The 71,006-nt window shown below is 33.3% G+C and overlaps 6 protein-coding genes across 8 annotated transcripts; 1 reads left to right on the top strand and 5 right to left on the bottom strand.

Moving 5' to 3' along the window:
• Nucleotides 1-13,812: 13,812 nt before the first annotated feature.
• LOC133283636 (TOM1-like protein 9) lies at nt 13,813-24,359 on the bottom strand. The gene is made up of 10 exons (XM_061480518.1): nt 24,092-24,359; nt 23,283-23,361; nt 19,120-19,218; nt 18,909-19,022; nt 18,485-18,645; nt 17,042-17,123; nt 16,170-16,255; nt 15,807-16,010; nt 15,055-15,533; nt 13,813-14,806 (listed from the first exon to the last, which is right to left on the bottom strand). The coding sequence occupies exons 1-10, from the start codon at nt 24,190-24,192 to the stop codon at nt 14,205-14,207; spliced, it is 2,007 nt and encodes a 668-aa protein (XP_061336502.1). The 5' UTR covers nt 24,193-24,359; the 3' UTR covers nt 13,813-14,204.
• A 7,224-nt stretch (nt 24,360-31,583) lies between these two features.
• Nucleotides 31,584-35,965, bottom strand: LOC133283641 (D-amino-acid transaminase, chloroplastic-like). Of its 2 annotated transcripts, XM_061480524.1 has the most exons (5): nt 34,805-35,055; nt 34,657-34,706; nt 33,907-34,085; nt 32,839-33,518; nt 31,584-32,133 (listed from the first exon to the last, which is right to left on the bottom strand). In XM_061480524.1, exons 1-5 carry the CDS (start codon nt 34,971-34,973, stop codon nt 32,039-32,041), a joined length of 1,173 nt encoding a protein of 390 aa, XP_061336508.1. In that variant the 5' UTR covers nt 34,974-35,055; the 3' UTR covers nt 31,584-32,038. The 2 variants fall into 2 exon arrangements, with proteins under 2 accessions (XP_061336508.1, XP_061336509.1); XM_061480525.1 differs by lacking the exons at nt 34,657-34,706; nt 34,805-35,055 and adding an exon at nt 35,951-35,965 and having other exon boundaries at nt 33,907-34,037.
• A 1,280-nt stretch (nt 35,966-37,245) lies between these two features.
• On the top strand, nt 37,246-39,424 carry LOC133283658 (uncharacterized). The gene is made up of 5 exons (XM_061480551.1): nt 37,246-37,310; nt 37,439-37,538; nt 37,632-37,712; nt 38,048-38,152; nt 39,161-39,424. Exons 1-5 carry the CDS (start codon nt 37,246-37,248, stop codon nt 39,293-39,295), a joined length of 486 nt encoding a protein of 161 aa, XP_061336535.1. The 3' UTR covers nt 39,296-39,424.
• Nucleotides 39,425-40,147: 723 nt separating this feature from the next.
• On the bottom strand, nt 40,148-52,558 carry LOC133283642 (transcription factor MYB3R-1-like). Its single transcript, XM_061480526.1, has 12 exons — nt 52,436-52,558; nt 51,579-51,633; nt 51,077-51,134; nt 50,514-50,608; nt 50,178-50,281; nt 44,189-44,317; nt 42,167-43,865; nt 42,023-42,088; nt 41,582-41,904; nt 41,114-41,243; nt 40,716-41,030; nt 40,148-40,384 (listed from the first exon to the last, which is right to left on the bottom strand). The coding sequence occupies exons 1-12, from the start codon at nt 52,510-52,512 to the stop codon at nt 40,337-40,339; spliced, it is 3,099 nt and encodes a 1,032-aa protein (XP_061336510.1). The 5' UTR covers nt 52,513-52,558; the 3' UTR covers nt 40,148-40,336.
• A 3,429-nt stretch (nt 52,559-55,987) lies between these two features.
• On the bottom strand, nt 55,988-62,516 carry LOC133283646 (la protein 1-like). The gene is made up of 14 exons (XM_061480532.1): nt 62,384-62,516; nt 62,203-62,281; nt 61,531-61,680; nt 60,710-60,846; nt 60,085-60,233; nt 59,534-59,635; nt 59,265-59,416; nt 58,880-59,022; nt 58,246-58,394; nt 57,706-57,807; nt 57,263-57,608; nt 56,836-56,983; nt 56,541-56,622; nt 55,988-56,296 (listed from the first exon to the last, which is right to left on the bottom strand). The coding sequence occupies exons 1-14, from the start codon at nt 62,435-62,437 to the stop codon at nt 56,206-56,208; spliced, it is 1,884 nt and encodes a 627-aa protein (XP_061336516.1). The 5' UTR covers nt 62,438-62,516; the 3' UTR covers nt 55,988-56,205.
• Nucleotides 62,517-64,637: 2,121 nt separating this feature from the next.
• Nucleotides 64,638-69,730, bottom strand: LOC133283638 (sulfite exporter TauE/SafE family protein 3-like). Of its 2 annotated transcripts, none has more exons than XM_061480519.1 (12): nt 69,493-69,730; nt 68,691-68,850; nt 68,328-68,528; nt 68,180-68,244; nt 67,945-68,032; nt 67,773-67,846; nt 67,604-67,690; nt 67,451-67,501; nt 67,121-67,346; nt 66,942-67,031; nt 66,714-66,854; nt 64,638-64,949 (listed from the first exon to the last, which is right to left on the bottom strand). In XM_061480519.1, exons 1-12 carry the CDS (start codon nt 69,676-69,678, stop codon nt 64,864-64,866), a joined length of 1,455 nt encoding a protein of 484 aa, XP_061336503.1. In that variant the 5' UTR covers nt 69,679-69,730; the 3' UTR covers nt 64,638-64,863. The 2 variants fall into 2 exon arrangements, with proteins under 2 accessions (XP_061336503.1, XP_061336504.1); XM_061480520.1 differs by having other exon boundaries at nt 67,945-68,026.
• Between the last annotated feature and the right edge of the window lie 1,276 nt (nt 69,731-71,006).

The raw sequence follows: 71,006 nt of genomic DNA, 5'->3' as shown, positions 1-71,006 counted from the left end.
TCATGCTTGAACTCGGATATAAACAAGACAAGTATGTGTTGAAGTGTGACAATCAAAGTGTAATTCATTTAGCACATAACTCTTCCTATCACTCTCATTCAAAACACAATGACTTTTGCTACCATTGGATCTGGGAAGTGATAGAAGAATAACGCCTTTAGCTTGACAAAGTAAATATCAATTTTAACTAGTCCATCATGATGACTAAAGAAATGCAAGTCCCCATGCTTAGGAAATGACCGCTAATAATTGTAGAAAGATTAAAAGTATGGAAGAATGATCTTGACCATCTATGAATAGGGAAGAAATCAGAATCAAGGTAGAATAACATTATCTTTGTAATCTTACTTTGATTAGTGGACATCTTTCTGAATTAGATTTCGTGGTTTTTACTCTTCACATTGAGGGAATTTTTTATGTTAAAAACCTATATTTCCATTGTCTCTTATTTACTTTGTCGACTTGCTAGGTCTGACTTCCAAGCTTTGGGTTCATCAGTTCTGCTTGACGACTTCATCCAAATCAATTGTTTTTGTATTTGTTAGACAATCTTTGACCTAATACCTTGAAACATGGTGAGCACCAAGAAAACAACCACAAACAAAAATCAGGTATAAGAAGCCCTTAGAGATGGAGAATCATCAATATGCTCCAAAGGAAAACAATGTATGTCACTCTCAAGGGACAAACAACATTTCCCTAACAATAGGGGGAGACCTAGAACCCTCAAATCTTGACCTCATACAGGACATCATGTAGCATAGTCTCCTTTTAGAGAGGCAAGCCTAGCAAATAGCTAAACTCCAACATAGGTTTATGGTCGAAGATAGAATGACGAGCAAATGGCTCAACCTTGGAACCTGACTTTATCAAGAACCCATATTGAAGTCTTTCATGTTACTAATACCAAGCTTCGACCCCACAAGAAAAATAGCGATTGGAACTAAGCCGAGATATCCAACTTGTCATGTTGGCTCCCATCCCCAAGGGGTTCAAGCAGTCCAATAACATGAACATATACAATGGAAAAAGATATCCACATAAACTCCTTTGCGTGTTTCAAGCCTCTATGCTTTTTTAAAGAGGAACTGACCCCCCCCCCCCGGGCGATGTTGGGTCTTCTCTTAAACTATGTAAAAGGTTGTGCTTTTATGGTTTTCTTCCATTCCTCCCAAATTGTTTAACAACTAAGATAGCCTATTTAAAAACTCTTACAGGTTTTCACTACCAAAATTTAAGATCATCCCACACATTATCGAAGGTGAGGTGAAAAGGGGATGAATCCCTAAGGTACTATCTATTTTTCCCTTCAATATCTCTTTAGCTAAAAGAGAAGTTTAAACCATGGATGAATTGTGCTTCAACTAAGAAATGCATCAACCTAAAGGATTTTGAAAGGTTCAAGAGAGTTCCTAGAGAAAAGGTTACCAACAAAAGAAGGACTTTAATACACCCATTTTCCAAGAGAGCTAAAGAAAAGAGGTTGAACTGGCCAGGGGAAAGTACAATGAATACACCCCCTTGAACAGCTCCATTTGGAATCCTTTATAGACTGCTTCTATTAGCCCAACCATTCCTTGGCTTCATTGGATGGATGTTTTCTTTACTTCAAGATCCTTTAGAGAAGCTTGTATTTCAGCCACATACTTAACCAATTTAGTCGTATCCCATATTAGTTTATGTAGTTGCTTCGATAAGATCTCGACTTTCTTGGCCTTAGCCTCAATCATCTTTTGGGCCACATCTTTTTAAAGCTTTTATTGTAACTTTGATACCCTCATCTAAACTTTCCCCTTCCCCACCTTAGCAGCTTCTTCTTTTTCCCAATGAAAAGCCACCAGCCCAGCCTCTAACTCAATCAGTCGTTAGATATTTAACAATTCTTCCCATTCATTCCAAACAGGGATGTACCTCTCGTAAAGCTCATTTCTTCATTTGATATAGTAGAAGTCTCCACTCCATCTGCGAGAAGCCTTATATATACTCCTTATTTACTGGGAGAAGAGTGTGTCTCGAACATTGTTAGAGACCACCATATAGATGACTAGATAGTCCAATCCTAAAGAATATAGAGATCTCTAAATTGACATTCTCGGTCAATCACTGTCTATCTCCACTAACTTAAGACCTGAAGCTAGAGTCAAGCCTTTCACTTGAGATAAGGATGCTTTTTTCCTTTAGACTCTGGACTCGTAACTTGCCGGGGTGGCATCGATAGCTAGAACTATATCATTTCCAGCAACAACAGTCCTTTCATCTTGAAGTTTACTCATGAACACAACAGAAAAGTTCGAAGCATCACATAAATCCCTAAAGTTTTGGATGAAGTTGCAACGAGGATATAGATATACATCAAAATCTCGCTCTGTAGCTCAGTGAATGGGGAAAAAAGTTCCATAAAAGGGGAAGAAATGATCTTTCCATATATAGAATGTTCAACTCTTCTCGTCTGCAAAGGGTACCACAATCCTCCGATCATGGTCAAGCTCTCGGTCATGGGAAAGATGAAGATATGACTCAACATTGCATTATGGAAAATTGGGGAATAATCCAAGGATGATTTAATGTACCTCTTTTTGAATCATAGTAGAGTACCGTAAGGAAGAAAACTCTACATTAGAACAAATAAAAGTTCCATTTGAGCTACTATAACCCCTAAGCTTGGACAAGATTAGGAAAAATAGCTAGGTATTTACTGTCTACACCTCAACCACAAAGAGCTGAACACCCCACCCCTAGAGGAAGATCCACTAGGGTTCCATAAAGGTGCATTGAACCCCAAGGCCAAATTTGATAGAATGTACCACGCAGGATGGCCACCCTGTTGTGGGTCAATTGGACTTAATAGTTATTTGGCCCAACCTTTAGAATAATCTTTAGGAGTTGTTTAGCCCATTTTCTAGAATAGTCTACTCTAGACTACTCCATGAGAGTTCTACAGATTTGTTGTACCCACCATCATTAATGTCTAGGCTAGGAGATTATGGAGAATTCTAGAGAATGATTTGTAGCCACTAGATGAAATTGTGTTGGCACAATCTTAGCCGTTGGTTAAGGAGGTGTCATTAGTATAAATAGGTGTGTTCTCCTTTATTTTATATCAAAGCAAAAGAAAAAGAGTTAAGTAGAAATAAAGTGTTCTTTTTCTCTATATCTTTCTAAGTTTTTTCTTTTCTCAAATATCCTCCTCCCAACACACCCCTCACCACAAAGCAATGGAGGTAAGAATAACACCTTCTAGAGATTGTCACCACCCCTGTTGCAACTTCCTTTTTCCTAAGATATATTCAAAAGAGAATAAAAAAAATATCTTGCAAACAAGAATGGAGAATAAAGGATTGCAACGATGGGAAGAAGGCCTAAGGAGTCAAGAACTCTGTCACATGAACAACCAAAAAATAATGGAGACTAGAAATAGTAGAAGGAAATTTGAGGAAAAAGGAGAATTGAAGAAAATTCTTAGAGGCGGAAGAAGTTTGAAGTAAAGTAAATCTGCATGGAGAAGATATTTCCCTTAAATAGGGAGCTCTATATGTCAAAAAAGTAGGGGTAAAAGGGTCAAAATAATTTCCTTTTATTTTAAATGCACAACAACCATTAAGGCCCGTATAGTCTATTGCACAATAATTAAAATTTTAGATTAATCAAAACTTGGCACACGTCACCCATAACTTTTAAAAATATCCTAAAATACTGTCTAAGGGTACCCCAAATAATGCAAGCCCGGACTTGGAAGACAAACACCCTAAAACAACGTAATTGAGGTCAAATTGTCTCTTAGAGCTCAACACTTAACCTAATTAAGCAAAGTGCCAAGTGTTTTGGACCAAAAAGTATGTCCTAACAAATACATACACCTCTTGCCCACTAAAGTAATTGAAGGAGTTTCCACTGACCACTATATAAGACTCAAAGACAGTACCTTAACCAGTCCAAATAACCCAGACCAACAAAAGCTAAGACTAAAAAAAACATAATTAGACTTATTTGAAAGGAAAAGGTATACTTGCCTAAGAATTAATAATTGATTAGTTAAATATTTGTTAATTAGTTAGCATGATTTAAATTTATAGTATCTGTTATTCAAGCTAACAACTTAAACTTTGAGCATATTTTAACTAATTTATTTTGAAGAAGAAAAAATAATACAACAATATTTTTTGAAAAAAAATTCGCATAATTTAATCTTTCAGAAACATTAGTATGTTATTTTTATAAATATTGGAAAGTTTATATATATACCAATCTATCAAATCAATTACCTGTTTGGCCGAAGAAAAGGAATGGATGACGAGAACTCTTTAAGACAATTTGTATATCAAATCTCATATGCTTTTTTCAATTTTCAGTATATGTCTAGTCATTTTCAAGTCCTTGAGTATCCAGAAGCCTCACATTAGCTGAATTGCTAGTTTAGACCTACAATTGAAAGGACAACTGTAAGGAAACGTATACATGTAAATGGAGAGTTATTCGCTAGCAAATAGCAATGTAGTCTAATTTCAATTTCAAGATGCTGATTATTATTCAAGTAAATTAAATGGGCTAAGTCATCAATTACTTAATTTGGTTCTACCTTTTACAACATTATGTTCCTCATTCTGAAAATGGAGAGTTTATATACTAACTCGCATTGGAAGAACATGAACATTAATAATGTGGTTAACACTAAAAATCCTCTAAATACATGTCTAGTAACCCAAAAAAAAAGTGGCTATGACAACTAAAACAATCAATTATTGTATGTGTGGGTGTGCGGGGTTGGGAAGGACAGCCAAGCTTCTAAGCGCAATTTTAGGCTCTGTTACGGTTGGGGTCCAAAGAAAATTAAATATGATATTTATTCATTGACATGTATTTAAAGAATTTGATTAGGAACTAAAAAAAGGACGTATAGCAATGAATGATGATAATGTAGCACATAATTAGAAGCATAAAATGAAATTGACATTGTATCCACACCCAAAAAAAATGGCAATTAACAAAGGGATGTATATCATTGCTATATCCATGGAGTAGAGAGATCATGAAGGATATATATCTAAGTTTTAAACTATTATTACAATTGGTTCAACAGACTAAATTTATATCTGAACGATGATTGAATCGTAGTTACATTGAATAATGTTTGGACAAGAAACATAACTAATTTATAATTCAATAATTTAAACGAACAATTCAATTTTTTTTCAAGTGAACGAGGAAAAAGCCCAAACGAATCTACACAGGACTAATCTAGGAGTAGAGAGTCCCATTGTACTATTAATTGACATATACCAGTAAAATAACTAAGAGAACCGCTATCCCTCAAGAGGAAAATGTGGTTGGCCGAGAAATAGCTATTCTTTTTTTCTCTAGCATTCTCCTATCAAACTCACTATCTCAAACTTTTAGTGATTTAAGCATAGAAAATTTAAAATGACATACCTCATATTATCATTGATTGTCAAGGGTAGGATTGATCACCAACATAAGAAAAACATGGGTTATTGGTAACGATAGAGCTAGAATTTTGGTAAGATTTGTTGAATCTGTATATCCAAATCTCAAATTCCCTAGCTCTTCTTGACTCAAATGTTTTTGAAATTTTGGGATAAGAGAGGCGCGCGATTGTCTACCCTAACCCCACTTGATTTGAAATTTCGAGATGAGAGAGGCGCGCGATTGTCTGCCCTAACTCCCCTGGTTTTTGGTTTCATAAGCGAGTCACTAATCAAACAACAAAAACTTAATTAATATATAAAAGTTAAATTGAAAATAATCGTATATAAAAATTACTAATAGATACTTCAATGGTAAATTAATTAATTTTCACCATACTAGAATTTCGTACCTAATCACTTTATCGATTCGGTTCAATGAAGCGAATCATATCCACCTTAGAACTGTGAAAAAATTATATGAATGAAATTGAACCACGTCGCATTTTTTCAAACCGATTTAAGAACTAAATTAATTTCTCATATCCCATTCTAGAATAGAACCAATTTTTCAAAACTGTTTCGATTTGACATGGAAAATTGAACCGAATCGTGCCCACCCCCACTCAAACCCCATAACTTATATCCCTAAATTGTAAAATTTGAACATGATTTCCTTTGCATTTTTACCCTATAATCTTGGTAAGTAATTCAACCAAAATCTAAAAAAATAAAAAATAGATATTGTTTTCTCTCTTTGCCACGAAGAGTAAATACATTGAATGTAAGATATTTTTTTTATTTTTTAAGTTACTAGTGGTACATGCTTGATTCCACTTAAGCAAGTCATTGGGTTCAAGTCCTTGTGAATGCAAAAAATCCTCTTTAGAAGAGCTAGCTCCACCATGATTTGAATGTTTTCGGCTCGAAAAGGATTACCTACCGGGGAGAATATTTATGATTTATCAAAACAAAAATAAAAATTACCCATTTAGACAGATAAAATGATTGCTATATGTAGAGATCAAATCAAATTATTTATCAAAAGATCTAATTGATTGTGTATGAACTAGAACAAAACTTTAAACACTATTTAGATTGTACACTTGTTTTGGTCCATTAGGACATACATGATTTTAGAACATATCAAGTACCACTAAGTCAATACTATTTTTTAATCATAATATTGTTAGTATTATATTAAAGAAGGATTTTTTTGATTCCGATGTAAGAGTAAGAATTCTTACTCCCCATCTCAGCTGTTAATTTCTATTCATCTAACAGTTGTAATATATTTGGAATTAATAATTAATTAATTAGTATAACTCAATAAACTATAACTATTAGATATACAGAAATCATCGACTGAGATAAGAAATAAGAATTTTTTTTGTAATTAGAAGTAAGACTTCTTAGTCATACATTGGAGTCAAAAGATCTCTCTTCTATTATATTTATTATATATTTCTAGATAAATTTAGTTTGAACGGTTGAATTCGTGACTAATAGGTTAAACAGTAAACCAATACTTTAACCGAGTCATTAACTGATTCGAGTTAATAAGATTGATATTGATATCAAGTTTATATGATTTTGATTAAGGTTAAAAAGGTCCAAGTCTAAAACGAAAGTGATCATAATTCAAACAATTTAATAAATGAAAGGCAAGTTTCTTTAAAAAAAAAGAGGACACAAATTATTTCTCTAAAAGATTTTTATTGTTTTCATGAGAAATGAATAACTTTATGTTATCTTCCATGAGTTAAATGAGTCAAATAGTTAGAACAAGGAAACTTTTTTCCCCTTAGGCATGCCACTATTCTCTTATTAGATAATCAAGTTTCGCAAAATTTGATTTTAGATCTTGCTGTAATTTTTCATTCTACAAACATTTGGCACTCAAACTAACCTTATTATCTATGTTCACTTTGATTTGTTTTAAAAAAAATAAATCAACAATATCTTAAATAAGAACACCCAATTTTGCATACTAAATTTACACTAATTAATGTGTATATTTTGGTTAACAAAGTAATAATTTGTTATAATATACTGTATTACGATAATCATGTTAAACTTAGACATGAGTGGAAATGCTAGAAATAAAACATATAAATGATGATAAAATCAATGAAAAAAAAAACCAGTCTAAAGAATTATATTACATCCATAAAAAAATTATTATTATAATAATAATCATAAAGAAATAAGTGTGGGTAGGAATCAAGTTAATAATAACATCAAATGATTGATTGTCTTCTTTTAATTATGCAAATGTATGATAGGATAGTATTGAAAAATAACCAAATGATGATGATAAAGTGATGATCAGTTGTAATAATTATTTTGTAGGAAAAAAGTCCAAATTGAAGAAATGTCATTTGAAAACACCAAATGATCATTATGATAATGTGATTAGTTGTGAAAAAAATAATAAAGCAACATAATTGAAAAATACCAAATAGTGGTGACAATGTGATTAGTTGTGAAAGTAATAATAAAACAATATCATTGAAAAATACCAAAAAAATTAGTTGTAAAAGCAATAACAAGGAAAAAATGTCCAAAGGTGGTGGTAATATCAATGTCTCCTTGTATAAAGGAAAAATGCCTATAAATAAGTGAGATTTCGGTAAAACTTGGAGGAGAAAAAAATTGAAGAGAATGAGAAGCAAACGATCAAAGTTGAGAGAAATAGAAAGATGGAAGAAGAATAAAACAATAGGAGCTTGAAAGGAAGTTCTTGACAAGTAAGCATTTATTTAAGATCTTTACACCAATTGGTAGTCTTGACTCCTACCAACTTGTCTCATCAATACTTAAGTGACTAAATAGTGGGGTCTATGCGAGTCCAAACTATATTCAATTTTTATAATTATTATTAATATTCTAATTATAAAATTTATTATTTAGTTATTTAATGATTCTATATATAAAAAGATGAAATGTTTTAAACTTAAATGTTTTTAAGGGACAAAGTAACATAAAATGGAGTTTGGTGATTTGCTTTGTTTAGTGATTTTTGTAAAGTTTATATTGGTTATGATGATAGTTGACAAATATATTGGTTTGGACGATATTGAGAAATGTTATGAAAGGATATTTCAAATTTTATGAATTGTTTATTATTTTGTGTTTGAATACTTGAGAAACATTGCAATATTGATTAATTGATTTACAAAAGTTATGTCTGTGATTGATTCTGCCTCATGAAATGTATATATTATTATGAAATTTGTTTTGGGAGAATGACTTCTACATAGCACTATAAGCTAATAACATTAAGTGTTAGCCTTGGTGTACCATGACTTGTGTAAAAATAGGGAGCCTACTATTGATTTATTACAGGCGGGAAGCTTCACGTTATGATCACATTATATTTACAGGTAAGGAGCTTGATCATTTGGGGAGCCCATGATTGATATGTTTCAGTTTGTCTGAGTATATCCCCACTTTAATACATATATTATTTTATTTTAGCAAATTATTGATTTTTAATTTGTTCATATAAATTGATTGGATTTGGAAGTTTAATTTTTATCCTTATAATTAGGATTGAATATATTTTTATATATTGTCAAGTCCTGCTTGCTATAACTCTCGTTATTTGCTCATTGGATTGCATTGCAACTCACCAAAATCGTGGTTATATATGTTCATATAAATGCAAGGAGATAACCACTGAATCTACTCGTCTAATTTGATCGAGCAAGTTTTACTGCTTCCTAATGGTGAGTCTCATACTTTGTTCACACGGGCAAAGGTTTAAATAATAAATTGATTTTGCACACTTTGAATGCTAATTATATTTTGAAGTTGGTCCATTATTTCTACATTCAGGTTATGTTGTAAACTTGATAAACCTTTATATATATATATATATATATATATATATATATATATATATATATATATATATGGTAAAATTATTTCTACAACCGCTTTACGTACAACAATGACGGGTGTATGGTTATAATTTCTTACATTTAATGCTTTTATCTTTTGAATGGTTATGATTCCCCACATTTAATACTTTCAGTATATATATGGTAAGTATTTGACTACTGCAAGTATAGCAGCTGCAGAAATGTAAACCCTCATATATATAAATATATATATATATATATTTATATATATATATATATATATATTTATATATATATAAAAGAGGGTTTACATTTCTGCAGAAACTCTCTCTTGGGTTTCCTACAAGACCAAAATCACATCAATAACAAACATAGTATAATGTCATATCTATATATGATTCATTTTTAATTTGTGAACAGGCACATTAAGTTGTTAAGGCAGAGTGCCAAAGTAAGGAGAGAGAAACATTTAGCCAATAGGTTACTCCTTTTGGTTGTTTCACTTCAAACTTTGTGCCGGTCATGTCGATGATGAACAACAATCCTCGTTGGTGCGTGGTACTCACTAACTCTTTTGGAGAGTGGTTGAATTGTAGAAGCCATTTCTTTTTTTCTTTTTTTGGATTACGAAAGTTTAGGTGGGGGTAGGCACCGGTATCCCACCAGGGCCAAGGAAGACCCCCCAACCTCTTTGAGGATTTCCGGAAGGGATTACATATCACCCACCAAAGAGGACCTCAAATCGGTCAGCAGAGTTCGAACTGCCATCCTTTTGGGACAGCAGTGAACCCGTAACAAACTGTGCCAAACCTCTTTGGCGTAGAAGCCATTTCAAACCTCACTTCTCTTTCTATGAAAGGTTAAACAAGATGGTGAGGGTCCCTAACACAAGAGAAGAAGAGTTTGAGTTTGGATGATATGATCAATAACATTCTACTAACTTAGAATTTCAAGTATGGAAAATTTCAATTTTTGGTGTTGAACAGTTGTACTAAGATATTTATAATACCTTTTGTATACAGTGTATATGTGTGTATAAATCCTATATATGCATGAACCACATGTGTCAAATTTTGTATAAGTACACAATTATGAGAATCGGATTTGGGCTTAATATACATCCTGCAAATTTGGATGAATAGTGCAAAAGAAACATATAAGCATTGTGAAGTAAAAGGAATATAAATAAGGATGGAGAAGGTGGCACATTGGAAGGTAGGTTTCATTTTTCTTCTTATTTTCCTTTTCGTACTGCTTCAACTCTACAAAATTCTATTCCTAATTTTAGACATTAAAAATTTATTGAGGGGAAAAGTGGAGGATTCTATTTTCAATTTCATTAGGAAAATTTTTAAAGACACCAAGAAGGTTAAAGGTGTTAATCAAATCTTGATCTGCTTGATTTTTTAAGGTTGATAATCCTGAGGTTATAAGCCAGTCCAGACACATTAGCCTCTCTATCTCATATATAAGGTGGTGACTAGCCTTAAGGCTCAAGAATCACATGAGAAACCTTATCATGCCTAATCAATGCAACTTTGTAAATGGGAGGCATGCTTTGGATAAGGAAATTTTTCATTTCATGAGAACCAAGAAGGGGAAGAAAGGGTGGATGCTGATCAAGGTGGACGTGGAAAAAGTATGATAAATTAAGTGTTTTGAACACTTCTACCTAGCCTCTGGTCAAAAGATTAGAAGGAGAACATTTCAATGTTTCTTTTCCAAAAATGAGAATCACATTAGAAGAAGAGACCTATGCCACACTCTAACTTTTCTCCGATTACTAATTTATTTGGGCAAATACTTAGGGGTTCTCATTATGCACAAGATAGTGAACAAAAATACCTATAGACATATCCTAAACAAGACCAACGGTAAACGAAGTGCTTGGAAAGAAAAACCCTTATCCATGGCAAGGAAAGTAGTGCTAACAAAATGCCTACAACCTAATTCTTGTTAGAGTATCCCTCTGGACCAATTAAAGAATTGTCAATAAATTACTTCCTATTAAATCTCAACTAAAGTGGATGAGATAAAATTCTTATACACAGTCTTACTCTTGCATAGTTACAAAGACATTGTTTAATTTAGGAATTGCCAATATCTTATCTAAATTCTTAATTTGAGTTCAAACTTTTAAGTGTAGAAATTCAAAAATAATGTACATAGGTGACCCCGAGCTTATCACGTGTCATTTGTTTATATGGTGATTTAGCCAAATTAAGATGGTATGCTTAGCGCTAGTATTTAACACTCGTTCTTAAGGTTTATTCATGTGTGGCAGGAAGGAAAATTAATATTGAATTACAAGAAATCAAACTATAACAAAATTGAATTGGATTCATTTACTTCTAACTCAAGAGGCTTTTTGACCCTAATAGTCTCATTTTTATAAGATTTGACTGGAATAATTTCTTGGTCAAACTTATTACCTATGTAATGCATAACAACACGGTACTATAGGAATCACTTTAAGACGTGACACCTAAACAACTGCGTCCTTTGTATTTGTCACTGATTGATCAGTACACTGAGACGCGGTACCGTTAGAGCCGCGTCTTTTGCAAAAAAAATTACTCGGCACGCGGTACAATACCAGCCGCGTAAGATGAGGTACCAAAAATGTGGTCTGACACAGTTTTGTATTGCTTGATTTAATAATACAGATACCACTCAATTTTTAAAATGTGTTAAAATTTACGATTAATATGATAGTAAATCTTTTTAAGGAGAGAGAAAGCTCAATAGTTGTTTTTATTTTTAATTTGGGTCAACATATCATAGGTACAATAATCTGGCTTTTTCTTCAAAAATTGTATCGATTGATTTAATAAAACTTGTACATTTATATTTCAGATTAAGTATTAAGTGTTAAATTATTTCCCGTAAAGTTTTGGAGTCAAGATTTTTTTTTATTTTAATTTATTTTGGAGTTATATTAATTTTTAGGGTTTGATGTTTGTCATTTTAAATGATATAAGTTATGTCATTTTTTTTATTATGGAATTTAAATGATAATTTTTAAAAAATAGTCACTCTCTCCTCCCATGATTTTCATTCTTTGGGTCTATCTCTCTCCAAAACTTCACCTATTCTTCCCTCCGTTTTAACTGTATTCTTTGTTTTCCTATATCTAATGGTAATCCGTGAAGTTGAACCCAAAAGCCCATAATGTTAAAATTTACCTTAAAATGCAGATCTGAGGTGCCTAGCAATGTAAGTTCAATAGGTTCCCCATCACTTTCCGTAGACCATTGATGAAAACATGTTACGAAATAATTATTATTTCCTGTTATTATAATTTGACTTACAATAATATAGGATAGTTATGTAGGTAGTGGGATATAGGGTAATTATTTTGATTATTAACGGTAGATGGTTAGAGGAATTATGGGGTTGTTGTTGATATTTCTCACTCTTTATCTATTTAAACTAATTAAACTAAGGTTTTATATTTTTTATGTTGCCAGAGATAAAATTATCTATTACACATACATAAAAATATGTGAAACAATTTAAAGAAAAAAAAAACATAAGTCACACTTTTCTGTGTGTAGAAAATAAAATTATTTCTTATAAGACATTGGCTGTAGAACTTCCTCAATAGAGTTCAATTTCAATTTTTATTTTTACGTAACAACATTTCTAGCAAATTCTTCATCTTTGAAGTTGAACGTGTTATGTGTTTGTTCACATATTTGAAATCTTCAAACCCTCCTATTCATCCCATGCTTTGGGGATCAGCGGTTTTTTAGCAATGATTCTTCTGACCGATATTTTCTTAGCCACTTGCAGGACTTCAGTTTCTTCTGCCTCTAGGTTAATATTCGCTCCCTCCAACCCGCCTTCTTCGCTCCAATCTATATATCACTCCAAGACTAGAAAGACTTGAAACTTGCATACATACTTTAAATTTTCACCTTCGGACAACCTTGGAGTTCTTGAAAAGCCCAGAGAAAACCCTACTGAAAGGAGAAAGAATTCCAACCATTCGAGAAGGGTATTTACTTTTTTTTTATTGGGATAGGATATTGTGACACCCAAGTGACACCCCAGTCAATCTTACCGTTAGATCGCTTATGTTGATCCAACGGTTATATTTATTTCTATCTTTGTATGGTCATGATTTTCCAAATTTAAAGTGAAAGTATTAAATATGGGAAATCATAACCATACAAAGGTAGAAATAAATATAAAATATTAAATTTGAAAAATCATGACCATACAAAAATGGAAATAAATATAACCGTTGGATCAACATAAGTGATCTAACGGTGAGATTGACTGGGTGTCACATGAATGTAACATAACTTGGGTGTTTCACAATATCCTATCCCTTTTTTATTTGGATAAATCTAATTAACCAAGGATCTACACCCTATCTTTTTTGAAAACTTTAATTACATTTCGTGGCAACAGCAAACTCAGAATCAACAAACTAGGTACCAACATAAAGATCATAAAATAATCTGCAACCTTCATACAATTACCACGATTTTTATATTCGAAACAACCGTCAACGGTAAGACATCCCTTCTCTACATTTTAGACTTAAAAGCACCCTTTAACCACAAAACCTCCAATACGAAAAGGGAGGGGGAGTACACATGTAAAATGCCACAAACTAGTTTACCGGAAGAAAAAAAAATGCCACAAACTTCAATCCAACCCAAAGGATGGTCTAGTTTTTTCTTCTATCTCTCTCTCTCTCTCTCTTTCTTTATTTTTCGATGTTTTCACCAGTTCGAATGTACATAATCAAATGCTAATTCCCGGACAAATAAACAATATGTAACAAAAGCAAAAAATATATAATATTAAAAAAAACATAAAAGTAAAAAATAATATAATAAAGAAACATAGAAAAATGGGGACACGAGTTGGCAAAAGGATGAAAAATGCAAACCCAGTGATAGTTTTACATGCTTTCAGCTCGACCAGGAGTGGGTTTTGGCTTCAATTTTGCCATGTCAACAAGGTCCCCAAATAACTTATCCTCTGGCTTGGAAGCCTTCCCAGATGGAACATAAGATGTAGTAGAAACCTGGTAAGAGTTTCTCAAACCACTATCATCTCTAACAGACATACCATACATTTGCTGTTCAATATATGGAACTCCTTGTTGCTGAGCATAGCCGTATCCTGTATATTGGTTTCCGTACATTTGTTGAGGATACATGGAAACCACAGGACCAGCTTGCATTTGATGTGGAACCATACCCATGTAAGGCCCTGCAGCACCTTGAATATGCTGAGGGTGCAAACCCAATTGACTGCTCCCGGCATGGTTATTGATTGCTGACATATGGCCGTTAGCATTTGGCTGCATATACATACCAACAGCCTGGTCATTACCCATTGCTTGAGTCCCCTGAGGATGTGCAGCACTCTGCACATGTGTCATAACCACTTGAGTGACTTGTGGTGATTGTGGATATTGAGCGCCTGCTACAGGACTGCCATTATCTGCCGGTTGAGCTTCCCAGGGAGGTGGGGGCAATGATCCACTGCTTTGTGCACCTGTCATACGAAAAAGAGAGTGATCCAATTAAGTCCGAAATATGAGAGCACAAATCTTTTACATTCTCCATCCATCCAGGCACCAACCCAACACATCAGCGCCGGTCAGTTGGGAAAGAAAAACATTGAAAACTTGTGAATTTGCCATGAATCAACTTAAAACCATTTTCTAAAAAGAGAATGCAATTGCGAAGGATTTCTGCCAAACAGGAATATGCTTAAATCCAATGATGAAACAAACAACGCACCATAAACTGGCAAAGGTGGCTGTTGCTGTTGTGCAACCTGACCATTCCAGGCAGGACCTGTACTTTGTGCATAGGGTGATTGCTCATACCGAGGTGAACCTGCATTTGGCACATTTCCATTGGGGTAGAATCCACCTTGAGATATGAAAGCATGCTGTTGTTGAAATTGGGGAGCAAATGGACTGGTTTGGCCAGCACCATTAGTTGGCTGGGTTAGATGGATATTGACAGATATAGGTGCATTGTTATTAGAAAACATATCAGAAAGAACAAGGGCATTCTGCTGAGACACAGGACTGGCAGGCTGTTGTTCTCCAAGATGAACAAGAGCAAGTGAAGTATCAGCTTTTGGTGAGTTATAGTCATCTCCACTGAGCAGGTCCCATTTGGGATCAATCTTCGCAGGGATAGCTGAATCGTTAGAGGCAGGGGGTGCAGGAAGCAATAACTGATTCAATGTTTGGGACCCTGCTTCAGAACTAGAAGAGGCATATCTGTAAGCAAAATATATGATACAAAAGCCATATAGCCAAAAGCCACCACATAGGTCAGGTGAACTTGAGAGTATTTCAAACATCAATCTATTTCTACATGTTTATGCATAAACTAACAAACAACAAATGTCTGCAGCCAAAACTAAAGCCTATGAACTAGCTGATAAACCTTTCAATTGATTACTGATGAGTGAATTAAACACAAAAATGATGACTTTTCATGGTCTCGTAGAACATAAACAACAGAAACTGGATTACCTCCCATCAGTTTGTTTGCTAGTATCGCCAGTATCAACCAAAGGAGCATCAATATCTACAAGTACTCCAGCTGGTGCGGGTTTTGAATGCTCTTTGTCATTTAGATTTTGAGTAGAAGTTTCTGAAGATATAGATTCATGCTTGGCCAGTACACGCTGCAGGTCATCATTTAGAGCTAGTCCTTGGCATAGTAGTGATTCATCCCTGGAAAAATAGACAGAAAAACATCATAATAATAACTGTTATATTGTTTGGATAAAAAGAATAAATTTTATCAAGAATACGATTGACATGAAACAAACATTTAAAGATATATGGTCATCATTATATCATAATATCATGAAAAGGTACATCAAGCCTTACGAAGTTGAGTTAACGAGGTGTACGACTCTCTGCTTGTATGTTCGACACTGCTCCACCAAATCAAGAATAACCTCCTGTCTAAGACCCTGGAAATAGAAACAAAGGTCGCACATGGGATGTTAAGTAGGACTTCTTACTTACAAAAGAATAATCAATAATCTTCTGAACTTTAGAAAGGAAAACATATTTAGACTTTGGATGGGAGAAATCAAATCAACTGCAACACTAAGGATTCAAAAGAAACCATCACATGGCTATTTAGCAGTCATGAAAACCTGGTCTAGTTTTGCAACTTCATGAGTCAGATCAAAGTCTTTCCATAAGCAAAACCTATAATGCTTTTTAAGTTAAAGAAATTTACAAGGAAACATTATGCAAAATAATTGCATATATGTACCAGTTAAAAATACATAATGTGCTGCAGTGTTAGTCTAAGAATGACAATGCAAAAAATAAATATTTCCAAGCTGATAATATATCCACAACAGCAAAAAGGCCATCAATCATATCACACACCATATATAATTGGCCAAGTTTCAATTTTCATCTCTGTAGCTTTTACTCCGTTTTAAGTTTCATCCCAAAACTTTTAATTCAGTCAATTTCAATCACTAATACCAAAAATTTTCATTGTTTTCCACCTCTATAATCAGTGTTATCATTAATGAAAACCTATATCTGTCTCATGCCATTAACAATTTTCAACACCCTGGGAATAACTCCCAACAATATCAGCAGTTAAAGCACAAAGACTACAAGGGAGAGGGGACAAAAAAATATGTCAAATCCATAAGATTCATAATATTACAATAAAAAGTGTTTTTATTCATATATTTTCATCATAATTTGAATGTTTAAATTGAGTAACTTACTTCTTTGTTACTGGGGTCTATTGCACTGAGCATTTCTGCAAGAACATCCATAATACCACGTGCATTCTGAATTTCGGTCAAACTGAGAAAGAAAGATCAATTAAGGCAAAATAACACATAAATACACATGGCAATCCGTGATGTAGCTTAACTTTCATCTTCATCATAGAAATACAAATAGCATACATACGAAAAGTACAATGTGCTTATTGCCTATAAAGTAAAAAGTTTCAGCCCATGGAATGCAGCTTAATTTCTTATATTTGAAAAATTAGATGCATTAACAGTTAAAAAGATACTGATCATCTAAGAAACCCGGACACGCATTTTTTTTGAAAAATGGCGTGTCGGACACGTGTCCGACACGGACACGCTTCGACACGTTCGGACACGCGGTCAACATTTTGGGACACGTGGTCAACTCTCCGACACGTTTTTTGGACACACAGTCAACGTTCGGACACGCTTGAACACGTTTTTTTTTTTTTTTTAGTCTTAATTTTATTTTATTAACTAAAAATAAAAAAAACATTTATAAATCAATTTTTTTCTGTTATGAAATTTGACATGAAAAATTAACAAGGTACGAAAAATTATTATTTTTTATATTTATGTTAAGAAATTTGAATATTTGATTGGTTATATGACTAATTATGAACTGTTATATGTATTAAATATAAATTATATTATATATATTAAAAATAGGGTTTTATCAGAGTTATGTTGTAGGAAAAGTGATTGTGTAATGTTATAGAAATTCGTTTTGCGTGCCTTAATTTTTATTTATTTTTTTGTTTTAAAAAGTGTGGGCCCCACAAAATGTTGTGAGTGTAAGAAAGTTTGTTGTGTTATGTTAAAGGATAAAACGAAAACCCTTAAAATATTATTTAATATCAAAACATGTCCCAACGTGTCGAAATATGTCATTTTTTAGAATTAACGTGTCGGCGTGTCGTGTCATGTTCCGTGTCCGTGCATCATAGCTGATCATTGTATCGAGACTAGCATTTTTCACATACCATTATATAAAGTGAAAAACATGCGGAAGCATTAAAAGAGTAAGCAGAATAAAAGAATACAGAAACTGTGTTCAAAATTGGATTACTCCTTTAAGCTAAATTTTGCATACTTCTTTTACTTGTCATTGGTTCCCAAAACACCACCTGGTCTTGCTTGATTCAATAAGGAAAAAGATTATGCAACAGCCATTAAAAAAATTACAAGGATTGGTCAGTCATAGAAGAGCACATGGTTTCAAATGTGATATATATATATATATATATATATATATATATATATATATATATATATCACAAACCATAAAAAGAAATCTGATGATTGAATGAGAGTTAGAAACTATAGCTCTATACGGAAACTAGGAATCAATAAAAACTATGCCAACCTATTTTTTAGATAATAAGAAAGGAATAGATAGATATGTACCTTAGTGTTGGAAACTCAGACTCCACGGAGGACTCAGATCTGTCCTGCCTAGCATCTGAGTTGCGTATATTTTGAGGGTATGATGCCAACGGTTGCGTTTGTGGAGGTGTGAATACAGGTGCAGATTGTTCAGATCTCTGCGGGAATACTGCCCCAGCACGCTAAAATAAACAAACCCTTTATATAATAAAAGAAATAGACAAACAACTAAATCTTAAAAAGGTTTATGTAAATATTCCAAGTGACAATTCACATTCAAAAATCAAACCCACATACAACCAATCAGATAAGAAAATTGTGTCCCAACGAAAATGCTAAATATTGATTGAACTTATGAATTATTTTCATCCATTCTCACAATGGCAAGTTGAGAGGTATACTAGGTAACAAATTCTTTATGTAAAGAACTTCATAGTAAACATACCAATAATTCCTGGTATGCAGCATAATATTGTGGATATCTTGCCCTCGGCCCTCCAAAAGCTTCTTGCCAGGTATCTATAAGAACTAGTATCTTCTCTCTGACATGAAAATCAGGCTACAATTGGCATGGCAAACAACATCAACATAATTTACAAGATGAAAGCAAAAACAACATAGGAAACATATGAAAACATTTAAAAAATTATGTATACCTTCTTCTTTACTATTTTCACCATCTCATGTAGCACATCTTTCTCTGCAACATGCATGTGAACAATGTCTCCACAGTTCTTTATGATTGTCTCCAGCAACTAGAATACAGCAAAACAACATAAAAGCAAATGAGTTTTTCTATTTGTCAATAATAAGGATATGTCAATTATATCCAGATTAGAGAGAATGCTTCCTATACTCTCAAAAGTTTAGTTTCTTTTCCATACCAGCATAGTACAAAGACTTTCATTTTGAACATGAAAAAATTCAATAACAAGCTTCCGACAAAGTCCATTTGAACAAACAGTGACCAGCTGACATTATGAGATTCTCAGTCTATGTTTGGATGGAACAAGTGGCATGGTAAAAAGTTCAACCTATTGTTTGGGAGTTTCTCAAATAATAGACTGGAATGGTTAAGGTAACTCAAACCACTCCATTCCACTAAAACCTACAAATTATCATAACCTCAATTTGGGGGCTCTCTAATGGAACACTTCCCCCTCTTAATTTTTATATGGTTATTTACAGTTTCAACCCCGAAAGCTTTAACCTTTTTTTCTTCCCTTTTCTCCTTTACCTTTCTAAACAAGAGCTATGCAGCTTTGTGGCTTTTCAATCTAACTGTAATTCATTTCTATACATCGAAAAGTTTATGAATTGATTAACGACTAAGATTGATACTTCTAAATGGGATGTCAACAATCTGTAAGGTTCGACAAATTCATATAAAACAAAGGACAATCAGGTGCTATAAAGCTCCCATTAAGCCCAGGATGCAAGGAAGGGCCAGACTCATTGTGTGGGTCTACAGAAGGCAGTCTTACCTTCAATTACATGAATCAAACCTGTGACCTCTCAGTAACATGACAACAACACTTACTGTTTTGCCAAGGCTCCACTTAAACACATTTTTAGAACACAATAGAAAAAAAATCCTTAAAAACAAATTGAAGAGTGACCTTAGACTATTTTTGTACTGGGAGTGATTCTTTACTTCAAGAAGCTCTATCTAATTATGCCAAGTGTTTGAAGCCCATACAGTCTACGTGGAGCTTTCTTAGGAGAAGTACGACACAGTTATGGTGCTAGTTTCTCACTTTAAATATTTGAGAAAATTCCTCCAGTTCTAAGTTTACAGTAGAAATGGACATTAAATTTGTAATCCATTCCACTCAATTAATTACCATTGTGACATCAAAACAATAGAGAGGAACTCCGCTCCAAAGCTTTCAAACTACTGAGTCAAAGGTATTGTGGCAGTGTAATTTAATATTTTATTTGTCTTCTTGAATTGGATATTTTCTAAGGGCTAGGATTTGTTTTTAATTAAGGGTTGCATGATTTATAAAGGGTTTATTCATCATAACACACCATAATTAAGATTTTCTTAATAACCCTATGACTTTATCATACATCATCCGCCCATCATTAGAAAATTAACAGTAATAAGGCCAGAGGCATCCAGAAGATATCTTTAACATTAGTATAATCCCATCCCACCACAGACATCCAGAAGTTGATACTTACTCTTTCTTTCCCAAGAAGAAAAGAACATGCTTGAACATTCTTCATTCCTCAAGAATAGTCTGTATCACCAGTCACTAAACATACTACTATAACTAGAAATCAAACAGTGATCTATTTCAAATTCCACTGTATCAGCCCCAGATGAGAGTTTACAAAAAGATAGATCCAAAGAACCAGACTATTTACAAGTTTCCTGCTTTTCTAATAAAATCTCTTATCTGATAACATATTTGGTTGTAGTGGAACGCCCATATTTTCAAGGGCATCTATCTTCCCTTACACTAGTGGAATGCCCATATTTTCAAGGACATCTATCTTCCCTTGCACTAGTTATGGAACAGAATTATGTTTATAGCCACTCTCAGCTCAACATCAACCTCCCATTTATCCGAAACTAGTTGGGGTCAGCAATCGATGAACCCAAATAAAAACAAGAAAAGATTAAGGGAACATAAAAATAAATAAGAGAGAGATAATAAATACGGGACAAAAAAAATGGGGAAAAGGTAAATAAGAGAGAGAGATAAATAAATATGGGACAAAAAGACAAAAAAGGGACATCTAAAACATAGAAAAAAGGGCTCAACCCCTCCACAATGCTAATAGTTTTCCTTCACTCTGTCCTAAGACAAACCATATACCAATCTATTTCTTATTCCATCAAGTTTTGTTTTACTACTTTTCGCCAAGTGAGTTTCAAATGACCTCTTCCTCTTTTTGTATCATGCTCTTGGTAAAACTTTTTTTCTTACAGGAGCATCTAGGAATCTTCAAATAATATATCCAAACTATCTCAATCTCTATTCTCTCATCTTTTCAGCCACCGGTACTACTCTTATTTTTCGTCGAATATCTTCATTTCTTATTTTATTCTTCCTTCTATGACTACACATCCACCTTAACATCCTCATTTCCTTCACTCATTTTATGCTCATGTTACTTATGTGCTTGCCAACATTCAACTCCATATAACATTGCAGACCTTACCGTTCTATAAAATTTTCCTTTTACGCATCATTTCATCCATCTTGCTATGATTCAATGATTTACATCTTTATAAATCTCTCCTCCTTTCGTAATATTGATCTCAAATATCTAAAATTATATTTCTTGCGTACCTTTTATCCTAGCATATGCATGAAATCTTGATCTGAACCTATCGCCGTAACAAACTCATACTTCATGTATTCAGTCTTACTCCAACTTAATGTAAATCCTTTAAACTCCATTGTGCTTCTCCATAATTTTAATTTATTATTAAAAGTAGCCCTAGTCTCATCAACAAGCACAATATTATTTGCAAATAGCATACACCATGGCATCTCGCCTTGGATATCTTTTGTTATCTCATCTATAACTAGGGCAAAAGATAAGGACTCAAACTAGAACCATGGTGTAAACCTCCTAAGATAGGAAAATAACTTGACGTTCCATTACAAGCCTTCACACATGTAGAAACACCATCATACATATCTTGATTGCCTCTACATACTTCAACTGTATTTTTTTCTTATCAAGAACCTACCATAGAACCTTTCTTGGAACTCTATCATATGCCTTGTAGAGATCAACAAACACCATATGTAGGCCCTTCTTGTATCAATATCTTTCCATCAATTGTCACATCAAGAAAACAACCTCCATGCTAGATCTTTTAAACATACATCCAAATTGATTTACAAAGAACTTAGTCTCTATTCTCAAGTGATGATCAATAATTCTCTGCCACAACTTCATAGTATGACTTATAAACTTAAATGTCTCTATAGTTAGAACAATTTTGGATATCTAAATAGAGACACCATCATACATATCTTGATTGCCTCTACATACTTCAACTGTATTTTTTTCTTATCAAGAACCTACCATAGAACCTTTCTTGGAACTCTGTCACATGCCTTGTAGAGATCAACAAACACCATATGTAGGCCCTTCTTGTATCAATATCTTTCCATCAATTGTCACATCAAGAAAACAACCTCCATGCTAGATCTTTTAAACATACATCCAAATTGATTTGCAAAGAACTTAGTCTCTATTCTCAAGTGATGATCAATAATTCTCCGCCACAACTTCATAGTATGACTTATAAACTTAAATGTCTCTATAGTTAGAACAATTTTGGATATCTAAATAGGCATGAGCATACTCTTCCTCCGTTTATGAGACATCTTATTAGTTTGAAAAATTTTAATAAAAGATTTGCCAACCAAATATCCATTTTAAATAAGCACGGAGAATAGACATTTATTGCATTTTTTAGCCTCTTTGGCTCTCTATTATCTTTTGCTTTTCTGCTTTAGAGGATATCTTATCTTCCCCAGATGTGTTTTCCTTATATCTCTAACATATTATGTTATCTAAAACTAAAGTACTTGTCAGTATGTTATTGCTGATATAAAGGAACGAAAATCATTCTAAAAATATTCATAAAACTTACTACAATGAACATCATTATCATTCAAGAAAGAAACATTAAAAAATCAGTCATCTGTTTAAGGTTCAGGAGGTCAAAATGGAATTTGAAAAAGCAATAAAAGCAAAGATGAATCCATAAATAAATCCAAAAGCATCTCAAACAATTTTAACATCAGAGTCAAAAAAAGTTATATTAAAGCTCTCCTTTGCTTACAGTTAGTGCAAGAAGTTGAGCTTTTGAATTTTTACTTCCAATCCGCTTCTTTATACCTTTAACGACGTCCTTTGCTTGCCTAAAAATCGTAACAAAATTGATTTCTCAATATATTGAAGTATAAACCAAGAGCAAAACTCAAACATTATACATCAAATATTCAAATTCCAGTTAAACACTTCTATCCAAAAATAATAATAACAATAATCCAGCTGCAAACTGTATAAACACAGAATCTTGTAGAAACACCAGAGATGTATATATTCAGATACACCACCCCGATCTCTCAAACAAAATATAGAAATCACTCAGAATATACTTCAAAACGTAGGAAATGTATATATTCCAATTCCAATATGAAAGGTCCAAATTTTGAAATGTTAAAAAAATAAGTGTCTAAATTCTGAAACCATAACAAAGCGGGCACAGCATAAACGCATACGCGTGAGTCACACACAAATTGGCAGAACCCAAGTAGCCATCTGACATCACTGATTGGTAAATTCAAAAAGTTTCACAAAAAATCAACGACACAAAAGCACTCAATCTCACGAATTTTGAAGCGCACATTATATGGTATACGGTTACGATTAGTATACATCCCAAGTCATTCAGAGATTTTCGTATTCCATTCCAGTCGATCGGAATTTCAGCCTCAAACTTTTCGTTCGTAATTTTTCCCCGAAAACCACAAAAAAAAAGAGAGCAAAAATTATCGATCAAACCAACCACCAAAAACAAAACACACACACACAAACGAAAAAGAGAAGATTCGCGCAAAGAAGAACGGTGTGTTTTGGATGGCGTACCCAGGGTCATGATTGAGCATGTCACAGATCTCAATATTCATGGCCCAATCGGGCCCGATGAGCATGTCGCTCGTGGCGCGTTCAACCAAGGAATTCACCATCTCCGGTCACCAAAACGACGACGATTCGAAACGGAATAAGATCGGCGATATTCCGACGACCATAAACCGAACTACCGGTGCGATCGGAGAACGATTCCGGCGATATCGCAGGAAATACACCAGCTTATTTCTCACACTCTCTTTCTCTCTCTGTTCTACGAACGAAGATGATTGCTAGTTTGGTGAATTCCGTTGGGGGTTAGAATTGGAACTTTGAAATAGAGAAAAGCAAAATTGTACCTATAAGAACGTGCCACGTGTCAATAGAGTTGTGATTCTCACCTGATACCGTTGCTTTTGCCGACCACTTTTGATCACGATCGTTGACCTGATGTACCATGCCCCAGCCTACTAAACCCACCTTGTTTAGTTGCATTGCGTTACACCTCGGAAAAATGGATTTACATGCTCATCTAGTCACTAATCCACCAAAATTATTTAGCATATCGAAATTATTTTCACGTATCTTTATGAAGAAAAAAAAAATACTTAATCTTAAACAATGTAAAAACAATAATTATTTAAAGAAACGGTTCATTATAATTTATTTTAAGGGATTGTTTGTGTTATATTACATGACAAAAAAAAACAATGGAAGAGAGACGAGAGAATAAGGGAGAGAAAAAAAAAAATTAACTGAGTTCCATATAAGATTTGTGTCTGCTGAAAGATTTTTTTTTTACCTAACATAAGAAAAATAATTTCTTTTGTTTTATTTAAATGCAAACCAAAATAATAATAATAATAAGAGAAAGATTATACTTATAACTTTTTTTTACAATCTCTTACAACCATATCTTAACACCGTTGATTTCTGTCAATCAACGACTATGATTTATTGTGAATTAATAATTAATTAATGAGTTTAATTTGAGAAAATCATAACTGTTGATTGGCGGAAATCAATGGTGTTAAGATATGGTTGTAAAAGGTTGTAAAAAAAAGTTGTAAGTATAACCTTCTTCCAATAATAAATATCAATAAATGATTACCAAAAAAAATATCAATAAATAATTATGTTTTGTCCACCAAAAAAATAATAATTATGTTTTAGAGTTATTTTAATTTAAATTTGAGTAAATACATCTTTTAACTAAAAAAATATTTCAAAATTTAAATAATAAGCAGATAATTTAAAAAAAAAATAGTTTGATTGTTTTTCTCAAAAATTAGAAAATTCATCTTATAGAAGTTATCAAAAGAAAAAACTATATCATTAAATCGTTTTTAAAAGCTAAAAAATTGGGGTGCTAGTCTTTAGAATTATTATTTTTAATTCACGGTTTATCTCTTAAAAAGAACTAATACGATAAGTTTTGTAAATTTAAGGACTAATTTGTATATATAAAAAATGAGTTCGCTTTTTCTGCAGTTAATGTAGATAAGTTATCTATATTGAGACCAAAACGACGTCGTTTCTGGACAGAAATCAAGGTATTTTTGTAATTTAATTTATTTTAGAATTATAATAGTCTTTCTCATTATAATTTTTTAATTTTTCAATCCAAAACGACGTCGTTTTGGGAGCAAATGTAGATAATTTATCTACATTTATTGTAGAAATATTAAAGCCATAAAAAAAATTCAAGATTTAACCTGCAAGTGTAGGATAATTCTAAAGAATAATTATTTGGAAATTTCTTCTCAATTTTATTTATATTTAATATCATTTATTGTTATTATACATTCAGTGATCGAATAAATGACGACACAATAATACATTATAGTTATTTGTAAATTTCTTTTTTTTTAATACAAGTTATTTATAAATTACTTCTTAATATTTTTCCTGAACTTTAAGAATACGCTATCGGACTTTTTCCTTTTCGGTAGCCATATGCCATCATCGGACTTTATTTCTAAATGTTAGCAATTTATTATAAACAAATAATCACTTAACAAAAAGAAAATAATTGTTTATTAATGAACAATGGTCATTCAAATTTCATCTTTATGAATTTATTATAACTTTAAAAATGTTATATGTTCGGTGAAAATAAGTAACCGGTCCAAAAAATAATAACAATCATTCACAACTTTCATCATAAGTCATTTCTTATGACATTTCTTCTTAACTGTCATTGATGATAATTTCCTTTATTTAGATTTCAATATAAAATTAGTATTTCTAAAAAGTGATTAGAAAATTTGCATTAATTCTTATTCCTCTTAACAAATTTTGCATTAATTCATATTTGATCTATATAACATGTTTATTTATTACTAAAAATATATTAAATGAGTTATATATATGAGCTTTGTAAGGTCTGGACGGGGTATTGATGCTGAATTTCTACTTAAAGTGGCTGATTTATTGTAACTAGGGGTATAAATAGGTTAGGCTAGGTTAGGCTTTGATTTAAATAGGCCAGGTCTGTGTGAAAAAACTTACGTCTGGCCTGCAGGCCTTAAATTACAAGTCTGGTCTGACCTATATTTAAAAATTAAAAGCCTTGACCTAGACCTGTTGACCTGTTTAAGCGTATTAAACATTCAACAATTAAAAAAATAACTAAAATGATATTACTTTATTATTCAAAATTATTAAAATAATAATTTTATTTATTTTATTTAAAATAAATAATATGATATAGGTCGGCCTATATAGGCTTATAGGCCCGACATGTACAAAAAAGTCTATAGTCTGCTTTCTAAATGACTTTTTTTAAAAGTTTAGGCCTGTTCTATTTGACTATTTGTAATATGTTAAGTCTGACCTAATATAGACTAGGTCGTAGGTCCTTATAGACCGATATAGCCCATTTATACCCCTAATGGTGACTGATGACAGCTCCTTCTTATAGGTGGTGGTGCCATAGTGCACCTGGAGGCTGGAAGGACTCTTATATGAATGAGAGTGAAAAACAGAAAATTAGAGACACATATTCTTTTGGAAGTGAATCTTTTCATATTAAAATTTTAAATGATTTAGTCGTATAAAAAAAATTTGTTTATCTCTCATCACATATATTAAAGGGAAAAGTGTTTGTCATCTTAAATAATACAACTTGTGTCATTTCACTCTCACAAAGAGGTGGGACTCACACCTTTATATTTTTTTGTCCACTCTCTCTCTCTCATCATTTATCTATCTCTTTCTTTCACTTAAAATGGCACAACTTTACATCCTTTAAAATGATACACACTTTTCTCTATATTAATATGTAAAGAACCTTGGGATACACCACCCCAAAAGCTAGCTCAAAGGGAGGGAGTGCCCAAGACCTTATAAACTCCACATTAGTTGCACATACAATCAATGTGAGACTGTATATCTCAACACGCCCCCTCACACAAGAGCTCATTGGGCTTGAAGAGTGGACAATGCAACAGGCCCAGCCTACCTGTGCTAAGAAACGCCACAAGAGAAAGTGGGGGACGGTGAGTCTCTGATACCATGTAAAGAACCTTAAGATACACCACCCCAAAAGCTAGCTCTAAGGGTGAGAGTGCCCAAGGTCTTATAAACTCCACATTAGTTGCATATACAACCAATGTGGGACTACATATCTCAACACGCCCCCTCACACGAGAGCCCATTGGGCTTGAAGAGTGGACAATGCAACAGGCCCAACCTACCTGTGCTAAGAAACGCCACAAGAGAAAGTTGGGGGCGGCGAGATTCTGATACTATGTAAATAAGTCGGTTGAGACCTTTCATTGTGATGTTTGTGAATTTGCAAAACACCATCGAGTGTCATTTCCTTCTAGCACTATTAAAAGCAGGGAACCTTTTTCTCTTATCCATTCTGATGTTTGGGGCCCTTCTAAAGTGCACAGTGTTTCAGGTGCAAGGTGGTTTGTTTCTTTTATTGACGATTGTACTCGGGTAACATGGATATACTTGATGAAAGACAAGTCTGAAGTACCAGAGATATTTATTCGGTTTCATCACATGGTTGAGACTCAGTTTGGTAAGGGTATTAAAAGACTCAGATCTGATAATGGTACTGAGTACGTCAATCAACGCCTGTCACAATTCATTTCAGACAGAGGTATGATTCATGAGCTCACATATGTTGATACCCCTCAACAAAATGGGGTTGCTGAAAGGAAAAATCGTCACCTTCTTGAAGTTTCTAGAGCACTACTTTTCCAGACATCTATTCCTAGTTCTTATTGGGGAGAAGCAGTGTTAGCTGCAACTTTTTTGATCAACCGTTTACCTTCACGGGTCCTTAACAATATCAGTCCTTTTCATTCCATGACTTCCTTCTTTCCTTCTGTTCTCATATTGCAGGGCCTTCCACCAAGAGTGTTTGGATGTGTTGCCTTTGTCCATGATCATAAACAACATCGGAATAAGTTGGATCCTAGGGCTCTTATGTGTGTCTTCCTTGGTTATACCCCTTATAAAAAAGGGTACAAGTGTTATCATCCACCAAGTCGAAATTTTTTTGTTTCTATGGATGTCACCTTTCAAGAATCTAAATCTTATTTCCTGGGTCCTCATCGTCAGGGGGAGAATAGTTCTTCAGAAGACTCGTCCCCTTCCTTCTTTGAGCCTGGATCAGTCTTCTCTCTACCTAGTGTATCTGCTCCTGGTGTGTCAGAACCTTCAAATACACCTGAGATACGGAAAATTTTCACACCTAAATTGGTATATCAGAGAAGGAAACAACCTATACTGTCTCACCAGCAACCTCAATCGTCTGAACCACTGGTAAGTCCTGAATCTCCTGTTTCTTCTGAGTCTCATGTTTCTCCTGAATCTCATATTTCTGATCATGATGTTAATACTTCTGATGAGTTACCCATTAATGTTGATTCTGATGATTTGCCCATTGCTCTTAGAAAAGGAAAAAGATCTTGTCACAAGAAAATTTGTTCCTCATGTCCCTCTTGTACTCAATACCCTATCTCCCACTTTGTTTCCTCTGCTAATCTTTCTGTGCAACACAAAAGCTTTGTTTCAGCACTAGATTCTATTACAATCCCAAAATCAGTACATGAAGCCTTGAAAGATGGAAATTGGGCTCAAACCATGCAAGAGGAGATGAATGCGTTGGAGAAAAATAAAACATGGGAGGTTATTGATAGACCCAACAGAAAGAAAGCAGTAGGGTGTAGATGAGTTTATGCCCTGAAATATAATTCTGATGGCACTCTTGAGAGATACAAGGCTCGATTAGTCGCCAAATGTTACACTCAAACCTATGGCATTGATTATGAAGAAACCTTTGCTCCAGTTGCAAAAATGAATACGGTGAGAATCTTGTTATCCCTTGCTACCCATTACAATTGGGATATAAATCAATTTGATGTGAAAAATATTTTCCTCAATAGTGAGTTAGAAGAAGAAGTCTACATGGAAATCCTGCCTGGTTTTGATTTTGTGAAGGGGGAAAATAAAGTTTGTAGAGTAAAAAATGCCTTGTATGGATTGAAGTAGCCACCTCGTGCTTGGTTTGGAAGGTTTACTAAGGTTATGATGACATTAGGATACAGACAGAGTCAAGGAGATCACACTCTTTTCTTCAAGCACTCCCAAAATGGGAAGCTTACTGTACTCCTTGTATATGTTGATGATATTATTATCACAGGTGATGATTTTATGGAGAGACAGATTCTGCAGACACGGCTTGCCTCTGAGTTCGAAGTCAAAGACCTTGGGAAATTGAGATATTTCCTAGGGATAGAAGTAGCTCATTCAAGCAAAGGAATTTTTATCAGTCAGGGGAAATTTGTTTTGGATCTTCTCAAAGAAGCAGGAAAGCTCGGGTGTAAACCCTCTAATACTCCTATTGAGCAGAATCACAAGATAGGCTTTGAAGAGGAGAGTCCTCCAGTTGATAAAGGACAATATCAACGGCTAGTTGGAAAAATGATATATCTGGCCCATACTAGACCAGACTTAGCTTATGCTATTAGTGTTGTCAGTCAGTTTATGCATGATCCAAAGGAGAAACACATGCAAGCAGTGGAGAGAATTCTTCAGTATCTTAAAGCTACTCCTAGTAAAGGACTGTTATTCCGGCGAGATGGCAATCTCTCTTTAGAAGTCTACACTAATGCTGATTATGTTGGATCTGTGACGGACCGTCGTTCTACCACTGGTTATTGTATGTTTCTTTGTGGTAACTTGGTGACATGGAGAAGTAAGAAACAAGATGTGGTTGCCAGATCAAGTGCAGAGGCTGAATTTCGAGCCATGGCTCAAGGCATTTGTGAGTTACTATGGCTGAAAATTATACTTGATGATCTCGAAATAAAATGTGAGGGACCAATGGAGTTGCTATGTGATAATAAGTCAGCTATTTGTATAGCTCATAATTCCGTTCAACATGATCGGACTAAACATATTGAGGGCGACCGCCATTTCATCAAAGAGAAACTTGATAGCGGGTTGATTACCACACCGTACATTCCCACCGGGCGTCAATTAGCTGATGCATTGACAAAGAGGCTTCCTTCAGATAGATTTCAAGAGCTTACTAGCAAGCTGAGAATGATAAATATCTATTCCTCAGCTTGAGGGGGAGTGTTGTAAATATTAATATTATTTATTTATTTATTATTTGTTGTATTGGGCTTAGCCCATTAGGTCAAGTAAGAAATAAGATGTGGTTGCCAGATCAAGTGCAGAGGCTGAATTTCGAGCCATGGCTCAAGGCATTTGTGAGTTACTATGGCTGAAAATTATACTTGATGATCTCGAAATAAAATGTGAGGGACCAATGAAGTTGCTATGTGATAATAAGTCAGCTATTTGTATAGCTCATAATTCGGTTCAACATGATCGGACTAAACATATTGAGGTCGACCGCCATTTCATCAAAGAGAAACTTGATAGCGGGTTGATTACCACACCGTACATTCCCACCGGGCGTCAATTAGCTGATGCAATGACAAAGAGGCTTCCTTCAGATAGATTTCGAGAGCTTACTAGCAAGCTGAGAATGATAAATATTTATTCCTCAGCTTGAGGGGGAGTGTTGTAAATATTAATATTATTTATTTATTATTTGTTTTCTATAATATATCAGAATACCCTTTTTCAAGTTGGTATCAGAGCCTCGCTCCCCCCCACCACAAGAGAAAGTGGGGGCTACGAAGCTTTGATACCATGTAAAGAACCTTGAGATACACCACCCCAAAAGCTAGCTCAAAGGGTGGGAGTGCCCAAGACCTTATAAACTCCACATTAGTTGCACATACAACCAATGTGGGACTGTATATCTCAACATAATAATATGTGAAATTCAATTATCATAACCAAGTCATATAAAATTTTAATACGAGAGAATGGCCTGAAATTTTGTATTTAAAGGAGTGTCAAGCCATAGAATATGTACTTGTGATCCCATCCCAAGATGATGGAACGTCAGTCTCGAAAGCTGATGGAATGTTCCAACGTAAACAAATGCCAATATATATTTTTTTTAGTACATTCAAATGCCAATATTTATCCAAAGCGTTTTGGTTGATACAATGGTGGCATTGGTTTTAAACACAAGACCTTACAGAGATTAGTGATGGAAAATCTTACAAGAGTGTAGAGTTTAGCACACTTTGTCTGTCATGATCTTTGAAGCTATTTTTTCCCCTCTTCATTCCCTTAATTAGATCTTATTTTGTCAAATGGCTTTTACCTAACAGAATCATTATACATAGATTCAAGTGTTTAATAAACTTCCATAAACTAAAGACCGGTGCATGAGACATGAGACAACAGAAAGATATTTGAAAGCTAAGCTCCCTCGAACACAGATTATTACATCATTGCAAGCTTTACAAACCAACGAGCAATGAAGTTATTAGGCATCCCTGTTGGAGTAGGGGTTTTGAGGATCACAACTACTGATGAATCTTCATCGTAAAATGTAGACAAGGGAATAAAGTTGGATCAATAAGGAACAGGTATACGAACACTAGGGGGCCCTGATTTCATGTCCTCAACAAGCAGATTCAAGAGAGCCCGTGCTATAGGGCCTTCTTTGCCTGCAATGAATGCATAACGAAATCAATCAGCTCATCATGAAAAGGTAAGGTAAAGACCATTCAATCTGCAAGAGAGCCCATGTTAAAAGGCCTTACATACCTACAAGAAATGCATAATGAAAGTATTCAACTCATAAAAACACAAGCAACATGGAATCTGTTAATGTAGTATGGCATGTGAATAGATATCGACCAAACAATAAACGGTGATCATTCTTGATAAAGGTTTAAGCCACTAAGGACTAAGAACCAAATTTATAATATTTTTGGAGATAGACTCTCCTGTGTAGAGAAATCAAAGTAAAAATGCATAAAGGAGGATTCTGTAGCATGATCAAACTGACAACACGACCCAAATATGAGGCCAAGAAAACTTGACAGGTTTTACCTATATAGAAAACAGAATCCTATACTTACCATTACTATCAGCAGCTCAACAAACCAGTAGTAAAATGAACAATGTCTGCTTAAAAGATAATCTAGCAAGAAAGAATAAGCACTTAACTTGCAATATAAAGGAAATACAATAACAAGCCACAAAAAGAATACATCCATCTAAGCTTCTGTAAGAAATATCTGTGAATTTGGTCAACTCAAGCCTTAAAGAACCTATACCAATTAGTAAGAAATTGAAATGCTAAGAATTTAATTGGGTGCATATATTAAATCATATCATTCTTTGCTGGAAGTAGTAAAAGTACTCACCATCTCCAATAACCTGCTCATCCCACTGCACTACAGGACAAACAAGTACTCCACTGCCAATAAGCATCATTTCATCTGCTATCTTCCCTTCCTCGACGGTCAAATTTTTCATGCTTATCCCATGAAGCTTACCCTCCCTCAACAAACACTCAGCAAGGGTTAAAACTCTCTTAGCTGTGCAGCCACTTAGAATTTTGTCAAAGTGAGGCATTATAAGTTCCTTCTCTTTAGTGACAAAAGCCACATTCATATTAGGCCCTTCAGCAACAAAACCTTCACTATCAACCCAAATGCCTGCAAAAGCACCAGCTTCTTCAGCTTCCATCTTTGAGAGCACATTTGGAAGGTAATTCACACTCTTAGTGGTTGCAAACTGGGGGTGTTTAATGGGGATAGATGAAGTAACAACTTTAACACCCCTGGAATTAAGTGGTGTTGGTGACAGATCCTGTATCACAATTGCATAAAGACCTGACTGGTGGCAGCCAGAGGGAGATAGCTGAAAATCACCAGGTCCTGCTGACAGCCAATACCTTAGTGATCCTTTTCTACAGTTGGAAGCACTTACAGTTTGTATGAGTATTCTCCGTATGCTCTCACGATCAAATGGGGGATCTATTTTAGACATGGATGCTGACCTTAAAAAGCGATCAAGGTGTTGATCTAGCTCATATAGGTATCTATAATGCACAAAATACATCATTTTGACATCTTTAAAAAGTATAAAACATAAGTATAGGTATAGGTAAAGACAAGACACTTATTTAATACGTAGTAAACACTAAACAATCATACTTGATAACCTTGTTTATAGAGTTGTCATTCTTTCTCCTATTTTAGAGAGTGGGAATGAGCACAAGGGGAGTAAGTGAACATTTTTTGTTTGCAAGCTCAATTTTTTTGGAACCAAATAAAGGCAAATAGAATTGGTAAGACCACCCATTACAAAGAATCCACATACAAAATAGGAAGATCCTACTTTTAACCTCTAAATATTACCTAAGTGAAGTTCTCATGTTCAATACATAATGAAAGAGTAATTAACATTATGAAGTGGAAAACACTAACCCATCCATTATTGCTGCTGTATCAAAGACCCCATGGCCCCTATGGACCATGTGGTCATCCATAGGAATAACCATAGCAACTGGGTCTGTTGTTATCCCACCAAAAATACTAGAATACATGGCAAGGAATTGCTGCTTGCCCTTTATCTTTTCTCTGAATGCTTTAAGCCTTTCATAGGCCTTACACATGCAAAAAAGAAAATAATAATAATAATAATTACAATTAGTAACAAGAGAGTTGAAATCAAAGTTATCAAATGCGGATTGCGGCATGTCCGATCAACCCCAAAAAACGCTATAACGTTATAGCGGCTTGAGGTTGCGGAAATAGCGAAATAGATATATGATAAAAAAAAATATTTTTTAAAGGCAGAAATAACAGAAGTGACAGGAAGAGACACAGATAGACTAAAAAACCCTTAAAATTTTCCTGTTACACTTTAAATTTAGGACAAAATTGACATTTTGTCTTATAACAACGATATGGCCGCAATTTGCAATTGCAACGGCCGTTGTTGCATTCCGATGCGGCGCGGTGCGGAGCGGTTTCTTGCGGTGAGGCACCGCAACGCCCATACGGCGCAGCTCGCGACACTATTGCGGCCCAATTAACTACTATGGTTGAAATTTAAAAATAATTATTTCCCTTTTTCTGATTCCCCTAAAAAAAATAACTATATTGGCAATAACTTACAATAGTTCCCAACCCAATGTGAAATGAAAAAGTCAAAAGTCAAAAGAAATGATGGACCTCAGAGCAAGACAAAAGTGGAACATGAGACACTTCTTCAGTTTTCGAATCTGCAATTTTGAAAGCACCGAATTAGTTTCCGGAATTCAATAATCATTAGCATAAAACGATGTGAAATTGACTTGGAAGTATAACTAAAAGTTCAAACATGATCCAGATTGGTTAGAATTTCTCAGAGCACTCAATTTGGTGATGGGACCCTGAAGATTGAAGCGGTAGCCATGTCCCACGAAGGAAAAACAGTGATCAACGAATTTGGAGGACAATAAATGTGGGTTTAGTGATAGGGGTTGTGGAAGGAACTGAACAGAAACCATTGCCTTTAAGGTGAGTAACAGACACTACTATGAAATTCAATCAAAGCCTGCTGGAGTGCTAGTTGACTTGGTTGGGCAAGTTTCTTTGTTTATGCTTCTAATCTAATAGGCAAAGGCAATGGCAAGCTTGGGTTGTTGGAAATATCATTTTACAAATATTTAAAGGGTTCGCTTTTTTTCATGTCACAAGACAAGATCATTTTCCTGCACACACAAATTAAGTGAGGGTCCCACGCTTAAAAAAAAAAGTCAAACCAAAATTAGGATACGGCGCCGTATCCTCAAGATACGTTGCCAGATCCTTGTTGCAGGAATGAACAGTGTCATTCCTGCAACATGATTCTTATATTTTCCATATTTAAAATTGTTTGTTTACAAATTCTTATAAATTATGTCTGATCGGTCGTACTTTAATTAATAAATAGTGTATGACCAGACTTGTAAAAAAAATTTGTAAACGAATCTTTACCCTTATTTTTATAAGTGAATATAGGTGGGTTATATTTTTTTTTTTTTAAGGAAAATACTAATATCACGTTGCAGTACACTAATATCTCATCATATACACCAAACATATAAGGCCCTACAAATATTTGTGTCTATTACATGATATATTAGTCTCCCACGAGGCTACAACATAAGACTAATAATTTTCTTTTTTTAACAATAATTTTTATTATTTTATATCAAAATAAAATTATTTGTATCGGTCGTAAATTAATAAATAGTGTATGACGAATCTTTACCCTTATTTTTATAAGTGAATATAGGTGGGTTATATTTTTTTTTTTTTAAGGAAAATACTTATAATTGTTAATTTAATTTTAATTAAACGATAACAAAATAATTATAAGAAAGTATAAAGAAAAAGAGATTGTGAGGATAATATTCCTCTTTGTTTAACCTTCATAGTTTTTGTTTATATGAATTAATTTGTAAGTTATTCATAAAATCATTTTATTAAATTTATGAATAACTTTTTTCTTTAGAGAATATTTTGATTATAAATCTTTTTTAAAGCTACTGATTAAAGTATGTATTAAATATCCATTTATTAAATAAAAAAACTTATTATTATAATTATTGAAGCATGTAGCATTCATGATTAGCTAGCTAATTAATCATTAATTCTGCTTAGGTGTTTAAAGCAAATGTTCCTATCAAATTTTAAGGGTACTCAGAATCCAAACTTGATCAGATTCTAAACTTAAGATTACTGATTAAATTGGAATAGCCCCACCAATTGATATTGATGGTAGTATCAAACCAAAATTTTCAGTACCTTGTATTATACCATTGTTGTTTGTAGTGTACCATCAAACCAGCTTTAGCTGACAGAATACGGATGAACATTAATGTTGAATTTATGGACACATTCAACATGTTTTTTAATGTTTAATGAAATAAAAAAAAAATGTTGAAAGTTGGTTGCATTTATGGGCCAGTTTGGAGGAGGATTTTTTTTGTTTTCAACATGTTTTTTTTTTTAATGTTTAATGTGTGTAAATTTTTTTGAAAAAAAAAATGTTTTCTATGACAAGAAAAATTTAATACAACTAAACATAGTTGGTTGCATTTATATGTATATTGCATTGCCAGTTTTTGTCATTTTCTGCTGGAAACTTATGATTCATTCTGCTCTACCAAACGCGCCCTATATGTATATTGCATTGCCAGTTTTTGTCATTTTCTGCTGTCTAACTTAACATTCAACTCTGCACTGTGCAGTCACCAACCCCTTCTGTCACACTAACACAAAACTTGAGCATTTCTTAGCCACCACCACCAAAACTTCAATGTTACATTTATAAAAGAAGCACTGATGTAGCTGTGGCTTCACTTCACTTTATATTTTGTACTGCACAACAGTGCCGGAACTTTTAGTAATTCTAGATAGAGAAGGATCCGTTTACAAATTTCTTTTACAAATTACACTAAGAATGACCGGTCAAACACTTTTGATTGAAGTATGACCGGTCATACTTAGTGTAGTTTGTAAAAGTTTGTGAACAAAAAGGTTTGTAAATATAATCTTCCCCATTCTAAATATGTTTATGAGAAATATTACTCTCCTTTTACATAAGATAACTTCTCTCATGTTCTCTCACTTCGATTTTCGCACCCTACTTTTTTCTTTTTTCTTGTAATTGTGGGAGCCACCCATTTTCTCTCTGCAACATAAGATAACTATCTTATGTGAAAGGAGACTAATAAATCCCTATCTTTATCTTCTTGTTTCCCACTTCAGTTTACAGAATAATAATTATGATCAATGGTAGATTTCACTGTGCAGTTTCTGATGGTAGTGATTTCAGATTTAAGAGTTCATTTGACTATGCTAGTATATCTGAGAACTTAAAGAAATTTCGTTTTATTAAAATAATTAGGAGTGATAATTATTTTCTGTATTCTCATAGTTTCCTGTTGCATTTTCTAACCAAATTGGTGACTTTTCTGTTACACAGGTTTGTAGACACATGTCTAGCTGTAGGAATTGCTCTAAGCTTAGCCACAATCTGTGGCTACACAGTTGCCAACTGTTTCAGCAATAACATTCTTTGCATAGTATCCTTTCAAAAAGATTTGTTAATAGGAGCTTCCTAATTCCAATTTACTTTGTATAAAGTTTTGCATAATTTATTCCTTGATATTTTTCAGTACATTGCTTTCATGTGGTGTTTTCTTTTCCTGGAAGTTGTGGTGATTGTCAATATATACTTCAGGATGGACTGGCTAGCGGTATGCATTTATTTCACAAGATTACGATATATACAATGGTGTGTTTTCCACAATAACGTAATAGGAATTGAGAAATTGACTTTGAAGTAAAACTTAACCAAATAGATCCCTAAATAATTACTAGAACTACTTATCTCAATGAGATGAAGCACTAAGGCTTATCTTGAACATGACATATTGTTTTTAAAAAGGAGTTAATGTTGCTTAGGAGAAAATGACAATTTAGGAAAAAGGATGAGAGAGTATAGCTATAAAAAAAGTCTAATGTATTTCATTCATGTACATATTTTTTTTTTCTGATTATCTTTTTATTTAACTTTTATCTTATTTGGCAGAAAATCAATAAGTACATCGGTGAGAATCAGTCAGAATTCAAGAGTTTTATTCTATTCCACTTGATGATGAGTCGCATTATTCTCATTTTATCTTTAGTACCACAGGTAATATTATAGTATATATTACAGAGTTACCAGAATTGTGTAAAAAGTTTTAATATTCTGATTGAGTTGAACTGTTAACATATGATATTTTATTACCAGAATTGTCAAAATTGCCAAAGTTGTGTGAAAAAAGATTGTGACCACAGATACTAAGATGAGGAGGGGATGCTAATACTCCATGATTTGATGACACTTCCAATACAAATAATTAGCAATCAGCTTTTCAGATAATTGTAATATCCCATATCCCTATATCCTACATCAGAACTAAACTAGAGTAAACTATGCTATATAAGCGACTGAAAAAAAGTCCTTGTTAAAACATTGATAAGTAGTTTTGGTACTATGTAAATGAGTTAAATCTCTCTCGTATTTTATGAGATAATTTTTATCTCCTATATATACATAAAAGTATGGGATATGTTATTCTACCCACCATTTTTTCTGTCTACCTTTGCCTATCACCCTTCATCACCATTAGATCAAAATCCCATTTACATTTTTCATTTCTCTCTCCTATTGAAATTCTGATCTAACGGTATTGAAGGATGGTAGGCAAAGGTAAACAGAAAAAATGATAGGTAGAATAACATATCTCTAAAAGTATATGTGATTTTTTTTTCTCTCTCCTCTCTTCACATTGTCCCATACATTTTGATACATGTGTAGGAAATAATTTTTATCTCCTGCTACGTGAGAAACATCTAGTCCTGTGTAAATATTTCCTCTCACTTTTCTTTTTTAAGATGTTGGCATGTGTTTCATCTTAAGGGATCAATATTAATATGGGTTCTGTGGTTCTGCGGTGTATGAGGGAGACATGGCAGATTTTTGTGCATTATGGAAACAGGAGAGCCAAAAGGGATGTGGTGTGAGCACAATAATGGCTAAACCCATTTCTTATGATAGGAAGCAACCAATCCGAATCATTGCACTTCTTTTGGAAATGTAGAATTGATATTATTTTCTTTTTTTGGAAAATAGAATTGATATTTTCTCACTCTACAGGTAAGTGCAGTTGCTGTAGCGAACATTCTGCGGGTTGTAGGTATTGAGAGGATGTCTAGATACCATTTGGATGTGGCTAATTTCCATCAATCTTTTCTTGTGGTACCCGATTCATGTGAACCCGAGAACTCATAACATAGGTTGGACTATTAAAGTTTTCTTTATTTAAATTTATTTTATTTATTATTATTTGTTATGTAAAAATTTATTGTATTTTATTTTAATTTTTTTCAGTTTAGAATAAGAATACTTCAGTGAACAATCTGCCCTAAAGGAATTTTGTACCATTGATCCATTTTTTTACAGTTATAATTTAATAGCCAGAAATAAAGTTATTTCAAATAACTTGAAAAACGATATGCTATATATATATATAATATATATAGCAAAACTATGTTTTGGGATAGTTAAATTATGGAGCACTAACCAACTTGTTTATCATACATATCATTCATAAGTTTGACATTGATAACCATCAGTGTATTTTTTATTTTTTATTTTTTCTTTTTTGAGACCCAGATGCAAAAAGCAATAATGTGGTTACAGCTTTATATCAACTGCATGAAATTTAAAAATTGTCACAGATTAATTGTAATGTTTTTAATCAGATGGCTTCCTCTATGGTTCCTTGGGCAGTTAATTGGGTTAGTTAATGTATCAGATTGCTTGGTCATATCTTATAAGTCAATTACTCATTGATGATGATATGTTAAACAACAGTAGTTGTCCATCCTCCATAGTAAGAATATGCTCTGAGAGATTGGCCATTTAAAAGGCATTTCTACATTAATGCCCTTTCATCAATAATCGTGCATTAGCCAGTAGGCATTTCTACACTTGTGCCCATTTAAGCCTTTCCTCTGTTAAGCCTGTCCCCATAACTTTCAAATGTATCATCCAAACACACACTTACTGTATGGCTCCCATATTAAGCAGCAGCATGAAATGAAAGGGAAATTTTTTTATTTTAAATAACAATTAAGTCTGATCACTTTAGAAGCTTAAAAAAATAATAATAATCTTCAAAAAAAATAGCATACTATATATTTGAAATATACTTGAACATGAAGAGCAAACTAACAACTGGAGGTTTTAGCCATAGTTGACAATCAACTATCTACAACCCTTCAAATACGAAGAAGAGAGCTTGACAAGCTCATTGCCGAGGATTTGCTGTTAGCTTGGTGTTTCACATTCACTAAAGTCAAGTATGCGTCGCTCCATCTGCAAACCAAAAATTCCATTCAGCTATAAGATATTGGCAAAACTATAAAATGCAAGAATTCACCAGGGAAAAAAGGGAGAAAATTGAGGTTTATTTGGAATCATCATAAGTGCAGTTCAGTGGAAACTGCAGAAGAATACTCGTAAATGGATGGGATTGGAATTCTCTCATGTTACATGATCAGGAGAGAGACTCCAAACAAATCACTTCAAGTTTAATAAATAAAATACTGTGTCTTACTTTTGCCAACAGGAATTTGTCATGTACCATGAAAAGAACCAACTATATTTGCAAGGGAAAGTAAGGGAAGGAAGCATGGATGGAATTTACCAAAGCATTTGAAGAAAACAGAGAATGGTTCCCAGGCTGATTCGCAGGATCATTATTTTCCTGGTCCACATTTCCAGATGCATCTTTAGGTAACACCTTAGGAGTTTCATTTCCCAGGTGAATGGGAGGATCATTATTTTCCCTGTCCCTATCCTTGTCATTTCCGGATGCATCTTTTGGTAACGCCTTAGGAGTTTCATTTTCCAAAATCTCCTGAACATTGGCATATAAGGCAGCAGTTTGTTCATTGATCTCTTTCAACAACCCAAGCGCTTCAAAACTTATATCACCTGGGCTCATTAAATTTCCAAAATCCTGTAAACATGTTTACTGTTTTTTAGTAGGGTGAAAAAACTAAAATCTACTTCAAGATCAAGACAGTAGTTATCCAACAGTACCTCAATTCTAATTTCAGTATCAAGTCTGGGGCTAGACAGAAAAGTATTGATAAACCAAGGAGACTTCCATATCGGCGATTTCCATGCGGAAGGTGATTCAAAGCCTTTCCTAAAAGGTGTTCCACCAAATCTATAATAAAAAAAAGTAGGCAGTCAGAAACAGTGTGAGCATTGAGAAAACTAGTGAAAATTAAAACCGAACAAGTTTAACAAAGCACCAAACTTGAAAATAACAAAAAGCAGAAAAATGAATTTTCAGGTGCTGGTGCCGCACAAAGAGAAGCAATATCCAAGGAAGCAGCTTTTAAACAATTACCACTTACCAGTATTACTATTAACTAAGGTTTCAGTACCAAAATAATACAGCACAATCAACTACAAGCATCCAAAATAAAACAAATAATGAGAAATGGAAACTGACAGCAATAATAAAATGATAACCGTAATAACAAATTCAAAGAATATTACATGTTTTCAAAATCACCATCCTTTCTAGTTTGATCCCCCGAATTCTCCCCTGGAGCTTGTACACAAGCAACAGCAACTGAAAGTTTTTCATGCTCCTTCCCACGAACACAATGAGATTTAACCCTTGGGCATGTATTTTCAGAAGATAATTTCAGAGGGATGTTCTGGTTTGGGGCTGCTTCCAAGCTCCTATAGTTCAAGTTTTTGGGAGTTCTAGCACTTGAACCCAGAACTCTGTCTGATTTAAAACCAACATGATCAGGAGAAAGCAGAGACAGATCATTTATATCATGTTCAAACAAAACTCCAGAAGGTTGTTGCACCTGTTAAACAGAATAAAAGGATAGAAATGTAAGTTATCACCAGAGAGAGAGAGAGAGAGAGCGAAGTAAATATTCACAAATTCCAGATAACAACTGAAGAACATCACTTAGTACTTACAATCTCAGCAGCAGCATCAATCTTCATCTTAGAATCAACATCAAGAGGTTCCTGCTTAACCTTATCCTGAGAATTGTCAACAGTAACTCTTTGAGTTTTATTTTCTTCCAAAATTGCAGATTTAATTTTCTCCTCTACTTCTACCTCTTTAAAAACTTGTACCCTATTTTCTTTATCATCATCATCAACAGACGCACCAGAGTTCCATTTTTGTGATGAAGATGGACAAAGCATGTCTACTTCCTGAGTCTCATTGTCCTCAAACATGACAGCCAAACTGGAAAAACTTTTGGTCAAGGTGGATGTCATGTCAATCTCAAGTTTCTTGTCTATTCTTTTATCTGAGAGTGGCGATAACAAATCTCGGTGTCGTTTCTTTAATATTGATGGTGTACCCATAAAAGATTTAGCTGCATTTTTCAACAATGCATCTGGGCTATCATCACAAGAAGGTGAATCCCACAACTTGAAAGGAGTTAGACAGTTCATAGAAGAAGACATCGTAAACTGGCGGATACCCAGGGGACTAAATTCTTGTTGCATAATATCACCCCCAGATTGTACAAGATCACAGCTGAAGAAAGGAATATCCAAGCTTGGAAAACGGGGAGGTTCATAACATAGAGCTCCTATGTCCTTTTCTGTATGCACGTTTGGCTTTTCATCTGTTGGATAACAAGTTTGCTTAGCATCTGATCCACAGCCAAGCCCATTTACAGGGACCAAATCTGAAGTATCCTTCAGATTATCAGGTGGCTTTTGCATAACTGAACTGTCTATATCATCAATACAATGAGAACTGGATATGACATTGGCATAAGTGAAATTATCTGGTGCTTCAGAGACAAACTGCTGATCCTCAGGCCCAGGTAACTGATTGCCTTTGGCAGTATACACCAGCCTGCTGGAAGAAAGTACTGGAGGGACAGATTGGGAGGATGAAGTTCCTTTGAAATTATTAGAACACCGAGGACAAGTTAGCTGTAAAGTTGAGGTTCCACCAGTTTCAGATATCTGGATATCACATGATTGACAAAGAAATGAAGCACATCCAGAAAATTCAACCATATCTGCACATTTATTATAAACTCCAGGGGAAAAACATCCGTCATTCATTGCCTCTGAAAACATGACTCTGTAACATTCATCATCAGATATCAACATGTGCTCTGGTTTAACAGAATTCATAGATGTAGGTCTCATGGATGTTGAAACACTTAACCCTGCTGAAGTCTGAAAAGGAACATTCACCATGTCATGGATTTCATTAGGAGATATACAATCTCTTTGCAACTGCAAGGATTCCTGCCCCAAGTCCATTGATGAAATATTGGGTAAGGAATGTAAATTAAACTGGCAATCCTCACTTGTGGAATTTCCAGGTTCATGTGAGTATTGTCGCTCAATAAATTGAGAAGAGCAACCCTCTTGGCAAGCAATTTCTGGGATGCATAAAGAAACATCATCAAGCGATGCGTAATATGGCTCTGAACAGGATGATTGACTATGACTATGACTATGATCCTTTCCAAGACTACATTCTTCATTTGACCTATATTCCTCTGCAGTTTGTAAGTCAACATTGCTCTTCTCTCTAGCAGATGGATAGCAAATAGCATTTGCTGACTCTGAAACTTGGCTACACTCTGAAACTTCCTCTCCTTCAGTTCCCCCTTTAGGACCACTATCATCTCCACTGCACTGCAACCTCGAAGTTACCAGTTGATTCGGATTTCCAACATGAGGTATAGATTGGAACTGAGTAAGCAAGCCTGATGCCAAGTAAGAATCCAACTTTTTTTTGACAGAACTGTGCCAGTGGTTTTTAATAGCATTGTCAGTCCTGTTTCCAGAGGCACAAGTACATCAACTTTAGAAGCTTGTTGATAAAACAGAAGATTGAGAATGAACAAAAACTGCACATGGAAAAACCACACACACCGATGACAGAATTGGGATCCCCCACAGTTACTTTAGGGATCCTGTAGGAGACAAAAGGATGAGCTTATTGAAAAATTTTAATTAAAACCTCAGATTTTATTTAGTCTGTCTTTCTCATAACAGAACCAGTAGTTACTTTGGATATCCAAATTCCTGATGAAATTAGTCTTGAATTATTATTATGTTCACCCTTCTCAATGGAAAAATAATTTAATATGTAATTACCTTCCAGGTAAGAACTTCGTTAATTCTGCCCATCTGTTCCCATAAATCTGATGAGCGTGTATGAGAGCCAACTCTTCTTCCTGTGTCCATGCTTCCTTGTTTATAGCAGGATTAAGATGATTATGCCACCTAATAAGTTTTTACAAATTCTATTAATGAAAAATGAACATCAACCCTCGAAACATACTTCAAAAAGACAGACCGACCAATATGATTTATGGACGAGGCATGTTGAGAATTATAAGCTTAGGGTTAGGAAAGAAGGAAAAGAGAGAGAAATGGCTCAAGTTAATAAATTAAAAATATTAATGATAGATATAATGTGATACAAAAACAAAGCACTAACCTTTATTTATACTAGTATTGGAATCTTAATCAAATAAGGAAACAAATCATAAAATATAAAAAGGAGATAAATTGTTCATAGTAGTAAAGGAAGAAAAGAAAAAGAAATGGATTCAAGTTAATAAATTGAAAATATTATTGGTAGATATGATAATGTCATACAAAAACAAAGCACTAAACTTTATTTACACTAGTACTAGATCTTAATCAAATAAGGCTTTGTTTGGGAGTTTGGAGGGGAAAGAAAGGAAGGGGATCCAAGGGGGGAGGGAGGGGAAGGAAGGGAAGAAAATTGAAGGGTATTCCATTCACTTGTTTGGGAGTTAAAAAAATTGGTAAGGGAGAAAAATAGAGGGCTAATAAGTTATTTTTACCATTTTACCCCATTTTAAAAATTAATATAATTATTGTATTTTACAAATTAAATTAAATTTAAAATTTCTAACAAAATTATTTATGTACTTTTCACAATACTCAAAAAGATCATATTTTCGACGAAATTTCTACATTGCAAAAGATGAAAATTTCGTAACAAAATAATTTTTTCGACGAAATACTTTTCGTCGAAAAGCGAAGGAATTTTCTCTCTGATGAAATTTTTTACAAAAATACATTTTCTATCAAAATTTTCGACAAAATTTTCTCCTTCATCAAATGTTTTAAACGAAAAAAGAATTCCGTCAAAAATTTTGACGGAATATTTTCCGTTCAAAACTTTCGATGGAAATGTGTTCTGACAAAAACTTCGACAGAAATTGTTTTGTCAAAATTTTTGAGGGAAATGTTTCATTCGAAACTTTCAACGAAATTTAGATTCTGTAAAGAATTTTGACAGAATATTTTTTTCGTCAAAATTTTTATCAAAATATTTTTCGTCAAAATATTTTTTTAAGGAATATTTTTTTCGTCAAAATATTGCCATAAAAGAATTTCGTCAAAATTTTTTTTACGGAAATATTTTCTGTCGAAAATTTTTGATAAAAATGTGTTTCGTTGAAAATTTTGATGAAAATGTTTTTTATCAAAAAAACTTTACGGAAATATTTTCCGTCGAAAATTTTCGATGGAAATGTGTTTCGTTAAAAATTTCGACGGAAATTTATTTTGTCAAAAAGTTTAAAGAAAATGTTTCCGTCGAAAACTTTCGACAAAATTTATATTCTGTAAAGAATTTTGATGAATTTTTTTTTCGTAAGAAATTTTAGATGGAAATATTTTTCGTCAAAAAAGTCGATGAATATCTTTTATTGTGAAATATTTTGAGGGAAATGCATTGACGAAATTTTGATTCCATAAAGAATTTTGGCAAAAAAAATTTCCGTCAAATTTTTTTACAGAAGTGCTTTTAGTCAAAAAATTTGATGATGAAAATATTTTTCGTCGAAAATTTTTTGCGGAAAATTTTGATGGAAATGTTTTCCGTAAAAAATTGTGACGTAATTGTTTTACGTCAAAACTTTTCGTCAAAATTTTTGACAGAAATATTTTCTTTGAAAGTTTCGACGGAATTTAGATTTTATCAATAATTTTGACTGAATTTTTTTTTCCGTAAAAAATTTATGTCAATGATTATGGCAAGATTTGGTTCCGTCTCTAATTTCGTCTTTAGTTTTGACGAAATTTTTTTGACGAATATGATTTTCATCAAAAATTCCATCACTATTTTTGACGAAATATTTTTCCTCGATAAATTCTGTCGGTATTTGAGATTTTTCTAATAATGTCACATTTAAAAATGATTCACATTTATGTAGTTTTCACATTTTAATGCTAAAGGTAGATAGGTAATTTTTAAAATTTTCTCCCTCAAACCCCCAGATTGGGGGAACTTTAATTTTAAGAATGAGGGTTTTGGAAGGTTTAGTAAAAATTCCCAACTTCTTCCCCTCATTTTTTTAAACTCACAAACAAGGGAAAGGCTTATTAAAACCCTCCATTTCCTTTCCTTCCCCTCCTAAAATCATCTCCCAAACAAAGCCTAAGGAAACTGAATGAAGCAGTAAGATATCCCAAAAACAACTTTTAGGACTCGTGAAGGTCATTATGAGTGCTTGGTAATGTCATTTGGCTTAACCAATGCTTCCAATCATTAATGAATAAAGTATTAAAGCCATTTTTGAGGAGGTTTGCTATAGTATTCTTTGATGACATATTAATCTATTGTAAGAGGGAAGGAGAATACCTTGAACATCTCAGATTAGTGTTCAAACAATTGAAAGCTCATCAATTAGTAATCAACAAAAAGAAGTGCACTTTCGGTCAGCCCCAAATATAATATTTAGGACACATTGTTGCTGTAGATGGCATGAGGGCAGACCCAAAAAGTTAGAAGCTATGCTGAATTGGCCTGAACCGAAAGAGTTAGGAGGATTGAAAGGGTTTCTTGGACTCGCGGGATACTATAGAAAGTTTGTCAGAGATTATGGACAAAGAGCAAAACCTCTATTTACTAAAAAAGGAGAACATTTTTTGGAATGTTGAAGCACAAACTTCTTTCAATGCTTTGAAGCAAGCTATAGTGAACATACCTGTTTTGGCATTGCCAAATTTTAATGAAGAGTTTGTTGTGGAGACGAATGCTGGTGGGAAAGGGATTAGAGCTGTATTGATGCAAAAACAGAGACCAATAGCATTTCTAAGCCATGGATTCTCAGCAAGGGTACAAGCAAAGTCAATTTATGAAAAAGAGCTCATAGCTTTGGTGTTTGCTATACAAAAATAGAGACATTACTTATTAGGCACGTATTTTATTGTTAAGACTGACCAAAAGAGTTTAAAATTCCTCACTGACCAGCAGCTTCTGGGAAAATCAACAAAAATGGATGGCTAAATTAATGAGGTTTGACTTTGAAATTCAATATAGGCCAGGAAGGGAAAATAGAGCTGTGGATGTTATTTCAAGAAGGCTCCAGTTGGCTGCTATTTCCGGGTCGAATTGATGTATTTAAAAAAGTTTCAAGATGAGATACAACAAGACAAAAAAAAATATAAGGAAGTGATCCAAGGGCTGTTATTGAATTTTGATGCATATCCAGGTTTCAAGCTGGACACAAAGGAACTTATTTTACAAGGACAGACTGGTGTTGAGTCAATACTCTAAATGGATTCCCATCATCTTAAGAGAATTCCATGATTCTCCTAATGATGGGCATTCGGGTTACCTAAGTAATCTTAAGAGAATAGATGGGCTCTTCCATAGGGAGGGCATCAGAAGGACCATCCAGCATTATGTGGCCAGTTGAGAAGAAGACTACCAAAGGAGTAAAGTACAAATCCTTAGCCCCTGCTGGTCTATTGCAACCTTTGCTAGTCCATGATTCTCCTAATGATAGGCATTCGGGTTACCTAAGTAATCTTAAGAGAATAGATCGGCTCTTCCATAGGAAGGGCATGAGAAGGACCATCCAGCATTATGTGGCCAGTTGAGAAGAAGACTACCAAAGGAGTAAAGTACAAATCCTTAGCCCCTGCTGGTCTATTGCAACCTTTGCCCCTTCCTAAGAGTATATGGAGTGACATCTCGATGGATTTTATCGGGGTTTACCTAAATCCTCAGGGATGGATTCTATTATGGCAGTGGTCGATCATTTTACTAAGTATGCACATTTCCTTGCTTCAAAACACCCATATTCAGCAAAAGAAGTGGCAGATTTCTTTATATAAGAGATAGTGTGTTTGCATGGTTTCCCCTCATCCATTGTCTCGAATAGGAATCGAGTTTTTATAAGTCACTTTTGGTCCAAATTATTCAAAAAATGCTGGAACACAATTAAAATATAGCTCGGTGTATCATCTCCAATCAAATGGGCAAACAAAGGTTGTCAATAGATGTCTAGACTAGAGACCTATTTGAGGTGCTTTTGCAGCCTCAAGCCAAAATAGTGGTGTCATCGGCTTCCATGGGCTGAATACCTCCTACCATGTATCCACATGTATGACTCCATTCAAATCCCTTTTATGGGTGTGACCCCCCACCCAAATTTGGTGAAAGGTGGTAGTGTTCATTCTAGTGTGGAAGCAGTTATTCGTATGATGCAAGAAATTGTACTGGAAGCAGTTATTCGTATCAGTTGAACAAAGCTCAAAATGAAATGAAGCTTCAAGCTGACTTGCATATAAGTGATCTCACAGATGAGGTGAAAGATTAGGTTTATTTGAAATTGCAATCATATAGGCTCAAATCTTTGGCTAGGAGAGTCAATGAAAAACTCAATCCGAGATTCTATGGACCCTTTGAGGTGTTAGAAAAGATTGGAGAGGTAGCTTATAAGTTGAAATTACCGGAAGGAAGAAGGTTACACCTTGTTTTCCATGTTTCTTAAAAATGCAGTCTCAGCAACCACAAGAGTTTAGCCAACGCCTTTTGTACTCATGGAGTAGTTTGAACTGCCAATCCAGCCTAAAGAGGTGTTAAATGTTCGTAAGACAAATACTGATTCTCGGGAGGTGCTGATTAAATGGAAAGATTTACCATATTTTGAGAATACATGGGAACCACATGATATAATTAAGCATCAATTCCCTGAATTTCACCTTGCGGACAAATTGAAAATGTTGGAGGGGAGTATTGATAGAAGGTTTGAGATTAAGTATGTATATGATAGAAAGGTAAAGGCCTTAGGGGGCCCATTAAAGCATAACCGCTCTAACCAATTTGAAAAGGGGGTGTCAGAGGAGGTTAATGGAACTTAACTGATCGGTTAGAAGAGAGTTTCAGGAAAGAAGGGACCTCTCAAATGCCCTGTGTTATCTTCTTTGTATTTTATATTTCCATTGTCATCTTTTCTGGTTCACTGAGGTACTTGTTATTGATGTCACACTGATATAAATGTTTTAATAGATAGTTCTATCTTTTTCCCTACTTTTCTGTGTTGAGATTCTATCACAAGACATATGTATCTGAAATGGCTGCTGCGAAAGGAATGAGAAGATGGCAGTATAAGAAAATATAAGGTTTTGGTGGCAAGAATTCGTTCATAGTCAATGAGAAGAAAACAATCATGAAGATAATGACTTAATTACAATACAACTCCATATTTTAGGTAACATGATAGCAAAATAGTGACGAGACAAGTCAAAGAGGATGGTACCGCTTTGATACTATGTCAAGAATTAATTCTTTCAAAAGCCTAAATTGTTGGGCCAAAGTACATGAGTGGTTTTATGTTTAACACATCCCCTCACACAAAAACCTCGCTTGAAGCACAAATTATGTACAGGACAACCCTACCTTGAGCTGAAAATTAACCTTTATTTAGAATAGGGTCAACAAGGATGGAAATCTAGACCAATTGGTCAAAGAGGCTTTGATATCATGTTGAGAATTATAGATTAAGGGTTAGGGAAGAAGGAAATGAGAGAAAGATGACTCAAGTTAATAAATAAAAATATTACCGATACATTTAATATAATACAAAAGGCAAAGCATTAATATTAAACAAATAAGGAAAAAAACCATGAAATATAATGAAATAAGAAAACCTTTATTAAGAGATAGTCTAAGATAGTCTAATATGTTTTGAGATCTAATAATGATATTATGAAATATTTTCTAAATATTCTAACAAGCTACAAGGAAAATAAAATTAAACAGAAGATATTCCAATTATATATGAAAGAATTAGTAGAAATCCAATAGCCATACCTTTCTCGACACTGCTTACCAATACGTCCCGGTAAATGTTGCGCAATAGTTGACCACTTTTTAGGCCCATATTTGTTCACCAATTCAATAATTACTTCATCTTCCTGTTTACATTTAGATTAGACAGGTAAGTTCATAATACTATCTAACTAGGAAGTTGATATAATCCAATGTCACATCAGAAGAATGGAAGCAAGAAGGATTGAACTCTAGATCACACAGATAAAGATGCTTTTATACTATGTTGAGAATTATAGGTTTAGAGGGGAAAAGGGAAAGAACAACTTCTATGTGCAGAGAAGATTTACACACAAAAAAAAGGGAAGCAGAGATTACCTCTTTAGACCATGGACCTTTAACAAGTTCAGGATTTAAGACTTTCTGCCACCTATGTAGGCATTGAACATCAGTTCTATCCTTGAAACATTCCGCTACAAATATATAATTGGCGATTAGACAAGTTAAAAACAAACTATCTAACAACAAAGTTGCATAAACTAAAAAATGCTTAACATGGTTAACAAGCTCAACTATGAAGTATGAACCAACATAAGAGACAAGCAAAGCAAATGAAAGAGAGAGAGAGAGAAAGAACTACAAAACTGGTTTTGGGGATCTTAAAAGACAAAATTTATGCTCTTGACATCAGAAAATTACCATGGAAAATTAAGTGAATCCCTCCCCCAAATTAGTACATAAGTTTTTTATTTCTTTTAAATCAACTCAGTTAAGCCTACAAATGTCTAAATGAAGAAAGCTCATTTCAGGCTTATAACTTAATTAGGAATTGGACACGCACAATGTGCACTCAAGCATATACCGGATACTAGTGCCTGTGGATCATGAATAATTTCATGAAATTATAATGAATTAGTACAAATTGATATCAAATATACTACCTATTTTTTTCCAATTTTTTCCATTGAAATGCTGAACAGCCTTCCGTAAGATCTCATCCTGCAAAAAAAAAAAAAAAAATCACTTAATATTTAATAATGTGTTAAATTTTCTTATGTATAAACATCATAAAAATTTATAATCTTCGAAATTAAAACAAAAAAGAAAGGGAAAACTATAAGATCCAAAATTCTAAATGTACAATTATATCAAAAAAATTAAAAAAACAAAGCGCCAAGGTAGAGAGAAACTGTAAAAATTTCTTAGATATAACTAGAATCAATTGAAAGTTAAAAAAAAATTAAATGCAAAAAATAACATGAAACATGTAAAAAAGGTGCTTAGTTTATTTAACAATTTACATAATTTTGTTTGTGCAAATAAAACATTGCCAGGGTATAGACAGATAAAATAAGTTACAGCTTTTCTATCACAAGTAAAACATTGTAACCAAACTTAAGAAAGAATAATTATGTTCAACAGTTCAAGTATCCAAAAAATCACCTCCTCAGGTGTCCATTGCCCTTTTGTAGAGCGCCTTGTAGGGCCCGTTGTCCTCCTACAAATAGATATTTTATGGTTAGCAGAAACTCATTTAGCCCCATCATCAGTGTCTCAAAGAACTGAAGAAGCAGATACTTAGTATGGTTACTCCTCCTACAACCTTCACTTGTTAGTAATTGAACATTATTAATTCAATGAAAAGGGAAGATAGACCAGGCAGGACGGTAAACGAATATTTCGAGAGTAAGCACTACAATCCTCACTGGTTAATAATTGAACATTATTGGTTATGAAAAGGGCAGACACTGATAGACAAGGCAGGAAGACACAAAGGATAGCTTTGAAAGTAAGTATTTCAACCCTAACCTGTTAATAATAGAGTAATTTTGGCTCTAGAAAAGAAGATTCTGATGAATCTCATCAGTAAATCATTTCTTTAGAAGGAGTATATATCTCCAAAGATAAATATGACAATTGTTAAAAGGTTAAAAGCACTAGACACCAACAAAAAATGCCTTGTAGGTATAAAGACACAGAAGGAACACCAACAATAACCTGCTACTCTAACCTCTATTGCTAAGGGTGTGTTTGGAGGGGAAGGATAATTTTTTTATTTCTAAATATAGGGAATCATAAAATATTTATAAAAATAAATAAGGGATGATCGAAAGGCTAACAACAATCTCTCAATTAAAAATTCTCAAACAAAGAAAATGCTTATTTAAAATAACAATTTTCTCCTCCCCTCCTTCCCCCTCTACACATACCGGAGAAGATTGTGTTGTGTCTAAGATCAAGAAAACATATGCATAGTACTGTGAAAGATTGTGAAATACATAGATGATTTTTATAATTACCCATGCAATGCTCTAATTTTCTGAACACCATCAATGAGCCCATCTGATGGAGCAGGGATTTTCCGGTCACTGTCCATAGTTTGTTGGCATACAAATAAAAAAGCATACCCCAATTCCCACTCGACTGCAAATCATTATAATCCCTTTAAGGCGCCGTAGGAACAATCTCCTGCAGAAAACAAACACAGAAACTCAAACAAGGAATCATAAAATCCAAAAATAAAAAAAATAAAAAATCAACAATGTAAATTACCCAAAAATCAATTCCAGAAATAATAATAATAATTTTAGAGCCTCATACTTGGATCATACCCAATAGTTCAATAACAAGAGTAGGGGTAGTGAGTACTAAAATTCACACTCCTTGTCTTCAAAAAATAAAAAATAATAATAAAATTGAGGGAGATTAATCGACCCTGTCTCAAAACCAGAAAAACATTCAAAACGACAAAACCCAAATTCAAATTCAAATTCAAATTCAAATTAAAGTTAATAAAAAAAAACTGAAAATCCAGACATGATTCGAAAAATTCGTTACTGAATAGGGTAGATGCGAAGAAAGCATCATAATCAAGCAAATTGGACACTCACGAACTGAACTACAGAATCCCAAGGGTTGAGGAATGCATTGAGATGACCGAAGCTGTTCGCAGTGGCAGAATCCAAGAACGGAGTTTTTGCGAAGAAGGAAGGATCTGCAGAATGCACTGTTGCAACGATCAAGATGAAAAGGAGGAAAAAGGTTGAGAGAGAGAAAGAGAATTAGAAAGTGAAACGTTGGTTTTCTCTTCTATTCAAACTTGAAGGGGCGCATATGAGAGTTTCAAACCCTATGGTTTAATGCATGAAACGGTAGCAATGGACAAGGAGAAATGAGACACCTATGTCTTTATGTGCTCATTTTCAAATGTTTAACGGCAACTTGTTTATATTTCAACTTTTTTTTATGAAATCAATATTTTATTTATTTTAAAGGGAGGATTATGTTTAAAAAAAATTTATTTACAAATTACGTTACTTAATCCGAAGAGTACATAATGTATGTATACACGTAATATAATTTGTAAGAATTTATAAATATTTACTTATCACATAAATTAGTAGTTATTATTAATATGGAAATTTTTAAGTTACTTCTGTCACGCAACTGACTTGTTGCAATAGGTCAATTAAAATCAAAGAGAGGAGGTGCAAGTTGTACAAAGGAAAAAAAAAATTTAATCCAAATATCATTTTTTAAACGAAAGACGCACGTACAACGGGTGCACTGACACTTAAAATTATGTTACGTTAAATTGTTAATATTTATTTTTGGATTTCACTTAAAATTCAAACTAGATATCTATCATGTCACATGACACAAAAAAATTTCTTACACATACAACATTTTGTGGGACCGCACTTTTTGAAGAAAAAAAAAATTAAGACACGTAAAACGAATCTCTATAATATTACACAATCATTTTTCCTACAACATAACTCTTATAAAATTCATCTTTCAATCCAACTGTTCTTTCCGTGGATACAATCCACTTCCTGGTAGTGTTGTTTCTCAATATTTTAATTATTATATATTTTTTGTGAGCAATTATTAATATTTTAATTGGCTTGATAATGGAAGTGATGACATTATTAATAACACAAGGGAGAGAGAAATTTGGAGGATAAACTATATATTGTTTTTCCTTTTTTGCATGACAAATAAAGTTATTTAAGAATTTGTATGTCATTATTGAAATTCAAACGATTTACGCTATGATGACGTACACTTTCTTTTTTATTATATAATAACTTAAAAATTTGTAATACAAAAAAAAATTAGAAACGAGATTTTCTAAACTTTAAAAAAACTAAGTGCAAGATGTTAGCTTTTGTGATTTTTAATTAAGCTTTTAATGTTAGAAATAGTCTTTTGATTGTAGCAAAATATATTTTATGGAGATTAATTTTCTCATTTTGCATGAGAATATTTTTTCATATTATATACACAATATATAAGTGGGGTTCACAAAAAATGAAAAAACAAAAAAATAAAATGGGACCTACATTTTAATTGTTAGTGTAACATTAAAAAATTTCTTATGTAAAATGAGAAAACTATTTTTCATATTTTATTAATAAAGTCAAAATATAATTCTTCAAACAATAATAACAATTATAAAATCCAATACTATAACTATAAATTATTTAATAGAATTGGTTGAAGGTTGTGAAAAAGAACAATATGGAAAATTAAGGGAATACTTGCAGAGCTATTGAGAAGCAACCTGGATCCACTTGCCAAATGCAAGTGACACCCCCAACCTATTCCACAAGCACTCCTAATATTCGACAGTAATATTCAAGGACCAAAATGGATATTTACTCTAAAAACAAACGATTGTGAGCATTGTGATTCACTTTCTATAAAGAAATTTGAAAAGATTGTTTGAATTTTTTTGAATGGTATAAAGTTAAATTACTTTTGAATATTAATTAAATCATTAAAATTATTAAAGTGACTTTACGTTTATCATTATAGGAGAATAATAATAATAATAATAATAATAATAAAAGAGGTTATACTTATAACTATTTTTCTCTTACAATCACTTTATGGTTATTAGATCAAAATCAAATCAACGGTTACAAAATGATATTAATGAGAGCTATTGATTTGATTTTGATCAAAAAATCATAAAAATGGTTGAAAGAAGTTATAAGTATAATTTCTCCTTAAAAATATATCAAAAAAAAATTACTTCTCCCTAAAAGAATATAAATTTAATTTTAATTTTTAATATTAGTAAATCAATAATACTTAGTTTATATTATTTGAGAGAGGTTATATTTACAACATCTTTCACCTTATAACTACTTTTATGGTTATTTGATCAAAATCAAATCAATGGTTACAAAATACCATTAAATGAGAGCCGATAATTTTATTTTGATCCAACAACCATAAAAGTGGTTATAAAAGATTATAAGAGAAAAGATATTATAAATATAACATCTCCCATATTATTTTAAAAATAATTTATTCAAGATCTGGTCATGAATATCTTTCAAAAAAAAAGGAAATGAAAAGTCAAACATAGAAGCACTTATCCCTTTGAAATGTAAAATAGCTCCATGCCTCTTTCTTAATATATCATTTAAATTTCTTGTCAATTGTTAACCACAATAGTTTGAAGTCATTAAAAACTAATAAGAACATAAGAACAAAAATGAAAGAAAAGGATATTAGGAAAATTACGATGACTCATTAATTTTAAAATTAATTAATATTATATCAAGATGGAAACTAAAATTATATTTAAAAAAACCTAAATTTTAAACTTAAATAAATAAAAAGGTTTGAATATCTTCCATTCGATTTTTATTTTTTGAATAACAATATCTTTCATGTCATTTATTTTATAATTATCTATCTCCTTTAATTTTTTTTTTTTATCAAATATCTCCCACTTCATTATCCGGGATTCATCCAAAAATACAAAAAGAAAAAAAACCATAAAGCCGTTTTATTTTTACATAGCTTCCCCAAAAAAGTTTAAAAATAAAAAAGAGAAAAATTCAAAGACGTGCATTAAATTGTAATACGGCAAATTGCATCAGAGCAATAACTTAGTGTGTACAATCACAAAATCCAAAAGTAGCTGAGAAAAACATCAGGTAAACCCCTTAAAGCAGCTACAAACTAATCAAAATTTGCAGTAGGGGCTCTCATTCACCTAATCTCTCAGCAACACAAAAAGGCTTTTATCTATAAAACCCTTTATGCAGTTTTAGAACTTTCTAACTTTATTTGGGCGACCAAATGCAGATTCATTCTCTCTATAGCGGGTATGTTTCCCCGCTCTACCATGCCTTCCTCCCCTGCGAAGAAATAAATGATATAATTAATATTCTAGTTCCAGTTCCATACCCTCGAGTAAGTTTTCAGCAAGAAGTGTGGGAATAAATGTAGTTAGGTGAGTCTTTTATTTCTAATTTTAGTAGGTATATCACTAGGAGTACTGAATATTTATTCCACCCATACCCCATAAAAAGAGAAATGAAAAGAGGAACCAAAAGACTTCTTCAAGTCAAATTCAAGACATGGTTGAGTCCAAGCCCTTACCTTCCACGGTTACTCTTAAATTCTCGGTGCTTTTTTTCTCGATTACCACGAAGCAGGCTCCAGTATTCTCTTTCATCCTCACCTGAGATCATGACACACAAGAATAGCTCTCAGTTTAAACTACCAATAAAATTACAGAGTGTCATTAGACATGAAGTGTGCATTTTTACCATCTAAATAGAATATAGCTTATCCTCATAGCTAGAAACATTAAAAGAAACAATATGCTAAGACTACAAATGAAATCCAAACAGAAATAACTGTTTTGAAAAATTAAACTAGATGTGAAACTAACCAGTCACTGGATCTAGAGTAGCAACATAATTCTTCACAACTAAGCCCCCCTTTTCAGAAAGAACTCCAGCAGCACGAGCTTTCTGAGCAGATTCAGGTTCTTCAAACCGAATGTATCCTGACTCTGCTCCAACCTTGAAATCAATGTACTGAACAGGCAAACAAGAATATAGGATTCATATACCAGTCTTGATCAATTCAAAAAGCTTAATGATAAATTGATAACCAATTTTTTAGTCTTAAGGATTGGAGTGAAACAGAAAGGTCTAGCCCACCATCAGGGTATTCAAACAAAACTTGGAGGCAAACAATATCCTTTTAAAAGTGCAAAAAACTACATAAGAAAAACAAAAAGGTGGGAGTTGTAAAAAAATCAGACAGAAGGCATAAAGGCCCACCCGGCTGGAGAAAGGGGAAACCCTAATTACCTTCACAGTACCAAACTTCTCGAAGACATCTTTCAAATCCTCACGTAATACAACATCCTTGTTGTCCTTGTAAGCAGCAGCTGAAAATTTTTCTTCAGTTTCTTGACTCTTTTCTTCACCTTTAGTCTCCTTTACTTCATTTACCCCATTATTTTCTTTATCGTTGTCAACATTTTCTGATATCTTTTCATGACATTCCTCAGCAGCAATTTCAGAGGGATTTTGCTGATCTGTTTTGGAGGCACCATTATTGTCATTGGTTTGTTGATCAGTTTCATTTTGTTCTGAAGGAACTTCATCAGAAATGCTCTTTAGTTTGAAGGCTCCATCTAAGCCTTTAGGGTAGCTGTGATAAATATGAAAGAAGGCAATCAGTTTACAATCTTTTTTATTTATTATTCTGTGGTTGGAAGTGGGGATTAAAAGAATTGTCACCATCTTACTTTGCCTCTGTACTTGAGTTATTCTGGTGATTTGAACCCACAAGTAGACAAGATTTTTCATGGTCTTCTAATTCTTTTTCTCTCTCTGCATCGAAGTCCTTCCTGAATTGGGTATAAATATAAACTATATTAGACAATATGCATATGTAGACTGTCTCATGCCACAAAATTTCAAGTTAGTAACAAAAACCAATGTTACAAGCTAAATGCAGTGATTTGAATATTTTCATATAGTCATACCAGGAGTATCACTGGCTCTAAAGCATCTATTAACAATTCAATTTTTAATTTTAATTTTTTTTTATAAATATAAAAATAATTGCAAATGTTATTGCAATATATGTATATTATAATCCAATGTTCTTTTGTCAAAATACTCCGTGAAATATATACGCAAAGGATTTTGAAAGAAAACATTGGATTATCTACCCTTTCTTTCCCTAACATTAGAAAAAGATTTAATATAAGGGAAAAAAATATTAATACTTTTTTATTAAAATTCATCGACGATAATTCTTGAATCACTATAAGCATTCTTACTTTGGCTTTAATTCTAACTCAGCCCCTGCATAGACCGGTTTTTGCATCAAAATGTTCTCCACTTCTTCATCTGATGAGAACTCAATAAGGGCAGTGCCACAGAAAAGCTTTTCGTCTCCAACATGACGGGGCAACCGAACACTGTTAACCTAAAATACAAAAACAAGAATTTGTCACTTTTGTGGGGTTCGAGTTTGGCAAATAACCCTTTTGCAAAAATGAATTGGTAAAACTGCATAAAATTGACTTTCACAAAGTTGGGGAGCCTTGTGCACTAGGGTTTTCCTTTTACCTTTTATAATAAAATAAATTATCAAAAAGTACTACCTAGTTCCTAGTCCCTACTTCCAGGGCTATCTACCAAAAAGTTTTATCATTAAAGGAATATATAATCTGAAGCATTCAAAGATCAACAAGTGGAATCAAATGCCAGAGTTTATCTTTAAATGCTGAAGACAATCTGATGTTTATAAGTATAGAGATTTTGCTGCTATTTCGGGTCAAGAGACATAATGAAATTTTATACAGTTTTTGCTCCAGTTGGCACATACCATGCATCAAAACTCAGGATAAGAAGAGAAACGCTCCAGCTAAAATGTCAGAATGTAAACTATGGCACCAGTGCTAATATTACCTTGGCATATTGACCAAAGAATGTCTCTACATCTTCAAGCTTCACATCATATTCAAATGGTGATGCTGCAATTGTTCTTATCTCTACCTGCTCAATTACCTCTTCTTGCTTTGGAAGTTCAGTTACCCTGCCAACTTTGTTCCCTGAAACATATGAATAAAAGATAAGAAAGAAATGTGTTGTAAGTAGTATGTGTTCATTCAACATAGAATTAGCACCTAAAGTTAAAGCAAAACATTTTGATCAAGTCAACCACTGATCTGGCAGTGACAAATATGTGGTTAAACTGATGTCAATTTCATTCATGGTCTCACTCCAAGAAACCCAAATTAAAGTCAAAAAAATAAACTTAATCTATGACCATATGCTTCCTCTGAGTTCTTACATTCCTCAGCAGCAATTTCAGAGGGATTTTGCTGATCTGTTTTGGAGACACCATTATTGTCATTGGTTTGTTGATCAGTGTCATTTTGTTCTGAAGGAACTTCATCAGAAATGCTCTTTAGTTTGAAGGCTATAAGTAAGCCTTTAGGGTAGCTGTGATAAAAATGAATGAAGGCAATCAGTTTACAATCTTCTTCTTTATTTTATTTTATTTTATTTTATCTTTTTTGTGAGTGGAGGTGGGGATTAAAAGAATTGTCACCATCTTACTTTGCCTCTGTACTTGAGTTATTCTGATGATTTGAACCCACAAGTGAACGAGATTTTTCAAGGTCTTGTAATTCTTTTTCTCTCACTGCATCGAAGTCCTTCCTGAATTGGGTATAAATATAAACAATATTAGACAATATGCATATGTAGACTGTCGCATGCCCCAAAATTTTCAAGTTAGTAACAAAAGTCAATTTTGGAAGCTAAATGCAGTGATTTGAAAATTTTCATATAGTCATGCCAGGAGAATCACTGGCTCTAAAACAAACTATTAACAATTCACTTTTATTTTTTATAATTTTACTTTATTTACAAATATAAAAAATAATTGCAAATGTTATTGCAATATATGTATATTATAATCCAATGTTCTTTTGTCAAAATCCTTCATGAAATATATACACGAATGAATTTGACAGAAAACACTGGATTATCTACCCTTTCTTTCCCTAGCATTAGAAACATTTCTAATATAAGGGGAAAAAATATTAGTACTTTTTTATTAAAATTCCTCAACGATCAGTCTTGAATCACTACAAGCATATTCTTACTTCGGCTTTAATTCTAACTCAGCCCCTGCATAGATCAGTCTTTGCATCAAAATTTTCTCCACTTCTTCATCTGATGAGAACTCAATAAGGGCAGTGCCACAGAAAAACTTTTTGTCTCCAACATGACGGGGAAACCGAACACTGTTTACCTGAAATAGAAAAACAAGAATTTCTTATTTTTGTGACCAGAAGGTCACGGGTTCGAGTTTGGAAAATAACCTCTTTGCAAAAATGAAATGATAAAACTGCATACAATCTCACCAAGTCACAAAGCCTTGTGCACTGGGGTTTTCCCTTTTCCCTTTAGAATAAAATAAATTATCAAAAAGTACTACATAGTTCCTAGTTCCCACTTCTAGGACTATCTACCAAAAAGTTTTATCGTTAAAGGAATATATAATCTGAAGCATACAAAGATTAACAAGCGAAATCAAATGCCAGAGTTTATCTTTAAATATAGAAATTTTGCTCCTATTTCGGGTGAAGAGACATAATGAAATTTTATACAGTTTTTGCTCCAGTTGGCACATACCATGCATCAAAACTCAGAGGATAAGAAGAGGAAACGTAATGCTCTCCAGCTAAAAGGTCAGAATCTAAACTATGGCACCAGTACTAATATTACCTCGGCATATTGACCAAAGAATGTCTCCACATCTTTAAGCTTCACATCATATTCAAATGGTGATGCCGCAATTGTTCTTATCTCTACCTGCTCCTCTTCTTGTTTTGGAAGTTCAGTTGCCCTGCCAACTTTGTTCCCTGAAACATATGAATACAAAATAAGAAAGAAATGTGTTATAAGTAATATGTGTTCATTCAACATAGAATTAGCACCCAAAATTAAAACAAAACATTTTGATCCAGTCAACCACTGATCTGGAAGTGACAAATATGTGGTTAAACTGATGCCAATTTCATTCATAGTCTCACTCCAAGAAACCCAAATTAAAGTCAAAAAATAAACTTAATCTATGACCATCTGCTTCCTCTGCCACTCATCTCAATGGACTCCTAAAAGTTTTAAAAGAAATTACAAAAATAAAATAACATATGTTGTTACCATTACTAGTAATTACCATAAATCCCTCATTTTAATAGCAAATAGTGCTTTGTAGAAGTAAGCGGTTCATAACAATATAGTGAATAGAGCTTTGCATAGCAAATAGTGAATTGCTAAAGCATGTTAGGAGAAGGAAAATCACTATCTCCAAGTCTAAACAAGCCAGAATTGCACTATCTCCTACTCTAAATTAGTCAAAAAAACGAAAAATGTACACAACCAAGATATGTGGAAGTTGCAGTAATCTAGATTCTTTAATTACGAATCGCACATAAATATGTAACTGATTGTTGCCTGAGTAGAACCGCATTTTCACACAAAAATAAACACAACTGCACAACACAAGGAAGAAAACAAGAAAGCAAACAGTGAGAGAAACTGACCATCTTCTGAGATCCTGAGCGAAGCCGCATTTCTCAAAGCTTGAGCAACAGCTTTAACAGTATCTTGGGTCACCTGATCCGGCTTAACATCACCCAGATTAAGATGCATTCGCATCCGATTAAAAGAACAAATCAAAGCCAAACTAACCACTGTGTGGTTGTAGTAACAGTTAAGACCAACAATGAAAACAAAAAGACAGGTACCCATATGAAGGTCATGTTTAGCTGGATGGAATAGTTTTTAACGTAATGTCTAAGGAAGAGAGAATAAAATGGAATTCTCATTTTCCCTAATTTGTTTGGTATCATGGATAGGAATGAAATATGAAATGATAGCTACCTTCCCTTTCTATCTGTGAAAAGGAAGTAGCTAATCACACTTTTATTTAAGTGTTCTGATTTATTTTTTTAATTATGTGAGTCATCAAATACAAATGAATCAATGACCACTTTTTATTCTTATAGCACTGCCCCATTATTAGAATTGGGGGAAAAAACTGTTTTTTTAGGTGAAATGAGATTGTACAAGTGAAATGGAAGGGAAATATCTTCATTTTCATTTTCATTCCAATCAAATAAGCACCAAGTTTAATACTTCATCTACTTTAGCAAAATGCTATAAACATGAACCAATTTTAATGAAACAAAAAACAGGTAAAAATGCAAGGATACTGCCATCTTCACTTTCATTTACAGTTTTCTTCAAAAAACTGTCCTTAGGAAGGTTGCTATCACTGAAGTAGAACTCCACCTAATTTCGCAAATTAGGGAAGGACAAAACGACACAAGAGTTGAATGATCAATCACAGCATACGCAAATGGATATTGAAAACCAAATACGACGGATACAAACCTGTCGTATCACTTTCTTCGTTGTTTCCTCGTCCAACGACGGTGTGATCGCCATTGAATATTGATGAAACGGAAATCAAAGAGGCGCTGTGCCTAAAGAGCGTGAGAGTGTTGTAGGGTTTATGAGATAATCAGTGTTTGGTTTCTTTTCATTTCGTGTATTCGGAATTTTATATTTGAGTTTTAAACCAATAATAAATTAAGGGTTTTATAAGAGTTACGCCGTAGGAAAAATGATTGTGTTATGTTATAGAGATTCGTTTTGCGTGCCGAATTTTTTTTTTTTTTTGCTTTAAAAATTGTGAGTCTCACAAAATGTTGTGTGTAGAAAGGTTGTTGTGGTAACTTTAAAAGGTTTTATTAATCTCCTTTTACATAAGATAGGTATCTTATGTTGTAAAGAGAAACTAGATGGGTCCCACCATTACAAGAAAAAAAAAGTGAAGTGCGAAAATCGAAGTGAGAGAAAATGAGATAAGCTACTTCACGTAAAAGTAGATTAATATTTCCCAATGTTAAATGATACAAAACCCTTAGGGGGCGTTTGGTATGCGGAATTTTGAGGGATTCTCGGAAAACTGAATTTTTTTAAATTTTAAATTTTCAGATATTATCGTAAACTGAATGTAAAAATCATATTTTTGAAAATCGAGATTCCCAGACAAATAAAAATTTCTCCTGTACCAAACGCCCTCTTAAAATAATGTTAATGTTGGATTTTAGCATAGATTTAGAACTTGACCCTCCACTAGCTCAATGTACTGTGCTATAATTTTATTGATTTTTTTTAAAAGAAAAAAGTGCTTTCTCAAAAATAAATAAAACGAAACATACAATAAAGTTACTGAGTAGCGGACTAATAATTTTGTTTAAGCTGGAATACTTCTTTTCAATGCTTTTCTTTTATCTTTATTTAATTATTAATTAGGAATGTAAATAAATTGAATTATTTGTAAATTATTTCAGCTCAACTTGTTAATTGTTAATTATCAGAATAATTATTTAACAAAATAACTAACTTCTAGTTAAAATGATAACTTTGCAGTTAATCTTAGTGGCGAATCAAGGAGGGATATGGTCGACGATCGCGCCTCCTTAAACTTTAACTTTTTAGTCTCAGCCTTAATAATTAATTCCTCTTTCAACAATATTTATAATAATTAATCCTTTATATAGTAACTTTGATATTTATTTTTGCCCTTATCATAAAAAAAATCTTGGTCCCCAGCTATCTATAAGTTTCTTTGAATCTATAAAAGTATAGTATCTTCAATCTTAAGAAAGAGTGAATTTTATTCTATGCAAATTTTTTTTTTGGCGAAAAATTTTATTCTATGCTTTTACCTAAGCAAAATATCGTTTCTATCAAAACACATCAACTTTTTAATTAAAATCTACAAACATAAAAAGATTTTCATGGCTTTAATTTTTATTTTTATTTTACACCTTGGAGTTAGTATAGTCAAACCAAAAATTTAATTTTAGAAATTTAATTTTGTTGCTGTTTAGTTCCACATTTTTTTTAAGATAAGGGGAGTAGAATAAATATTTTAAAGTTATTGATTTCCATGATTAACCTATAGTAACAGTGTTAGAATACATATATCATAAAAAAAAAAAAGAATAGATATATTTTAGGTGCTATGACATTTAATTATATCTTTGTTTATACAAAATTAACTCATGAACCTTAGTTTTCCGTTATCTTTCACAATTTTTCCACTATTATATTGCATTTCCAACCTTCACATGTAAATTATTGGTTAAGTATGTATAACAAATGATTAATTACATGTCCTCTACTACTTCAATAATAGATTAACTATCAAAATTTATGAATTAGATGTTAAACTTAAATCGGTCTGATAGTTAGTTAATCCTCCGAGACTTCTGTAAACAAATTATTTATGAAACTATCATTGCACTCTTTGTTATATGGGATTATATTTTCTTATGCAACACAAGATATGTTATCTCATGTTGCACTCACAATTTTGAGTGGGTCCCATTGCACGGAGAAAGAGAAAAAAATATTAAAGTGGGACCCATACCTTTTTGAGTGTGTAGGAGAGACTTGTTGTCTCATGTGACATGAGATTAATATTTCCCTTGTTATATATATGGGTTCATTAATTTGTGCAGACTTATCTTATTTTGGGACAAATCAAATACAAATAATAGAGGTGCTGTAAAACTATGCAAATTAACCAAAAAAAAAAAGTATATGCAAATATATTTTCCATTTAATAATTTATGAAGATGGTATGGTACATCTCCTCCGGACATACAAGGTTTAAAGCTTCCATTAATATAAACTTCCTTGTAACCTTTATAATTTAAATAAAACATATCATCTCTCACCGGGTGAAGCAGGGGCAAACAACAACAACAGAATATGTGTGCAACTAAATAAATACGTGAAACTCTCTGGGGCTTAGCCCCTCTTTATTTATAAAAAAAAAAAAAATACGTGAAACTCTTCTATCCATCATACTTGCATAGGTCCTCGAATCCCATGTATTCATTCCTTTGAATCTTCATAACCATGTCTGATATACCAATTCCACCTACACACAGCCATAGAAGTGAAAGCTATGTAAGCAAGATGCTGGTTCTTACAAGGCCAGACAAAGAAGAATAAATGGCATGGACCAACTTTTCAAAAGCTTCAAGCTCTTGCGAAAATGCACATGAATAGTTTTATTTTATCTTTAGAACATCTCTGCATGCAATGGCGGACTCAGGTGGGTGCTATTGTCTGCACTCGCAGACATAAAGTTGAGGGAAAAGTCATGCCTTCTCCTAACTATGAAAAAGTCATGTTCATTTACTATATCATGTAGAATATTAGATGTCTCTAGTCCATCATTTACCGTTACTCTTCTATAACTCACACCTTCCAAGCCATACTCTGGCTTCTTAATACCTTCTAACACCTCATTATCTCTTATGCACTCCAAGTCTATATTGTATTCTTTAGGAGCAAGGTGGTACACAACCAACTTGATCCTGGGGTCCCTCAGTGCTCGTTTGGCTAAGCACAAAGCCTCTCTGTCATCTCTTCCACCCAAGAATATCATGGCTAACCGAATGTATGAGTAACTTTCCTAACTATGAATATCATGGCTAACCGAATGTATGAGTAACTTTTTCATAGCTAAGGGTGCAGACATAAAGAAAATTTCCTAGGTTCGCCACTGTCTGCATGCAAGAGTGACTAGGGATGTGCAAAATAACCAAAAAACTGAACCGAACCATAAACCGAACCGAACTGTTCTTAAAATAACCGGTTTTTAAAAACCGGTTCATGAACCAAACTGGATTTTAAAGAACCAGTTCATGAACCGAACCGATTTTTAGAACCAGTTTAAGAACCGAACCGTTTCGAACCGAACCGAACCGTTTCCGAAATTGAATCGAACCGTTTTCAAACTGAACCAAATTGATTTTTATAACTTTATTTTTTAATTTTTTTTTCCTTTCAAAATAGGGTCAACCCAAACCGGTTTCGAACCGAATCGTTTCCAGCCGAACCAAACCACTTCCGAACTGAACCATTTAAACCAATTCGGTTCGATTTTTCAAAAAATTCAGTTCAGTTCGACCTATGCACATCCCTACAAGAGTCCACTCTGGGTTTTGAAGCGTGGATAATGCACAGGCATGTTATGAATAATTCATAATTCCCCCGAAAACTTAAGCCATTAGGAATTGACATATAAATGATTTCATTATGGGATTAATGTTTCTTATGTTGTACGAGAAAATTTCATCCCCTACATACACATAAAAGTGTGCGGAACCCATGTGAGGCCATATGAAAAGGAGAGAGGAAAAAAAACATGAACCCCACATACTTTTATGTGTGTGTATGAGATAAAATTATTTCCTACAACATTAGAAACATTAATCCCTTTTATTATATCTCTAATAAAATCTGAAATATAAAAACTAGACCTTAGCTTTCTCTAATAAAGTTGCTCAATGCATGACTTGTACAAAAGCCAGTGTGCATTTGCCACTTGTTATGCATTGCAAGTCGCGAATCATACATGCCCAACTTGAAGATAGACACCACTCATGTGTCACTCGCAACACGCTATATATTGGTTTTTCACAAGTCAGACATCACCCTATGTGTGACTTAAACATGCATACCCCATACACATCTAATCGTATTATTTTAGCAAAATATTTGAATTTTAAATCATCATGGGAAATGTTTCTTTATGACATTATTATTGTCAAAAGGGCTGAAAGACTACGCCTCTCTACAAAGACAAAAGCGAACTTAGCAAGCAGCAACTCAAAACAACAGCATAAAAACTCACCTAGTGCAATTGTACTAATAAAAATTGTGAAAGCCACTACGAAGATAATCAAAGAGGCCCTTTGGAAGACACTAACAAGCTTGTCAATGATACGCTGTCCTATGTATGCAGCAAAGGTAGCCACAAGTGTAAGGTAGAGAGCTGTAAAACAGGATGAAACATGCATATTATTACTTGAAACATATTGACTTTGAAAACCATTCAGAATAAAAAAGGGTAAAATGTTACCATAAGGAACAGGAAAACGATTCAAGAGGTAATATTGTACAACAGATATAGATGCTGAGAATGTCATTCCCAAAGTGGCTGTTGCACTTGCTACCTGCACCATTATGAAACATAAGAAGCTAACTATATCTTCACCAATTTATATAATATAATAACACAGGTGAAACTGCTAATAGAACTCGCCTGAGGAGCAATTCCCACTTCAAGCAATAAAGGACCCATCACAAATCCACTACCTATACCAAGAAGTCCACCAATAATTCCAGCCACCAGACCACACACAAGGGCTAGAATTAGATGGTGCAATTTCCAATGTGTGATTTGACCTTCGCTAGAAGCAATAGCTCTCCACCCTTGATATAGGCCTACTGCTTCATACAGATATACCCCTAGAGAAGGTGGTATCTTCAAAACAGAAAATATAATGCTTCCAGATTATAAGTAACGCACACTAATATTTTGCACAATGGAAAAGAAAGGACACAAATCGATGTATGTAATTGGTTTACCTGTAACAAAAAAAGTATCCAGTATGCTAATGAACAAGAAGGTGTATAAGTCTGTTAAAAGTGAATCATTTTAATGATTAGTTCAAATAAATATACAAGTAAAATGAGGGATGTAATGTAAGTTCTGATTCTACCAGCAGAAAGAGAAATTACTTTGGCAACATGTAAGACTAGGTGTGCAAGCCAGACACAACAAACAAGTCCAAACTCCTTCCAATGAATGTTGCCTATTATGGTCCCCTGCATGCATAGTTGCATTCCAATATTGCATATGAGAACTGATTATATTATATAAAGAACGACGCTATCACAGTAGGCCAACCTCATTTTTTCTAGTTTCCTTTTGAGGCCCATCATCTGGAAGACACTTGTATTCCTCTTCCTCACTGCAACTGGCTGGAACAAAAGGGTCATGCTTAATTAATATATATTATAGCTTCTATCTTGTGACCATGTGAAATCTTTTCATGAAAAGAACCAATAAATAAACTCACCAGTAGACTCCAAAAGCTTGACAGTCTCCTGAGACTCCAAAAGCGTGACAGTCTCCTGAGACTCCAAAAGCTTAACAGTCTCCTGAGACTCCAAGAGATTGAAAAGGTAGGTTTAGAATTATAATTGTCCTTGCACAAAAAATGCAGTGACGTATAACCAGGGGCATGAAGAGGGGGGGCGCAAAAGTGCAAAAGTATAAGTTCACCAAAGCTCTCTAATATTTGTAGTACTAACCTTTTTTATTATGGTTTCCTTTTTCCATGTTTCAACACCCTTGAAGAACGCTTTGATTGATGTCCCTACAGGTCCCAATATAACAAATCAACCATATCACTGAGTGAAAATTTTAAGTGGAGTTGAAGTACATGTCTTCTAGTATTACCTATGAAGAGAATAATTAGAAGAGCAGTGATCATCCAATCCGCAAACAGTACACTTAAAACAACTCCTATGCTAATACCAAGCAGGATCATGGGTTGGATAAGCAGCACCAAATCATAGTCGATAATGGGTCTATCAAGTGTGGGATGCTTTAGCTTCAAGTTGTAGAATACAGTTGAGATCGCTGCACCCATGATCATGCCTGAAACAGACACAATAAATGGTCAAAAAAAGGAGTTCATAAACAAGTTTCTTCACTAAACCATTCTTGAAAGAAACATTCAGAGAACAGCATAAACATTATTTATGAACAGGTAAATGCTGACGGATATTCAGTTATCATTGAGATCAGACAGAATCTTACACTTTGAAATAGCAGTTGCTGATTTTGGATCAAACCCAATAATCAAAATTAGCATTGGTACAAAGATGCCCCCACCACCAACTCCCCCTACACTTCCAAATGTTGCTCCGAAGATTCCAATCAAGGTGCCAACAATTATTCGCCAGCCAAGTTCCATTTCCTATGAATTCATAGGCGAGCAATCAAATTTGATGTTTCTTAATCCGAATACAGGTAAGTAAATGGCAAAAATTACAGATTTCATATACAATCATACATGTACATATAAATAGAAACTTGGAAGATCCTAACACAATAGAACATATATTTTCACATTGGTACACCTACATGTTTATCTAAAGAGTGACATACCCAAATCTACACATCATCAAGTGCTCCTTATTTTAGAATATATATATCTAATATTGTAAAAAAAAAAATATATATTATATCTAATATTGTAAAAAGTACTTTTGGTTTGATTTACAAGTTCCACCTTTGGAAGGGGTTTAAAATATTTATCATGGACTCATCCTGTATTGCAAATTAGTCCCATGGACCAGCTCAAAAGTTGAAGCTCATGTAAATACGGGAGGAAACTACTAGACAAGAGAAAATTAGGATGTTTCCAAAAAAAAAATATTGTATTCCAAGGAAATAACTCCCTTGGTAAACCAAAGAGCTTCCTTTGTTAATTTTGTCTCCACTTAAAAAGGCCACTGAAGAAGCAATGAAGGTAGGAAAGTTGAGTAAGATTGACTCATGAAGAAAGGCCATGTAATGGTAATTAAGAAACAACATGTAATGAATGCAAGTAACTTACTGGCCAGACATGTTGATAACCTGAATGACTCCATAAGAACTCCATAGCTTTGACAATGTAAGTAAAAGGTTGTGTTCCATTTGTAGCAGATATTTCACTTCCAGTGCTTCTTCCTATAGCAGAAACAAAGACAAGAAGAAGCAAAAAATTGAATGAAACAATAACCACATTTCTCATATTTCTCATGATCACAGCCAATTTGCTCCAAGCATGGAAAGCTCTAAGAAGAGAGGAAGGTGTGTTGCAAACCAAGCTTCTTTTGGTTGAAAAAATGTGAGTACTTATAAATGGAAGAATATTAAAATAATTTAGAATATCTTTGAGTTATTAAAAGAGTAAAAATTTGGGCTCCTTAATAAAAAATATGATCTCCACTTTAGTCTCTTATAATAAAAGTTTAATCCAAGATCTCTAAGAAATTCAAAGTGGATCCATTTAGTTGAAATTATGGTCCCTCATAAATTTCAAAAAGAGCCACATTAATCCTTCAGAAGAACTAAGAGCCGGTTTGTTTTGCCTTCCAGAAAAAATAATTTTTATTTCTTCCTTATTTTAAAAGTAATTTTTACTAAATTTAAAGCAATTTATATTTTTACAAGAATATTTAGTTTTTGACAAAAAAAAGTGACTTTTGACTTTTACTTTATTTAGAAGTTAAAATTTTCAGCTTCTAAAAAAAAGTAAATTTTTAGCTTCTTTTGTAACTTCTGTTTTTCTTAAAAGTAGACGTCCAAAAGAATTTAAAGTGAAAAAAGCTCATCCAAACCGGTTCTAAAATGAATCCACTTTAAATTCCATAAGGATCAGATGACTAAATTTTTTTTATAAAGGATAAGAATCATATTTTTTTTGTTAGGAAAAAAAAAATACTTTATTCTTATTAAAAGTTTGATTTCATTTGAGGCGACTTGAATTGAATTGTTTTCACTTGACTTACTAGTTACTTGTTTGACATAGTTTATTCAAGGGTTATTTTATTTAATAAATATTATGTCTAAATATGATAAGATAAACCAAGAAACACGGGGAGGATATAAAAATTAATTATTTTGTTTGCATCCAGCTAAAAGTAGCTGTATGTATGGTTTCGGATCTTTAATTGAAAGGGCCCTCCGGTAAGTGTTTTCCGCAGTACATTGAATTTTAGGTCCTGAGAGTGTGATATACATCACTTTCAAATTTTATTGAATGCAATATTGATTGTGGACTTTTTTTTTTCTCTCCAAACTCTTCTCTCTCTTTAAAAACAAAATAAAAACACTTCGTCCATTTAGATGTTTGTTTGTTTTTTTTTTAAAAAAAGTATAAATTAAAAAAAGCCAGAACTTTATTTTTTTTTAAAGCTAAAAATTTTAGCTTTTAAAAAATATAGAAATTAAAAGTCAAATATTTTTTTCAAAAATCAAATATTTTTTTAAAATCTAGATAATTTTAAATTTTATATAAAATATTTCTAAAATAAATAAAATATAAAAAAGCCTTTTTTTTTTTTTTTTTTTTTTTTTTTTTTACAA

The sequence above is a fragment of the Gastrolobium bilobum genome, unplaced genomic scaffold, assembly GCF_033153095.1.
Source record: "Gastrolobium bilobum isolate Gb01-03AN ecotype WA unplaced genomic scaffold, APGP_CSIRO_Gbil_v1 utg18685, whole genome shotgun sequence".
NCBI lineage: Eukaryota > Viridiplantae > Streptophyta > Magnoliopsida > Fabales > Fabaceae > Gastrolobium > Gastrolobium bilobum.
Note: the sequence above shows the minus strand (reverse complement) of the source record. Positions and strands in the feature narration are given on the sequence as shown.

What these genes read in the sequence shown, in the direction of transcription:
- LOC133283636 (XM_061480518.1), bottom strand. Translation starts at nt 24,192, where the DNA reads ATGGTGAATTCCTTGGTTGAACGCGCCACGAGCGACATGCTCATCGGG. An exon ending in ATGCTCAATCATGACCCTGG is followed by an intron (nt 23,362 to 24,091) that starts GTACGCCATCCA and finishes TACGATTTTTAG; the next exon opens with GCAAGCAAAGGACGTCGTTA. An exon ending in GCCACCTTTGCCAGTTTATG is followed by an intron (nt 14,807 to 15,054) that starts GTGCGTTGTTTG and finishes TTCGTATGACAG; the next exon opens with GTGCACAAAGCAGTGGATCA.
- LOC133283658 (XM_061480551.1), top strand. Translation starts at nt 37,246, where the DNA reads ATGGTAGATTTCACTGTGCAGTTTCTGATGGTAGTGATTTCAGATTTA. An exon ending in GCAATAACATTCTTTGCATA is followed by an intron (nt 37,539 to 37,631) that starts GTATCCTTTCAA and finishes GATATTTTTCAG; the next exon opens with TACATTGCTTTCATGTGGTG. An exon ending in TCAGGATGGACTGGCTAGCG is followed by an intron (nt 37,713 to 38,047) that starts GTATGCATTTAT and finishes CTTATTTGGCAG; the next exon opens with AAAATCAATAAGTACATCGG.
- LOC133283646 (XM_061480532.1), bottom strand. Translation starts at nt 62,437, where the DNA reads ATGGCGATCACACCGTCGTTGGACGAGGAAACAACGAAGAAAGTGATA. An exon ending in CGAAGAAAGTGATACGACAG is followed by an intron (nt 62,282 to 62,383) that starts GTTTGTATCCGT and finishes TTGCGAAATTAG; the next exon opens with GTGGAGTTCTACTTCAGTGA. An exon ending in GCTCAGGATCTCAGAAGATG is followed by an intron (nt 60,847 to 61,530) that starts GTCAGTTTCTCT and finishes CATATGTTTCAG; the next exon opens with GGAACAAAGTTGGCAGGGCA.
- LOC133283638 (XM_061480519.1), bottom strand. Translation starts at nt 69,678, where the DNA reads ATGAGAAATATGAGAAATGTGGTTATTGTTTCATTCAATTTTTTGCTT. An exon ending in CAAGCTTTTGGAGTCTACTG is followed by an intron (nt 67,847 to 67,944) that starts GTGAGTTTATTT and finishes CTTTTGTTCCAG; the next exon opens with CCAGTTGCAGTGAGGAAGAG. An exon ending in TAGTCTTACATGTTGCCAAA is followed by an intron (nt 67,502 to 67,603) that starts GTAATTTCTCTT and finishes CACTTTTAACAG; the next exon opens with ACTTATACACCTTCTTGTTC.
- LOC133283641 (XM_061480524.1), bottom strand. Translation starts at nt 34,973, where the DNA reads ATGGTTTCTGTTCAGTTCCTTCCACAACCCCTATCACTAAACCCACAT. An exon ending in CACTTTTGTCTTGCTCTGAG is followed by an intron (nt 34,086 to 34,656) that starts GTCCATCATTTC and finishes TGCATGTGTAAG; the next exon opens with GCCTATGAAAGGCTTAAAGC. An exon ending in ACAGCAGCAATAATGGATGG is followed by an intron (nt 33,519 to 33,906) that starts GTTAGTGTTTTC and finishes TGTGCATTATAG; the next exon opens with ATACCTATATGAGCTAGATC.
- LOC133283642 (XM_061480526.1), bottom strand. Translation starts at nt 52,512, where the DNA reads ATGGACAGTGACCGGAAAATCCCTGCTCCATCAGATGGGCTCATTGAT. An exon ending in GGTAAGCAGTGTCGAGAAAG is followed by an intron (nt 44,318 to 50,177) that starts GTATGGCTATTG and finishes AAAACTTATTAG; the next exon opens with GTGGCATAATCATCTTAATC. An exon ending in GGGTACAAGTTTTTAAAGAG is followed by an intron (nt 42,089 to 42,166) that starts GTAGAAGTAGAG and finishes GACAATTCTCAG; the next exon opens with GATAAGGTTAAGCAGGAACC.